This window comes from Stenella coeruleoalba (assembly GCF_951394435.1).
Source record: "Stenella coeruleoalba genome assembly, chromosome: 1".
In the NCBI taxonomy this organism is placed as follows: domain Eukaryota; kingdom Metazoa; phylum Chordata; class Mammalia; order Artiodactyla; family Delphinidae; genus Stenella; species Stenella coeruleoalba.
The window spans coordinates 163,506,815-163,578,903 of NC_137169.1; the positions used below are offsets into that span (position 1 = coordinate 163,506,815).

Below are 72,089 nucleotides of genomic sequence, written 5' to 3' on the forward strand. Positions count from 1 at the left end.
GTTCCAGAACAACTCAGATGCTAAACTCACTGGACCCCATATACCTAGACAGACTCAGGAAGTCTTGGGTTCCCACAACGCCACATCCAAAGAACGCAGACCCGCGAAGGTTTCTGGCGACCAGTTGTACCACAAGAGCCTAGCCCTGATCGGAAGTGAGAGATGTGTTCAGGTCCTGGGGCAGCTGACTCAAAGCATATCACACATCGAGATCATTGCAACTTCAAGACGGCTTGAGAATGAGAGGCCAGGCAGCAACCTTATCCTGTACCCCAACTCCCAAGCAGCCTTCTTCAAGCAACTACTCTGGGCCAAGGTTTCGCCCAGCAGAAAGAAGACCACCTGGAAGACAACCATGGTACTCCATGGCTTTAAAAGAAGTCCAGAGCATCTGTGCCAAGCTCTCAGCAGGGGAGAAAGTGCTTCAAATTCACACCTTCTGGGCTCCAGGGTAGAGCATGCCAATAACGAAGTCACCTACTGGTCTGATGACCAAAGGAATGTGGCCTTGATGGTACCAACGCAAGTCCCCCGGAATGGTCCTCTGCCTACTTAAATACCATTTGCCGTAGTTTCCTTTTCCATGGAAGAAAAACATGCCTAAGTTCATGTCAGGACATTCCTGATTTATCCAAGACGCCCAGGATCAAATAAACAAAGGGCTTTGAGCTCTGCCAGGGAGCCTCCTGCTTCAGGAGGGAGAACGAGAAGGAAGTAGGGCTCAGCACAGAGTTGGCCCATCACCCCGTGAACTTGGTGAATGACGTGGCTGCTCAATGCCATGGCGATGGAGATGTCACGGGTGGGTGGAAGTGAGAGAGAAGAGGCAAATAAGTCACGAGAGACGGAGCAAGAGCAAGTTAGGGTCAGGAGGGCCAGACGCAGCCACAAAACCTACAGACGGAGGCTGACTGTGGTTCAACCACAGCACAACGGAGCTTGAGCCCAAGCAAAGGAAGGTCCCCGTCTCAGGGCTCGGCAGGAACCAACTCTGACTCGCAAAGCATTATGGCAGCACTATGTTTGGGAGGCTCTGTTTCATTTCGTTTTTCATCTAAGTCTTCTCTCTTTCTTCCCACGACGCTGTTACTCTCCTTACAATTTACTAAGGTTGAAACTGTCATTTTAGGTGCCCCTGCCCAACGCTAGGTCTGCCTTCTATTAACCTGATTCTGCATGGCACCCAGAACAGAAAAAACCCACATGGGATGACCAGGAAGCAGAAATGGATTCAGTTCCAAAAACATGGGAGGATGTTTACTCAGCAAGCACGCTCAAGCCTACAAGGAAGCAGATTTACAGGGTGCTGCATGCGATGTTTGATTTCGGGGGGTAAAGATAACTTTGGAGTGAGGGGAAGGTGCTGGCTCCTTCCGTCCACGCTGTGAGGTCTGGGGAGGCTGGGCCAGGGCACACTTGAAAAGGCAGGGCTTCAACTCAAGCCCAGCAGGTCACTGGCTCGCTCCGGCTTCTCTGCAGCTCCAGGCCTCGGGAACTAAACACACTCTCCAGACATTGCGAGCTCTCCGTGGCCTCTGACTGATCTGGGTCAAAACCTCGAAATGTCAGAGAGGAAGAATTTTTTTCTTTAAAGGGGATGAGCTGGACTTTTACCCAGCCCTCGCCCTGGGTTTGGAATGCAAGCACTCTGGAATTGCCACGAACTCCAGTTCGGCGGGCATCAGCCAACAGCGCAGGCTTAGTGCAGCCTCTCTGTCCTCCCATTTCCTCATTAGGGCCTCCTGAACACGGGCTGGATCTTTCATCAGGAAAGAAGTCATTTCTCTCAAGACAGGGAGCTCTGTACAGGGGACTGATCTCAAACTCCACACGAGTATCAAGGGCTCGAGTGGGTGTTCTAGATAAATCAGGCAGCGGTCTGGTCTCAGGCAGCACTGACAGGTTCAGGTCCACAGGGAGAAGGTGTTTCTGTTTACCGCCTGGAAGGGAGCAGACAAAGGGCACTCGGTAACCCCAGGAGGTAAATCACTGATTAAGTACCTACTAGATGCTAAGGCCACATTCAGCACAGAAGAAGTACAAGACACAGGCCATCACCTCAAGACATACAGGTTCTGTGAGAGGACCCTACAAGCATTCCCAAATTAGCATCTCTGATGTTTCCAAAGTCTGCTCTTTAAAAGCCGGAACTCATTTTCTCACTGAAACAATATTAAACGTACTGGTTGGGTTCCCAGGCCAGCCCACAAGAGCCTATTTTACCCACTTCAGGAAGAGACAAACCCCAATGCCTTGGGGGACTCGGCAGGTAGCAAAGGATGCAAGCCACGGGGAGGGAGTGTGTCAGGAGCAGGGACAAGCCCCTCCCCTGCTCTGCCCGCTTGGGGCCATCTGGGAGTAGAGACCCAGATCGTCCAATTTTTCAGGAGAAGGCAAAAATCTACATTTACTACATTAAACTCTTGAATTTTAAACATTGTCCCCCAATTTTTGAAGTCCAAACATACCTGCAGAGTTTCCATTGTGTTTTCTCTGTGGTAATGTGTCCAAAATATGCTATAGGAACAAGCACTGCCCGAGTGAGGATTTAAATAAAATAAAGAAACAAAGAAGAAGATAACCGAAAGGATTCACCTCACAGATGCTGCTAATGGAGGAAAAGAATGGCACAGAAGGAAATAAGGGAAATCCTGCCCTTCAGGTCAGTGGTTGTCAACCAGCCCCATGTTGAGGGCTGCAGGTGGAGGGGTACCTCGGAATTATTTTTAACTATGAATGAAACCATTAGAGTGCTAGTATTTGTACCCCATCCTGACCCACCAGAAGGACAAAAGAATCATTCCAATACACAGGCCCTCTCTCCCAGATGAGAGTTGCTGCTCTGGGCATCCTCAAAGGCTCTATTTGGGGCTTTGTTGATAAGATTGGAAAGGATTATCATAATCCAGCTGCCCATCCAAGGCATAGGGCCCTCCATAAACAACACTAAGACCAAGGCACTGCCCAGCCTCTACTTCATTGAGTAACCACCGCCCCCCCACCCCGGCCCACCTTTGGAGGACTCAAGACAATGGAACATAACTGAGATGACATCACTCTCAAGGTAGCTAATTACCCGGCTTAAGTCTTCGCTCTGCCTCTGGAGCCCACGGTACGAGCCTACCCCCCCAAAGGCTTTCAGATATTTTAGGATAACCATTGCAACGACAAGTCTTTAGGCTAAACAAGGAGGGACAAAAAGGGAAACGAAAAAGGGGTGGGGTGGAGGCAGGAGGGATGGTAAGGGAGAAGAAGCCGGAGAGAAAGAGTCTTAAAATAGATGGTCAAAAGTTAACAAGCCAAAGGAAAAGAGGAAGAGACCGATGTATTGTGTATTCATGAGAAAGGAGGCACTCGTGGCAGAAAAACAGCTGAGTGACACAGGACATGCAAAATGAAGGGTCCACAGTCCAGACATAAAAGAAAATGTCAAGATGAGCCAGGGGATTAGACAGTTCCCAAGGCCAGCCACCAGGCTGTGCCAATGACCCAGGACAAATTGGTTAAAACCTAGAATTGGGAGAAGAAAACTGTATACAACTCAGTTTATAAGTATGGAATATTCTTTTGCCCATTTTTGTGGGGGAGAGGGGCTCTTTTTCTTACGTGTCTGTTGGATTATTTACGTACTCTGGATACGAATCCACTTGCCGGTTGTAGGTATTACATGTATCCTTTCCACTCTGCTTGCCTTTTCTCTCTCTTATTGATGTCTTTTGATGATGAGAAGTTCCTCATTTTAATGTCATCCAACTTATCAATCTTTTCCTTTATTTTTGGTGCTCTTGGTGTCTTCTTTAAAAAAATGTATGGCTACCTCAAGGTTATGAAGATACTCTATGTGACCTTGTAAATGAAGTTTTATTTTGTCTTAACTTTCACATTGAGATTGATGATCTCTCTGGAATTTATTTTTGTGCATGACGTGAGGTAGTGGTCAAGATTATTTCTTTCCTTGTGGACATCCAACTGACCCAGCACTGTTTATTATTAAAATGACCGTTCATTTCCTACTGCCCAGCAGTGCCCCCTTTGTCATAAATCAGGTGTCCAGATATACACGGGTCTATAACCAGGCTCTCTGTTCCATTCCTTTGGTCAGAAATAAGATAGACAAATAGGTCTACTCTTACAGTATGGAGCACCAATCTTAAATCAGGTGATGTTTTAACGTGAGGATATGTCTACAAGTAAAGTTTAAGAAAATATAAATTGAATAACTAATTTTGCAACGTTCAGACATAGTCTGAGCGCAGCCTGGGCCTCTCAGAAAGAGTAGGATGAAAAGAAACAGACACAGAAAAAGCATCCCAAGCTAAGGAAGGGGGCAGCAAGAAGAAAGGGACAGAGGGAGAAATTAATCTTTTTTTTTTTTTTTTGTAGACAATAACATAGTGATCAAGAGAACAGACTCACACTGTTCAAGAGATAACTGGCAGCTAAATCCCAACGTATATACTCTTTAGCTGTGTGATCTTGAGCAACTTAACTCAGCCTTTCTGAGCCTCGGTTTCCTAATCTGCAGAACGGGGGAAATCGTCCTCACTGAGCTCTGCAGATTACATAGATTAACCTGATGCGTGTCACTTACATCACATTATTACAGAGCCTAGCAATCTAAGTATTCAAAAATATTGGGTGCTATCCTCATCATGGTTAGTGATACCTCAGAGGCCAGCCAGACTGTGGGAACAATCTTGCCATTCAACAAACATTTCGTGAGGACATACGACTAAACGAGGATAATGCAGATAGTGGTGAAAAACTCAGACTCTAAAGTGAGACAGGTTTGAATGTGCATCCTAATACAGCCTCTACTAGTTATACAGACTTGAACCACTTATTTGACCTTCCTAAGTTCCTATTTTCAGCTGCATCCATACTTCCTAGGGGTTTTCTTGGTGAGGATGGTATGAGATACAGGAGCGTTCAGCACAATGCCCAACACAGAGTTAATGTTCAACTGGTACCAGTATCACTATGATGATGATGGTGATGATGGACCATGATGTTTTTGTGGTTGGTACCATACCAGGCACTGGAAGAAAAGGCCTAGTAACACCTCAAGAGACCTATAGTACCTGGCAATCTCAGTCTTTCAACCAAGTACTAATCAGGCACAACCACACCTCGCTTCATACTGACAAGACCAAGAAGACAAGGTGGAGTATGTTGAGGTGATAGGCTGAAGACAGAGGAGGGGCTTCGAGGAAAAAGCTTGAGTGCCAAGTAAAAGCCGAATTGCTGGGACAGTTAACTACCTGGTAAGGAAATTCTAATCTCAGGGAACTTTAAGAAGAAACAAAAACACAGAATCTATAAATATATATAATTAGAAAAAGTCTGAAAATGTGCTGAGTCGGGGGGGGGGGTGTCAGAAACGGTACTTGTAGATTAGACGTCTGATGTTATCCATGGGGAAAAGGTTCCTGAAAGAACCGTGCCGTTAACAGCTTCGATCAACAATAACGACCATGATGTGGTCCGTCTAACAGCCTTAAAGACCGCATCTCGTCAGTCTCCAGAAACAACTACCCCAGAACCAGAGGAGTTTTTCCCATCAAATTCCCAACCCAGAGGACCACGGCACTTCTGCCCAGGTTGCTGAGCTGAAGTGAAACAAGGCCCCAGCAGTGAAAACAAACACTCCAAGGACACAATGCTGCACCACGTGCCAAGTGAAAATCCGAGAGACAAGGGCTAGGGACAGCCTGTGCTGGAGGGTAGGTCCTGGCAGAGGTGAGATGCAGATGCAGACACGGAATGCCGCCACGGGCGGGGAGCTGGAACCAGGCAGCAGACAGTAAGTGGCCTGCCAGACGCTGGCCCTGAGAACACAGGACTCCCCTGACTTCTTTCACAGGGTGAAAGAAGATGAGTGAGGGCCAAGTCAGCTCCTTAACAAACAGAAGTGAGCCCCAGCACCAACAGAGACTCCCGTGTGGAATACGCCAAGGGCAGCGTAGTGACGGGGCACGTTTGTTTAGGGGGAAGGTCAGGCCTAGGGTGGGAGATATTGTGACCGGTATGCTCTATTCATAAGTAGACGCTTTCTTCTGGGCAGACTGAGTCAGTCTGCCTCTCAGGCCAAAAATCCAGGCTCCAAACTGACCTGCCCAAGCTGGCTCCCACCACCTCCCGGGAAAATGGAAAAGGCCAAAATGTCTGCCTTACCCTAGGCCACTGAACGTTAAATCTAAGCTACTGCCCCAGAGGGCTCACGGCTCAGCCTCAGGCAAAACGCAGGCTGGCAATGAGACGGGCACCTACTATTCTGACAGTGGGCTGGGGCTCAGTAAACATGGTCATTCCACTAGCCAAAGCCCCTGAACGAGGAGCTCCTAGGGTTGCCTGAAATGCAGGGGGCAAAGTCTTCTTGGGACTCAGGGAGTAACCCAATGCAACTCTTGGCTGGCTGTTCTTGAAATCCTGGCCGTCAACGGATGGAAATAATTTCCAGAGAGACGGAGTGTGGCCGGGCCACATGAGTCGGACTGAAAGGAGCTCTAGCCCATCCCTACACGGCGGACCCTGCCGTCTGTGCCACCGGCCAGATGCGGCTGGGGAAATGAGGGGTCTTGGCCAGATGCCCTCCAGGCACAGGCTAGGACCCTTAGATGTTACTGCTGCCCCTGGGGTTCTTGATCAAAGAGGGAAGTGCTGAGCAGGAGCAGACATATCTAGGGTACGGAGAACCAGGGCAACTGATGATTCACGGGGCTGTACTGACCTCTGCATGACCACATGAGTGCCACGTGTCTCAAAAATGGCGTTTCTTTCCTGCCCCGGTACCAACTATTGCTTCACTCAGCTGAGTCAGAACTAGAGAGCAGTTGTCACAAACACAAGTAGGATGGGGGTTCCCCAAACAACTCTGACTTGCACTTTAACTTCCATACTGCCTTCTCCCCCACCCAGGGGGCATGCCCATGCCCATGACCTTGCCCACAGCCTGAGAGGGACAGGAAAGACCTCGGAGCCATCGTGCACGCCAGGGCACAGGTCTGGACTTTCAGCAAAGCGCCGGCCTTGTCAGGAGCTGGAGTGGGGACAAGGCTCTCATCTGACGAGCCTTGGGTGGGCGAGGGGTTGGGGCAGTCTAAAACATAATATTTAATGTCATATTTGGGGGCGATATTGGGGATGCACTGTACATTATTTTCATAATATTAAGCCTTAACAAAAGTAAGGTCCCACAAAATTTTTGATGATGTGAGTACCTCCTATGCATACAGAGAGCTCAAGAGTAGGGAGGGGATGATGACCAGAACCGTGGGATAAAGGGCAGTCCTGTGAGTGTTTCATTTACAGAGGGAAGGTGTTGGAACAAGACATGAAGGTTCATTTCTCTGAAGGCCTCTGGGACTGGCGGGCAGCCGTTATTCTCAGGTTAGGATCTGGTTCAGGCCTGGAAGGTCAGTGTTCTTGCCCCCGAAGCAGAGAAACAGTGACAGCCTTAAAACACAAAGGATGACGCTGAGAAGCTTCTCCCAGTGCCATTGAATGTGGAGTGACAGGCGCGGCCCACCCTCCAACGCCCTCCCTCTAAAACCTCCAGAGTCCTCAGGGCCTAGGGTGAGCACTGAGAAGGCAGGTGAGTCCTAAACATTTGTTATTCCAAAAAAACATGCCTGGGGCTGACTATGTGTCAGGCTTGGTGTTAGGCCCTCTTCGGGGAACTCTGCCCATGGAAGCAAGGGCTTTCCCGGTTGCCAGAGCCTGGAGAACTAGGACAGTAGGAGGACAGCTGGCTCCTTAATCCCACTCTGGCCCCCCAAAACAAGGTAGGTCTTGGCCCCTGGACATCACTCTGTGCCCTTCTGCAGTGACAGAGCTAAGGGGGTGGGGGGACACCTGCAGGCTGAGTGCGCTGACGACACAGTCAAGAAGCTTCTGGGGAAGCTGACACAAAAAAGGACCACTGGTGCTTCCGAGACCCCAGAGTCACCAGAGGGTTAGAGGACACCGGATGCAAGGAGCTGGGACGCTCAGATAAGCCTGGGGGCTCCCCAGCCACTTCCCCGGCAAGGCCAGTTCCTAACAGCCAACGGAATACCCCTGCTGACTTCCCAGTCCCAGTGAGGTCACCGGGAGAGCAGTAACCGCCACTCCTGCCCTGGACCCAAGAGAGCTGCCCAACCCCATCCAAATGGCTGGGATGACCCACCAGATAGAGACTTAGAAACCTGGTGTTGTAAGACACCCTACAGGTTATCCGGCCTCACCTTTCACCAATACAAGGAGACTGGCCTTGGGCTGGAGGCCAATGTATGGGACCTTGGGTGGGTTACTTCATTTCTCAGGCTAAGTTTTCTCATCTATAAAGTAGGGCTAAGAAGCTACTCATACCCCTGCCCAGTGTTGTAGGAGATTAGGTGAGTCCATACAAGTAAAGCCCTGGGTCACACTGCCTGCTACACGACAAGCATTCAGGAAGTGGCAACTATTACGACTTTTTATTATTAGCATCCCTGCGTCATGGCCATTCAGCTTACCTGTAAACACCAAGAGCACCGCTGAAGGGGCTCACTATCTCAGAGGGCCACCCATCTTTCCTCCCTCGAGTCCTTCGCAGCTCAAAGGGAGGGACAATGACCCAGCTCCCTGCACCAACAGCGGCCGCCCTGTCACTGCCGCAGAGTAAGCCCGACACCCACATCACGTCACAGTCCTTTCAATACACAAAACTCTGCCCAGCAAACTCGTTCTGCTGAAATCTTCCCCTCTCTGGGGTATATATGCCCGTGCTTTAACCATTCCTCATATGCCAGCAGCCCTCCTCTGCACTCATTCTACTTTGACATTTTCCTTCTCATTGGGATCTGAACAACCCTCCAAGAGTGGCCTGAGGAGGAGGGACAGCAGACTGACCTCCAGCAGAACCTTCTTCCCACAGGAGCTCTCCCTCCCTCCCTCCTGCTTTCTCCACCAGTGCAGCTGCCCCGCCCCTCCACTCCCACCCTCACCCCCTACACTGTTTTTAAACCTTGCTGTGATATCTTCCTTGGAACTCTCTCAGTCGTGATCTTAGGAATATATCAACAAACCTCTGCTGAATTATTTCTACACGAAAAACACTCAGCCAGATGCTTTCACGTATATTATGTCCACTCATCTGCGCAACTTTCCTTAGCTGGGAACAGAACCCTGTTCTCTGACCCCAGAGCTCCCTGCCCCGTCCTGACTGCTCCCTGTGTGCTGACACTGCTGATGTGGTCATTCTCCAGTCTTTCCCAGGCAGGATAGATGGCCATGATGGTCCTCCCTTCTCCAAATGCCAACAGCACGTGTAACCCTGTGTTACAGTCCGGGGCCTCATAATACACTGTCATGCCTTGTCACGTGTGCTCATCTATGCCTCCCACTAGAGTCTGAACTTTTCAAAGGCCTGTGCCAGGTTTAGAATTCTCTGTCATTCTCTCCAATGTGAAACTCCCAGAGGCACCCAATCTATGCTTGTTGATTGGCTGATCATGCTCCCTGTCAACATTACCACCCTAAGTCCCTGACAAACACACCGGAAACGTGTTCACTTGGTCCGAGTCCCTTCCCTGCACACACTGGTCCTGCGAGGCTCCTGCTTCTCTGTCCTTCCCTTGATCTAGACTTGTCAAACATGAATCTACTCCTCTTCCTCCAGCTTCTGGAAAGGATCCCCAAGCAAATGTCAAAGGGACACCCGACCTGTGCTTTCACAAACACCCTCTGGCCGGAAGATGCTAACGGTGGCTTGCCCTGGGCTGAAATCAGTGCAGTGTCAACTCTGGACCTTGGGATCAGTCATGAGGTTTTCTTTTCGGTGTGGCCCCACGCGATGCTGAGGACGGAGGAGACAGAATCCAGCTGTCCTCACCTCAGAGGTGGGAAGGCACTGTCAAACCCACCCTCTCCCAGAGAATCAAAGACCAGAGACTCTAACAGCTCCCCATGGCTACTCACTGTAGATCTGAGCAGAACGCCATCCTCACCAGATACAGGAACAAATGAAGAGAAAGAAGCAAAGGAGCGCCATCGCAGCCCTCAGAGGTAGGCAGAAAGATCTCAAGAGCCTCACCTACCTTCAGGCGCCCCCTGGGGTGGGCTGGAATTCCTACTATTATTATGAACACTCACCAACCAAAGAAAAGGGGAGCAATGCCCTCTGCCTTGATGCCCAGCTCCAGGCATCTCACAGATACTGGTGGGCTCCAGGGTCCTCTGCGACATGGAAGTGGTGACTGCACAGAGAAGGCCTAAAGTCCTTGGGAGGCCGTTCTAGGCAGCAGCTCTCGTTAGTTAACGCGTTCCTACCAAGTATCTCTGATTCTTCTAAATACTTCCAATACCTATGGTAACGCCAGGCACACAGTGTTTGTGGATGAGGCTACTGAATCCAGGACAGGAGGAGAAAGAGAATCAAAATTAAATATAAGATATGGTTCATAACCAAAGGAGTTCCTAAAATAGATTCCAGAGCTAACATGATTTGGGAACAGTTATAAAACAGCCTGACTGCAAGGAAGCTTCTTGTGGACCTGGACTGCCTCTCACAGCTCTTCACGCCACCACGGATGGCACACCCACTTCCAGTAACCGTCTGCTGGCCGAACAAACAAGTGAGCACAAGAGTGGAAACACAGTACAACTTCTTTGGGGCCTACTTCTAAATACCTGAAATATCCGTGTTTACCTCTCATTTTCTAAATCATAAAATGCCCAGATACTGACTGACCACTACGTACCTTTAGGCTATACCCAAAGTTACTACACCACCTTCATGCAAGAAAGAGATAAAGGGGCCTCAGCGGGTCACTTCCAACGTTAACCGCCCTCTCACCCCGACCCCAACTCTTACCCTCCCGTCTCCTTTCACTCTCTCACACACAGAACCAAGTAACAAGTTTAAAAATGGCAGGAACCCTTTGTGAATAAACTTTGTTCCTCGGCCAAGATGACAAAGCCAAGCTACACCACGGAAGGCATCCCTCCTCCCTCTGATTTGTAACCTGCTCAGACCCAAGCTGGAACCCGGCCAGCGGACCTCTAGGACATGGCCATCTCCCCACCACCTGCAGGAGGACCGTGACCTCCTCCCCCACAGCTCTGACCCCCACTGACCCCAGCTTTGGGACATGAAGGGTAGGAGAAGTAGAGCCTCCATTTGCCTTAGAGCCCTTATCAAGGGTCTGGCCTCCTCCCAAGGTTGCTCTGGGGCCTAGGTCCTCATTCCCACCAGACATGTGTGCTCCCCATGCCCCTTCAAGAGAGCCTTCAAATAAGGCTAAGCCCCCAAACCAGGACGTCCCTTCCCCCTTACCTGTCCAAACAGCATCCGCCTCATCATGAACGTGGACCTCAATATCCACTAATCACTCACCACGCATCAGGCCTGGTGCCGGCCCCATGCGTGTATCACAGCTCAGTCGGTCCTCACGACGGCACTTGGAAGCTGGGATGGCCATCACCTCCACTGTACAGGTTAGGGGCTGAGGAGCCTGTGCAGGGTATGCGGCCAGTACCAGACTCCCAACCACTGTGCTAGGCAAGCTAGTGACATCCTCCTCTTAGGAGACTTCCTCCGAACTCTGTCCTTCCCTGATGAACTCCTCCCCATTTTCATGCTTGACAACTCCAGGGACAAAGGTGGGACCAACCACATTTCCTTAAAAAAAAAAAAAAAAAAAAAAAAAAAGGCACGTGAACATGTACCTTTTTCTGTAAGTAGTTTTAAGTTTTTACTATCGACTCATTTAATGAGGTGTAATGTATGTATAACTCCTTCTTGTGCACAAACAAGTTTTATGACAAACTATGCCATTTTATCCCCCCTCGAAGCCTTGTGAAGTATACATAGTTATTCCCATTTTACAGATGGGCAAATGAGAAAAGTGAGGGCAGCTGGCCAAGATCGTCCAGCCAGTAACGGAGAGGCAGAGCAAAAAACTGACCCTAGGTCTTCCCAACGACAAGTCCCCGAGTTCTAGGTGCCCATCGCATGAGCATCAGGACTGACCACAGGGGCTCTGACTCAGGGAAACTTGAATTTACTGGCTGTGTGACCCAGGGCAAGTTAATTAACCTCCTCTTGTCTCAGTTGCTTCATCCAAAAAACAGTGCTAATAACAACTGCGACATGTGGTTATCCTCAGGGTTAAATGAGATAATGTATGCAGAGTGCTCAGCGCAATGGCCAACACATAGTAAACGCTCATTAAATGGCGGGCACTGTCACTGCACTCCACTGCCCAGGCAGGCCTGCGGTGTCCCCTGGCTTCCCAGGTGGCTGTTACAGCGGAGACCAGATATGCAGCAGATGCTTATTAAGACAGGTTGGCTACAAGCAACTTCCTTACACAAGCCAGCACCTCATAAGAGTGTGGCCCAGATTCAAGGGCACAGGTCGCAAGGATAAGCCAGTGTCCTTAATGGCCAAGACCTGTGCCCTCCCGCCGGCCAGGCTGGGACCCAGCCCTGCCATGGTGGCTCTGAACAGCAGTATCTGCCCTGATGGACCTGTTCCGGGACCAGCAAGCAGGCAGATACAGGCTCCCGCCACAGGATCAAACAGTCACTTTCTGGTCCAGACCCCCAGAGCACTCGGCCCTCCCTGGTGAATCCTCTGCACTCTGCCTGCATCTCCATCCTGGGCTCCAGGTCCTGCTCCTGGGATTGGGAAACATGCCTGTCCTTGGTTAGAAGAACAAATAAAAGCACATGGCCTATTTCCAGCAACCTCACTGTTTCTCACTTTAAGATTAAAACAATAAACACCGACATCCAGAGGCTGGAGAGTGAGGGGGACGCAAGTGGCATCGGAGCTGGGGCACGAGGACTTGCGCAGCACGGGCTGCCGTAACCTGGCAACCTGCGCAAGGTGTCAGAGAGAGGAGGCTGCAAATAGACAAGCACCAGGGCTGGAACAGTCAGGGCTGGATGGCGAAGGTCACAACAGGCTGGCCTGGTTCCTCGTGGCGCCGGGGGCCAGGCGGGGCAGGGGAGCAGATAGCATGCCGCCTGCCCACATGCCTTGTTGACTCTCAGCCGTGTGTCCCCAGCACCTCCTAACCGGTCGCCCTGCTAGCTCCAGGCTCTCTCTTCTCCAGTGTAGTCTAGATTCTTCTACCAGGATCTTCCCTGAAATCCTGGACCTGAATGTCCCTCTCCTGTTCTGAAACCCTCCACAGTTCCCCAGTGCCTTGCCGTGGCTTTCTGCTAGCGTTCCAGGCCCCCTCGCATCTGGTCCCAATCCACCCCCCCAACCTGTTTCCACACTCTCCCATTCTGCAACCTCTGATCCTGCTTAATTGCCCTTCCATAGGCCTCCCTCCTGTATGCCTCCACATATGCTGAGTCTGCCCTTCACCTTGGCCCAAATCCAGAGGTCACTGTTAACACGTTTGCTGAATGCCTACCATGTGCCAGGCACTGGGTGGGCTAGGCACTGAGACTACAGGAACACATAAGACATGTCCTGCCCACAGGGAGCTCGTGGTCACAGAGCTAAGCAAACAAGCCCACCACCACTTCACAAACGTGGTGAGTAATCTAGGATTAACAGACATAGAGAGCACTTACCGTGAGCCAGGCTCTATTTTAAGCTCATTTATAGGCTCATTTAATCCTTTCAATAACTCCATGAGGTAGGTGTAATTATTACCAGTCCCATATCATAGATGAGGGAATTGAATCAAAGCAAAGGTCAAGTAAAACTTACTCAAAATCACCCTGCCCCTCGCAGAGAGGCTGGTGTGGGCTCTGAGGCCCAGCAGGGCAGTCAGAGGTGACCAGAGCCACGGGTAGAGCCAAATGCAGGGATGGCCACGGCCATGGCCCCCTCTCTCTACTTCCCAAAGAGATACCTTGGAAACGGGTACTTCCCACATGGAAAAGAGATGCATGGAGGGATAAAACATCACTCAAGGTTGCCCTCCCTCATCCTAGGAAGAAAGCAGGCAGGGATGTTATGTATGAGCAATAGCCCATGGTCACAGCGTGAGGTGATGAGAAGCCCAAATCCACGGCAAATCCACTCAACATCTACATTTACCCCAGGCCACTAGGTGGGGGAACTTGACCCCAGATCTGCTGGGGGCTCAGTGACTCCAGAGTCCTGCCTCTGGTACAAGCTGGGGAGGGGGATCTCTGGGGTCTGTCGAATGACCTCTTCTTTCAGTGGCCTTGCGTGGCCAGGAAGACTCCATGTGCCCCTGCCAGCCGGGCTGCCTCTGTGCCAGGTAAGCCTTCACCAGCACATGGGAGGGCTGGGGCGGGGGAGGTGGCGCAGCTGTGAGGCACAGGGCTCTGGGGCTGCAGCCGAGACCGGGGTGCCTCCACCTGGTGCTGCCCCTCCTGCCCACTGGGGTTGTGTGAGGGGCTGGGAGTGGGCTTAGCCTCAGGGTCAGGCACGGGTTATGACTGGGGAGGGGGAAAGAGATATGCTGCCCCTTCAGGGCAACCCAGGTGGCCTTTCCTCCTCCTCCTCCTCTTTCACAGCAGATATCTCACCCTGGGAGTCCCTGTGCCCCATGCAGGCCACCAGAGCAGCCTCCATCCTGCTGCAGTCCCACCCAGGTTGTGGTTCCACCTCTGATCAATCAGCAGGGACCCTCTGCCTCCTCCTCTTCTCCCAGCAACTCTGGAGGGGGCGGGGGCTCTTCCTGAAACTGGCTGGAGTGTCAGCTCCATGAGAACAGGGGACTTCTGTCTGCTTTGTAAACTGCTAAATCCCTGGAGCCCAGAATAGTGCCTGCAATATAGCAGGCACTCAATAAATATTACTTGTGGAAGGCATGCATTACCATCCCCCACCTTATAAATAAGAAATATGCATATATATACATACATGCAAATGTGTATGCAAATGCATGATGTGTGCATACACAAATATGCAAATGTCATACACACATAAATTTTTTGAAGCCACCGCTAGGCAGTATTGGGGAGCCCAGTGATTAAAAGAGTTAATAAATACAACAGGAACCTGGAGGGGGCAGGATTCACTGGAGGCAAAGAGGCTCCACGGAGGAGGCAGAAGCTAAAGGGGGCTCTGAAGAATCCAAAACTTTCAATAAAAATGGAAGGAGCAAAGGCAACCCAAGGGGCAAGGAATGATGTGCAGAAAAGCATGGAAACAGAACCAGTCAGGCTCAGCGACAGGACACCAGCAAATCTCACGCAGCGTGACGGGGAGCCAAGGAGGAGAGCTGCTGGCAGGGGCTGAGCACCAAGTGGGCCGGGCCTCGGGGCACCGACCTGTAAAACCAAGGGTCTCAGTCCCTCTCGGCACACGCCTACGTCCCAGGACGTAACCTGGGACGTTTGAGCCTCCGCAGCAGAGATCTCCCTCCTGCTGGAGAAGCTGCAGAGCTTTTTCTGCTGGAAGTCATGAGTTGTTTGTTGATTTTTTTCCTGCTTGGCTTGTTTTGACACGAGGAAGAGGCTAATCCTCCTGGCAAACTTGGGTAATACAACAGGGCAGTCCCGTCCCTGAAGCAGCGGGGGCAGCCGGCTCCAACAGGGAGAAACCAGATCTCGGAGTCTGACTGGTCAGCAGCTGACCTCTCTGCTCTGACCTCTGGTGGCTCCTACACATCCCACAGGGGCCGTCTTCCCTGAGGAGCACAGGCTCTGGAGGCACACGGGTTCAATTTAGACCTCCACCTGTTACTAGCTGAGTGATTTCAGGAAAGAGACCATGCCTCTCTGTGACTCAGTTTCCTCATCTGTCAAACATAGCAATTGTCCCACAGAGTCACTATAAGGTTTAAATGAGCTAATACATAGAAAACAGAACCAGAATCTGGGCACAGTAAATTTAGCTATCATTATTATTTTATTGTTTATGTATATAAGGCTCCCTAAAACCCACGTCAGGCCAGACTAGGCTGGGTGCTAAGGGAACCTGCTATGGGGCTGGAGTAAGCAGCGGTGCCACAGATAATGCAGGCCGAGCGTGCAGAGATCCGAAAACCTCCTTTAGGGTCCTGGTTTCCCTTTCAGCAACTCAGAGCTGGAGGCAGGTAGGGAGAATACTTCGTGCTTCCCAGCTCTGCCAGGAAAACTCTGGTACTCAGAAAGAGGTAAGGACTCTGGCCTCTCCTGCCTCAAGCCCTCTGCGCTGGGGGCGGGGGGCGGGGGTGGCATCTGACTGGTACCCTGTACAGAGGATATGTGTTCCCCCACACTTGGATCCTTCATTTATATTCTATGGGAATGCTCTAGGCATTTTCCTTGAGATAAATAGCTTCCAGGGATCCTGGATTTGGGGGAGTTAGCTGGATATTACCTTTAAAAAGCATTTCTAACTATTTCCTTGAGATCTGGGGCAACCTTTTGGGTGTACATAAGAATTTACCAAACTGCATTTTCAGAGGGGGCTCTGTATGAGAGTACAGGCTTTTGCCTGGCCCCAGGGTAGAGCAGTGGCAGCTCAGCACTTGTGTGGAACTGCTGAAGAGTGAGATGGCGGCAGATGTGGCATCTACTTTCTCAGCCTTCAGCTCAACATCTCCCCAGGCTCTGTGGAAAGGAAAGCCTTTAGGACTCAGGTTAAGTCTAGCAACAGTTCAGGCTCAAGTCTTACTTTTTAGATCTCAACCTTTTTGTCTTTACATCTGAGCATCTAGTATCAGGCACGGCCGTCAGCTGGAGCTTAGTGAACAGCAGTTACACGGAACGGAGGCTCTGATTCTCCAGTACACAACTCAGAAACAGCTACACTCATATTTGAGCCAGGTGTATCTGTCACATGCAACCAATTCTTTACAACTACCAGTGTCCATGATAAAATCTTCTATTACATTTACAGGATAACGGGGTTGCCCTGGGGATTGGCGTCCAGTAATTGTAAGTGTGACTGCTAAGTTACGCTAGATGTAGTGTTTAGATGTAGATTACTGAAGCTTCCCAATGGCCATCTCTTAATTAACTTTAAAAGGGAGGAAAGGATAGAAGTGCCAACCATATTTCCCACGTTCCCCCACATATCCTCTGCCTCATCGATCTGGCTTCCTTGTTGTCCCCATGCACATCCCCATTCTTTCCACCAAGCTCTTTTTCTCATTGCTTATCTACTTGGCATGCCCTTCTCTCTCCTCTTTATTGCACAGAGGCCAACTCCAAGGCCACACTCAAGTTCAAGACTTCCGTGAAGCCTAAGAACGGTGTGGGCTTCATGCATCTTTCTCTGCTGCTGCTTCACCTGCTGCTAGTCCTGGTGCCTTTCCTAGTGCCCAGCATTTAATAGCTCTGGCTATTTCACACGTGTTTCCCCCTATCTCATGTTCTGGCCTGTACCTCCACCACCACGCTACAGAAACTTCGTTCCAAGGCCAACAAGGAGCCGAGTTCATCTCGGCTCCATCACTATTTGTCAGCTCTAGCGTTCTTTCCTCAAACCCCATCCTTCTTGACTCGGACGGTGCTCAGCACCCCCTTCTTAAAACCTCTCTCCTGTTTTAAAGTACAGGGCACTTCCCTGAGACCACCTTTCCTGCATCTTTCATTGCTCTGCTCCCACCTGTGCTGAGCCCAGGCCCCTGCTCCCATCTTAGCCCTGGTGCCCTGGGAGCACCTTCTCACCGCTGGCCTCATCTCTCACCTCACCTTTGGTCCTGAGTCATCTTGGAACACCTGTTGGACAGCCCACCTGGGTAGCCCACTGTCAGTTCACGTTCAACATAACTAAAATTCATTCAACAATTATTTGTTGAGCACATACTAAGGCCAGGATCTACTCCATTCATTGGTAAGCGGCCCATATAAAAGTTCTTGCCCCAAGTGTCCATCAACAGATGAATGGATAAATGAAATGTGGTATAACCACACAATGGGATATTATTCAGCCTTTAAAAGGAAGGAAATTCTGACACATGCCGTAGTACGGATAAGCCTAAAGACATTATGTTAAGTGAAATACGCCAGTCACAAAAAGGCAAATACTGTATGATTCCACTTTATAAGGTGCCTAGAGTAGTAGAAAGTAGATGGGTGTCTGCCGGGGGTTGGGGGGAGGGGGAATAGAGAGTTACTCTTTATCGGGTACAGTTTCAATTTTGCAAGATGAAAAGAATTCTGATGGTGGTGATGGTTGCACAAGAGTATGAATGTACTTGATACCAATGAACTGTACACTTAAAAATGGTTATGATGGTAAATTTTATATGTATTTTCCACAATAAAAAAAATAGAAAAAAAAAGGTCCTTGCTCTCTGTGTACTTTTCTGTATGTTATGCTTCAATAACAATGCAAAAACCTCTGTCTTCCTGGAACTTACATTCTAGACTTGAGATCACAATCATCACCCAGCCAGCTTCCTTCCCACTTTCCCATCACTGGAACTGCAATTCGCCCAGGCTCTGTACTGTAGTCACTAGATCCCTCCTTCTCCCCCCATATCCAAGGACTCTCCATCTTTCTTCTTTAAGGCTTTCACCATGGTCCTTCTTCCTTCCACCTCTTAATTTTTGATGGAAAACATGAGGAAGCAGGAAACACTCTGCAGTGCCTGGTTCCAAGGCTGGCTCTCCCCCTGGCTCTGAGTAATCTCACACTTAGGCTTTAATTTCCTCGCCCGTTAAATGAAGAGTTTGACAAGACGCTCATGACAGCTCCTTCTGGCTCCGGCACAGGCTGGTCTCTGGGTCACCCCACCCGGCCCGGCCTGAGGTCTGATGTATTCCTCACAGGCCCTCAGTGGCCTGAGAAGAAAGGCCTCATTCAGGAGGAAATGGCTCCCTGCAATAAATACCTGTCGACCGGGGAAATGGCTCCCTGCAAGCACTCCTTGGCTCTCTTTCCTGCCTGCCTGAACTTTTACTGCTTGCAACCTGGTGACTCTAGATTACCTGACTTTGGAGCCTGCCAGCCCTGCACTGCTGCTGGGACCTCTTCTGACCCGACAGCCTGTAACTGGGACAGCCTTGCCTGCTGACACTGGACCCCATTCTGCTTCCACAAACTGGGCTACCCTGTGGCTGTACAACCAGGATGCTGCGAGCTGGACTCTGCATTCTCCCCGGGCCATGACCATGGCCCCTACTCATATGCCTGTCTTGGCCCTGGGCCCCTCCCTGCAGCGTCCTCTGAATGCACCCCTTCCACTAAGCAGGGTTTACAACCTGTCTGAGATTGAGTCATTCACTCCACAAATGTCCGCTATGATGTCTACTTGTGACATCATCACGAGATGACACATCAGGATGGAAAACAACTGCTTCTCATACCAACACATCCCACTGCCAGAACAAACTTCCCTACTCAATGAAGACACCATCCAACTCACCACTGTCAAATCCTTTCACTCAACAGGTATTTACTGAGCACTTATTATGTGCCAGGCACTATGTCAGGCATTCTAATAAAACATCGATTTTAGGAACCGCAATTTTCTATGCAATACAATTGATTACAGAGCATGAGTTTTGCAGCCAAAATCGCAGTTATGTGACCTTCAGGAATTACAAAACCTCTCTGAGCCTCGGTTTCCTCACTTGAAAATGAGGCTAATAAGAGTGACAGCTGATAAGCATGTATGAGGAATAAGTGAGATTGTCCACGTAAAAGCTTAGAACAGTATATGGAGCACAGCAAGCACTTGGATATGAACAATTTTTATGTGATCTCAAAGGTGCCAACACCTACATACACCAAGAACTTCAAGAGTCCCTGTCCCATTCTACACAGCCAATACCGCAATAGTGCTTTGTAGACAAGTACTGAAAGAATGCAGCCCCAACTTCAATATCACTAACAAAGAATAAAAGATCCCCATGCAAAGTATTACATATAATCCTACTGCTTTCATGTAGATTAACTTCAGGGATATCACTAAAGGTATGGACATCAAAAGCTATGGAAGGGAGAAAATATATGTGCAATGCATATATTCAACAATGTATGAACGGCTTCCTACAAACCAATAAGAAAAAGAGAGGCAATTCAATAGAAAAACGAGTAAAAGACCTGAACAGGCACTTCACAAAATAGCGTACCCAAATGGTCAGCATCACGGAAGGGCAAATTCAGACCCCAGTACAATATTACTTCATACCCACTAGAACGAGTACAATGAAGAAAGGAGATAATGCCAAATACTGGCAAGGGCATGGAGCAACCAGAACTTTGCTAGTGGAAGTATAACTGGCATCAATGTTTGGCACTATCTGCTAAAACTATGATCTAGCAGTTCCACTCCTAGGTACATACCCAACAGAAACATACACACATAAATTATGCATACATACACTCACATATGTGTGTCCGTGCATACATTCATTCACCAAAAGACATATTCAAACATATTCACAGTAGCACTGTTTGAAACAGCCAAACTCTGCACACAGCCCAAACATGCGTCAACCATACAACATATAATAAACTGTGTTCTATTAATAAAACGGAATACTATACAGCCACAAGAATAGGAAACTAAAACGGCACACTGCAAGGATGAACGTCACAGATAAAATGACGAGTGAAAGAGGCCAAATACAAGAGAGAACACACTGTGTGATTCCATATATATATGAAGCTGAAAGGCAGGCAAAACTCATCTGTAATTTTAGCAGTCAAAATAGTGGTTACCCTCAGAAGCACGGTCAGCAGCTGGAAAGGAGCACAAGGCATATTCTGGAACGGGGTGTGGTACGTTCTGCTCCTTTGCTTGACGTGGGTGCGGGTTACAGGCTGGGGGCACTTTGTGTCTAACACTTAGGATGCGCTCACTTTTCTGTATGTGTGTTGCATGTCAATTAAAAATCTCCTTAAAAAATAGCTAATGAGAAAAAAAAATTAAGAACAGTGGACTTTTATCCAAATGGGTGGTCACCCCAACACCAACGGATTTCAGTGCCTGCCATCTCTGCTCATGAAATCTAAAAGATACGTATACGTTTCTGATCACTTTCCTATTGCCTTTTAATACATGGCAGAAACGTTACTCTACAACACTTCAAAACCATACTAAATAAACACGTTTTCAAAATTCCAAATTAATTTGTCAAGCTTCATGTGCTGAGACTTGAGTCTGAAAATGCATTTGGGTTTTTCAGATGCATATTGAAATATGGAGTAATTTTTATGAGAAACGAGATTTTGTAACGAGACAGAAGTGGTGGAGGCCAGGGTTGACGGAGTGAAGACCAAGACGACTGAGGATTTTGATTTTGAGACTGATTTTTGGAGCTGGGCTCCAAATCAGCAACCCACGGCTTATGTGTCCAGTGGCTGCCAGAGCAATGAGGTAGCTCTGGGCCCAGGAGCCAGGAAGTCCACACAGAAGCCAGAGACTCAAAGCCATGCTCGGGACCTAGAGCAAGAGATGGTAACTCAGTTGAAAGGACGCTCAGGGACTGAGACCAAAGGAGGCTGGTAGGTGACGACAAGCCACCAAAGATGTTATGAAGAGAATGAAGTGCACGCCCTGACCCAGTGCAGGAAACGGTGGCTGGGTGTGGGCAGCCCTGGGTACATAAGGAAGTGACCTCAGCCCATCATGGAATAAAAGGATGTGACCCTGGGTGTGCTCAGACCTGCAGCTGGGATGAGCAAGCCGGGCTTACCCGGAGGTGCTTTCTCTACGGGGTGTGACCCTCTAAACATACACACAGTCATCCGTTCAATCCATTTCAAATGTTTACCATCGCTGAACAGGACTTCAGAGGCTTTTGGTTTCGACTGTCCTGGCTGCTGGATCAGACAGCAATAATCTAAAACATGGTTCCGGAGCCCACAATCATCATCTTAGTCCCTCAAATGAGGATAAGGGAAGCCGTGAACGTGAACTCCACTCCGAGAACACTAGGATTTATCAGTTAATCCATCCCCCAAGTGACTTCTATGAACAAAAGGAGACAGAAAACTCTAAACAAACAAAAAAACAACCACCAAAAGCAGGTAACTCCAACATCACTGGTATTTAGTCCACTAAGTAGCATTACTTTCCTCACTGTTTGGCTTGAGCCCGTCCAAAAATATGCTGGTCTCCCTCGAACTCATGGAAACTGAGGGACTGTGTCGGGGGCAGGGGAACAACACTGAGAAGCGACCTGGGGCAAGAATGTCAAATGCACTCAGGAGAGCATCTGTACATCTCCCTGGTTGCTTGGCCTTACCTTGGTTTCTGCCCTTCCCATCTCCTCTGCCACTTCTTCCCCCACATCATACCTTCACCCTCTGGCGTCACGACTAAAGAGTCCAGGCAGTGAAGTCACATGGGAAGAACCTTGAGGCTTGTCGTGAAATGTAAAAAGCCAGCGTATTCTAGAATACGCCCACAGCTGCCCTCCCTGCATCCTGTAGAGTGAGCTGAGGTCCTCACGTTGGGGGATGTCTCACTTCCCCGTTCTGGCCTTAAGGCAGCCCTGCCAGCTACAGGAGGATGGTGTTGGCAGATGAGCCATCACTGGGCTGCTGAGGTATCTGGCAACAGATTGGATGTTTTATCTGGGAAGCGACATCATGTTCTCCGGGGCAATGAGTATGTGTTTCTTGCATTTAAGAGAACTTTAGCAAGTGGAACTCGGTTCTGCAAGGCAGAGAGCGAAGGAGAGCAATAGAAGAGCGAAGGAAAACAGCTCCAGGATAGACTCCTACCACTCACACGGGACGTCTGCGTGGAACGGCTTCCCTGGTGTGCCTGAAGTTCATCTCAGAGCTCGTGCAAGCGCACCAAGGATACAGCTGCACCAAGCCTCCCAGATGACCACCTGCAGCACGTGGGTGCTGAACGGTGGGATTCTATGGGAAACTGGGCCATGACGCGGTTGAAGAGACCCCCTGGAAACAACCTCCTGAACACGATTGTTGGAGGGCACTGTACATGCTGAGGAGGGAGGGAGACGGGGGGCAAAGGGGAAAGGCAATGTCTACATAGCTCCTGGTCTCAAGTCATTTCCAATGGAAGCAGGGATCTGGATGATATGACCTCTTAGGGCCATTTGTAAAAGACTGTCCCCCACACCAGGGTTTTTCAACCTCGGCCCTATCAACGTTTAGGACTGGATAATTCTTTGCTGTGGGGAGGGCTGCCCTCTACGTTATACAGTATTTCGTTGTATCCCTGGCCTCTGGACGCTGCCAAACGTCCCCTGGAGGCAAGACTGCCCCTGGCTGAGAACCGCCACCTTATACTCACGAATCGTGTCACAAAGACAAGACCCCAGCCCTGGCCAAAGTGTAATGGTCCACCTTGGAAAGGGCTGAGAAAATGTAGCCTGCTCATTATTTCTCAGGACGTTAAGGCAACAGAGGCACCGCCAGGCAAGCCGCCACTGTCAGATCTGAGACGGGGGAGGAGGAGGCCCAGAAGGGGAAGATGTTCTGTCACCAGCAGACCTCCACTCCCCAATTCCGCAAAACCCACGTCCTCCCAGACGTAGTCCACAACAGGGCAGAAGACTGAGCCCAGCAAAGAGAGCCCCAAGCGTCAAAGAGCATCAAAGCCCACCCACAGTCACTCCACATCGTGACTCACTCTGGTGCCACGTACCTGACTGAGCTTCTGGGAGGAAGGAACATACATCTCAGTCCCTCACAACCTTGTTCAACTAACCAGCCCAGCTCTTTCCTTACCTCCACTCAACAACCGTGACCGAAAAGTGTCCTAAGATGCCAGATACCCTATGAAAAATTGACCGAAGCTCAGGTCCTGGTCTCCAGGGCCTTGGGAATGAAGGCTGGCAACGCAGGCCAAGAGGCCTAGAAGAGCGTGTAGGCCAAGGCCAAGGTACTGGAGTGGAGCTTCCAGATACATGAGGGAGGGACAGATGGAAGACCGGTCCCAAGCGGGGTTGGGGGTGGACCCAAGTCTCGCAGGGACAGAGCCTGGGATCCTGCAGGATGGCAGACAAGCTGCCGGGCCTTAGAAATGGAAAGATCCCCCCGTGTTCACCACAGACTTGCCCAAGCACAGACTACGCTGGCTGCATTGCCGACTATAAAATCTAGTCCACTTGGGGCTGGGTTTGGCTCACTACAGGCCGGCCACCCACCAGCTAGTTTTGCTAAATTTAGTGCTGTTCCCAGTCACCCAAAGGACTCTGCACTTCGTGTCCATTTCAGGTTCACCCGGGGACAGGCAGAGAGGAGCGAGACTTGTCGAGAAGCGACGTGCCCTCATGTGACCCTCTCCCTTCCCCGATGAACTCAGGGACCCAGGGGAGCAGAAGGCGTGAGAAACCACGGTCGGAGGTCTCCAAGGCTCTGAAAGCAGTCTCTGCCCCAAGGCGGCACTCAGAGGGGGAAGCGGGCACTGATGCCAAGCGACCCATCCTCCCTCTGCCCACTCCAGCCCACCCAGGCTTCACTCTTGGGGAGTCCCAGATGCTGTGGGGTGACAGGGGTCCTGCTCCCTCAGACAAGAAGCTGGAGTTACTCCCTATGAAATGGTAGGTGACACAGGCCTGGGGGAAGGCCCCTCTGCCTTGAGTATAAAAATGTATTCAATCAAATACTCACAGGCCCTAAAACTCAGAGGTTAATAAGACAGTGGTTTCTAAACCTGGCACATTACAATCACCTGGGAAACTTCAAAAACTACTCATATCAGAGTTCCCCACCCCACCCCACCCGCCCCCCAGACCGTGATGTAACTGGTCTGCATGTAACGTAATTGGTTGGGGCTTTGGAAATTTTATAAGATTCCCTGGTGATTTCAATGTTCAGACAAGTTTGGGAACCAGCGGGTTAAGAGCATGGCCTCTGCTTTCAGGTTGCCTCAGGTGGACTTCTGACCCAACTTGCTATGTAACCGTGGGCAAGTCATTTAACCTTTCTATGCCTCAGTTTCATCAACTGTAAAATGCACATAATAATATGTAACAGTGATATCAGAGCATTGCTGGGAAGACTTAACGAGACAATCCACCTACAGCACACAGAACAGTGGTATGCAGTAAGCGCTCAATAAACGTCAGGAGTCATTACTGTTGTTATAATGATAAACAGGAGAAAAAAGAGGGAACCTGAGATCTGTCTCTACTTTATTGAAGGAGTAAGTTTCTAGGACTGAAACTGGGACTATTTCAAGAAGCGGGAGGGGAGGAAGAGGCTCCAGCAGCCTGCGCTTAGAGGAAGACCACGCACTCTCCTGGCCTCTGTTCACACTGTTCCTCCCACCTTCAACGACCTCCCCTCTCCCCATCCTGCTAAATCCCACCGCTCAGGCCCAGCTCTCACTACCCCATAGCTCTCTCCCTTCCCAGGCCTCCCAAAGAACTTCCCCCCCATGCCTATTACTTTGGAACTTTATAATTTGCTACTGGGAACAGCTACCAGCCAAGTAAGTATGTGTCTGTGGGACAAATGAATGCTTTGATATGTACTAGTCGGGTCTCCTCAAAAAGACAAGGAGCGATTTGGGGGAGGCCCCAAGTCTCGTGTTTCTGTGTGCCCCTATGGCACCCAGCACCATACTGGACACACAGCTCTTGGTTAATAGGCATCTGTGGGATGGAAACACACACTGAGCCAGCAGAGCTAACTGCACATCGGCAAGGAGCCAGGCTCAGTGCCCAGAAGCAGCAGCACCAGCACCCAAGGCCCATGGAATTCTGGGCTTTCCACTCCATCACTACAAGGACAGCCCACCACCCTGTCCCATAGCCAGAGATGGTACCCACCCACTCCCAGGGACTGTGTGAGTGCCAACAGCAAAAGGAGTGTTGGGCAAACAACTCTGCTTCCCTGGGACTCCTACTGTTCCCAGGCCTCCATGAGTGAGGCCACACATATGGTCACTCCTGCAAGGAAGCCACCGACCCCCATGATTCCCTCAACCCAACAACAGCCTGGCCAAGCCCAGCTCTGCCCACAGAGAAGTCCAGAGCAGCTGGCTACCCAACAGGCTGTAAGCCTCTTACAGATTAAAGGTCCTAATTTAAACCTCTATTTGAGGTACCACAAGTGGGTCAGCGCTCTGCAGGCCGGTCAGCACAGTTGATGGAAGAAGCAACTACGATCCAAGAAAGGCTCCTCTCCTCTGTGGCAAAGATGGAGCCAGAGAATTACCGAGCTAAGTGGTCATTCTGAGGGGGGAGCTGGCTCACTTCAGCCTACCAGGGATCCACCCCCCAGACAGTGTGAACTCTAACCTCCCCACCCAATGCCCCTGAGAAACAGAGAACAACGGGGCAAAGTAATAAGTCAGGATGGCCTTCCTCTCCCTGCCCTTGGTATGGAAATAGCTAATCAAGTCAAGAAGTCAGAGAAGAGGCAAGGGGCTGGAGATGCTGCACTCCAGGGGGTCACACCTGGTGACTTGGGAGGGGAGGCGACCTCTGCTCCCACCCCTGGTGAGGTCTGCCTGGCCTCTCTCCCCAGCTCGCCACAGCAGGAAACACCAGGCACAGGGAAGTGGGGGCAGGAGTGGGTAAGCAGCCGCAGACCAACCTCAGATCATGCTGTGACAGCCTGACTCTGCTGCTCTTAAAAAAAAAGTCTCCATAGAGATGGCCTCTGGGGAAGCGGCTGGAACCCATGCTCTACACTAAGAGCAAACAAATCCTTCCAGTGCTTGTTTCTCAAACTTTCTGGACCCTAACCCACAGTAAGAAAGAAAGTTTAGGGGCTTCCCTGGTGGCGCAGTGGTTGAGAATCTGCCTGCCAGTGCAGGGGACACGGGTTCGAGCCCTGGTCTGTAAAGATCCCACATGCCGCGGAGCAACTAGGCCCGTGAGCCACAACTACTGAGCCTGCGCGTCTGGAGCCTGTGCTCTGCAATAAGAGAGGCCGCGACAGTGAGAGGCCCACGCACCGCGATGAAGAATGGCCCCCGCTCGCCACAACTAGAGAAAGCCCTCGCACAGAAATGAAGACCCAACACAGCCAAAACTAAATAAATAAATAAAATTAAAAAAAAAAAAAGTTTACAAGGTGGCCTGGTGGCCTGGCACTTACATACATGTGCACTTGTGTGTATACAGATACATATATCTGTAGATATACATATATATATATATATATGACTGAGACTTTCATGAAATCATACTCATCTTTACTACATACTATGCAATCTAATATTTTCTGTTACAGTCTTTTTTTTTTTTTTCCACATTGGTCCCAACCCACTAAATTGATTGATTTCACCACCCATCAAGGTGTCTGGTCTTGCAGTCTGAACACCTCTCTGGGGAAAACAGGAGGGGTTCTTCTTTTCGAAAGAACTTTTAAAACTGTCACAGACTAACCTTCCCACAAAGCCAAATCCCATGAGGGGGGACGTCAGCAGAGGGGTGGAAGAGCCTGCACAGCAACCACCAAGCCCTTCCCCACCATATGCTTCGGACAATGCTACTCCCAAGACCCCCGAGTCTGTCCCCTGCTACACTCGGGTGCAGGAGCGCAAGGGCTCTCCCCTCCCACTCCAGCGGTGCCTTCCGGTGCTGGCCAGCATCTAACCCAGCCTGGCACAGGGCCAATGTTCAATCAACATTGTCCCCTGGGACAAGGCATGGCCTCACCACCCCCCAACCTCACCCCTCCATGAATGAACTTACCTATGACACACAAAGGCAGAAATGGCAACACTGTACTGCCCATACTGGGTTTTTTAACTCTCCAGACAGCCTATCTGTACAGCAGATACACTACAAACTCCTAGAGGACAGAAAGTTTGTTTTTTTAATTTATTTTTTAACTGAAGGTATACAGATGCTCTACAGGAATTTTTATGACAACAGAAACAAAAACCATATAATTTTAAAATAAGCCCAGTCTTTCTGCTTTTCCAAGTGGCCCATGAAATCCTGCCACATTCCTCCTCCAAGCAGCCTTCCCTGATGGGTCAGAATTGCTAGAGTTCTCTGAACCCAATACCTTGGTGATATAAAACTCTAATAACTCCCTTCCACTCTCCCTGTTCCCAGAAATGCAACACACTGCCTCTCTGTGTCTGTAATTACTGCTTGGCTGGGTATCTGAGCTGGAAAACATGTCACAGAAAACAACTAGCATAAGCATTCCATATTCTGAATTAGTACGTTTAATTTTCTTTTATAATCTTAAAATTTTTTCTTTTCTTTTTTTTTTTTTTTTTTGCCGCACCATGCAGCGGCATATGGGATCTTAGTTCCCGGACCCGGGATAGAACCCATGCCCCCTGCATTGGAAGCACAGAGTCTTAACCACTGGACCACCAAAGAAGTCCCTGAATTAGTACGTTTTAAAAGTTAATTTTTTTCTATCTTCTCTCAGGTAAATTTTTTCATCCCCTGCTCAATGGAGCAAACACTGGATCTCTCCATAACAGTGCACAGAGCCCGCCAACTGCCACCCCCCTCCAATTCTCCACTGCTTCCTTAAGCTCATCAGGGCCACTATTGTGGCTGTCACTTACCAATGACCCTAAAACCCAGAATACCTACACAGTATACACTCATCTGAGTCAATTCCCAAAGACTCCAGGAAAAACAAGTGTCTTATCCCTGTTTAAAGAGGTCAATAAGCACTGACGGCTCCCCAGCCTATGGCAGGGTTTTATACCTTGGGATCTGTGAGTCCTCAGATGGTATATGTCAAATCATGTGCTGTCATGATCTTATTTTTTTTCTTAGAGCAAGAGACTACAGTTTCCATGCAATTCCTAATGAGAACTGGCACAAAAAGAGGTTAAGAACCACCAAAATCAAATTCTTGGAAAAAGCTGGTCCAGGTGCCCTGCCCTGAGGCTGGCCCTCCCTGAACACAGCCCCTCTCCTGCCACACACACCCACTCAGGGCACATGACCACCTCCTCCCAACAAGACATTTCCTCCTTCGTCCCTGGGGGTGAAGCCCCATTCCTTCAACAGCCAGCTATTAACAAATACACATTTACTGAGCACCCGACAGGGATGGAGTACTGTGCTAGGCTCTGAGGATTCAGCCATGAACAGATGGATGAGATCTCCTTGCTCACGTTCACCACCTCTCCAATTCCCACTTCTGGCTAATACAACACTTTATCACACTCCATCCGTGTCCCTTTTACGCTTTGTCTTGTATTTAGCATGGGTGTCTATCTCCCTCATTAAGCATTAACTCCCTGAGGACAGAGACCAGGTCCCATTCACACTGGCACATTCCTTCCTTTCCTGTGCCCACCCCACTCCATCCAGAAACACAGAGGCTTTTCCACAGGAGGCCCTGTACAAATGTGTGGCAAGAAGAGAAGCTGACGGGTTGGCCAGTGGTCTAAGTAGCAAAGACTGGCCCACGGGAGACAAGCCTTGCTCATCGATGCCGGGTCCAGGGCACGCAGGAGATGATCTCTACTGCAGCAGAAAGTAATCAGGGCCTCTGTTCCCAGCCGGAGCTGCAGTTCTCAATCCAGCTGCTCATCTTTTAAATCACACTTCTGGTCACGGCAGTTGGAAAAACAAGTCCACGTGCACATATCCAGCTGACATACCTCCTGGACTGTCAAAATGGAAGGAAAGCATACTGCACAAGCATTTTCCATATATAGGTGAATGGACGGAAGACATGGCACAAGGCTTCAAAGGCATACCACCTCTCTCTCTAAGAAGATAGCTGGCCCTATTCCCAATAGCCCAGGCACGGAAACAACCTAAATGTGCTCAACAGATGAATGGATAATGAAGATGTGGTACATATGTACAATGGAATACTACTCAGCCACAAAAAAGAAGGAAATAATGCCATTTGCAGCCACATGGATGCAACCAGAGATTATCATACTAAGGGAAGTTAAGTCAGAAAGAGAAAGACAAATACCATATGATACTACTTATACATGGAATCTAAAATATGATGCAAATGAACCTATCTATAAAAGAGAAACAGACTCACAGACATAGAGAACAGACTTGTGGTTGCCAATGGGGAAAGGGGGTGTGGGAGGGATGGACTGGGAGTTTGGGACTAGCAGATGCAAACTATTACATATAGAATGGATAAACAACAAGGTCCTCCTGTATAGCACAGGGAACTATATTCAATATCCTGGGATGAACCATAATGGAAAAGAATATAAAGAAGAATGTATGTATAACTGAATCACTTTGCTGTACAGCAGAAATTAACACAACACTGTAAATCAACTATACTTCAATTAAAAAAAAAAAAAAAAAAAGAAGACAGCCAGCTACCCTAGCTACCTTGGCCATCTCTTCCAGCAATCCCTGCTATGCTCACCTCCAGAGCAGCTTCTGAGCACAACCACCTACCTCCTAACTCACAACACGCTGGTGCCACCACCTTTGCATCCTGGGTCCAGGTAGGAGACACAAAACACCAAAGGATGGACAAGGGCAGCCCAGTTGTCTGCGTACCTGAGTGCGGTTTACATGTGCCCAGACAAGCAACTTTAAGGATATCCTCTTCAATACAATAAATGACTCCTTTGCAATGAGAGGGTGGGATCTGCAAAGCACTGGACCACACTGCCATGATCATCTCATGGTGGAAGACCTGAAAGAGTGGCTCAACTTAAACAGTAATTATATTTCTTTTAAAACTGGAAAACAAGGTTGCAAAATTTGCTGACTTCTTCTGTAATGAGTGCCTATCAGGAGAATGCTGATTCATGACTATTTTTTAAACAAACAAATGAGTATTTAATCTGTCCCTTTAAGGTAAAGTGACATTTTAAAAATGGGTAAGAAAGCCTTTACTTTTTGAAAGAGACTTATGTCACGGAAAGAGCGTTTCAAAAACTGGCATTTGGAAATCATTTCCACCATTACATGATGATATTACCAAATTTGACAGAAAGACGTTGTCTCTAAAACCTTGTATCTGTGGACACCCATAAGACAGGATACACTAACTTGTTTTCAAATCTCTCAATGAAGTGAACGAAATACAGTATTTCAGGGCTCTTAAACCCATTTAAATTATAAGTTGAAGCCACAATAACATCTTTATAGAGAGGACTCTTTCAAAACACCGTGACATGAACCAGACCTTCAAACAGCCACATTGCAAAATATGACCCATGATATTCTGAAACAATAAAATACACTCAATTGCATGGTTCTTACTAAAAAAGAATCATTCTTAATAATACGTTTCATTTAATTCCTCAGCAACATCAATCCACCTCTTAGATGTGCCAGGCGCTGTCCCATGCTCTGGAAATACAGCAGGGAACACAGACAAAAACCCCTGCCCTCATGGAGCTCACATTCCAGTGGGGAGAGAGAGAAAATCTGTGAAGTAACGGAAGTGCACAGTTATGTTAAACGGTGATGGTGCTATGGAGAAAAAAACACTGCAGGGAAGAGACGCAGGAAATGCTAGCAAGCGCGTGTGGGTAGGCAGGACACTGAGAAGGTAGTATCTGAGCACAGACCCAAAGGAAGCGAGAGTCAGCTACGGGGCTCCCTGGGGGAAAGTATTCCAAACAGAGGGAACAGGAGGTGTAAAGGCCCTAACACAGGAAATGCCTGGTTTATCTGAGGAACAGCAAGGAGGCCAGTGTGGCTGGAGCAGAGTGAAAGAAGGGAAGAGGAGTAGGAGGGAAGGACACAGAAGCCAAGTGGGGCCAGACTAGGTAGGCCTGCAATCCCAATAAGGCAGCCACTGGGCACATGAGGCTGCCGAGCATATGAAATGTAGCTGGTCCAAACTGCCACGTGCTATGGGTGTGACGTAGTACAAAAAGAACAACGAAATACACATCAAAAATGAAAACAGTTTTGACACACTGGGTTAGATTATTAAAATTAATTTCACCTACTTCCTTTTCCTTTTAAATTTAGCTACCAGAAATTGTTAAATTACACATGTGGTGGTCCTGTGTAATTCATTATATTTCTATTGGACAGTGTTCATAGGCTGCAGGGTCTTTGCAGACCACTCCAACCATGGCTTTCACTGAGTGCGGAAAGAAGCCACAGCAGGGTTTTGAGCGTGGCAGGCATGATGTGACTTATGTCTCGTGGGATCTTTCTGACTACTGTGAGGACTACAGCCTGTAAGGGGCAAAGGAGAAGCAGGCGAGAGATGATGGTGGCTTGGACCGTGGTGATGGCAGTGGAAGCAGTTCTGACTGGTCATAGTCTACGTATATTTTGCAGGTAGAGTCAACAAGATTTTTTTGATGGACTGAATGAAGGACATAGAAGAGAGAAGTGAAGCATGACCATAGGCATTTTGGATGAGCAACGGGAAGGCTGGCATTCTCATAGCCAAGAAGGGAGACTGAAGGAAGAAGATATTTGCATCGAAAAATCAGAAGTTCAGTTTTGGGCATGTTAAGTATGAAACGTCTATTAACATTCAAGTTGAAATGTTAAGTAGGCAGACAGACACATAGGACTGTACTTCAGGAGCTTGAGCTGGGCTTGAGAAAAATAACTGGGGGTCATCAGCATGTAGATTTTTTTCTAACTTTTCATTATGGAAAATTTCAAACATAAACACAACTAGAGAGAACAGCAGAATAAACCCCCAGGTATCCACCAGCCAGCTTCAACCATTATCAACTCATGGTCAGTCTTGTTTATCCGCGGGATTACTCTGAAGTGAATTCTAGACAACATCCATACAGGTGGTATGTAAAGTCATGAGTTGGGAGAGGATCACGAAGACAAAGAAGAAGATAGACAGCAGGTGCCCCAGCCCTTCTAACATTCAGAAGTCAGGGAGACGAGATGCTGAGGAGGGACGGCCAATGAGACAGGTGGAAAACCAGAAATATATATCCTGGAAGTCAAGTGAAGAAAGAGCTTCAAGAAAAAGGGTATGACCAGCTGTGCCAATATCGCTGAAGCTACTTCGATGAAGACCAGGGAGGGGCCGCTAGACTTAGTAATATGGAGGTCACCGCTGGCCTTGGCAAGAGCGCTGCTGTCCAGAGTGGCTGGGACTAGCCTGACTGGAGGGGTCTGACAGAGGAAGTGAAGGGAGCAAGGACTGGAAACTCTTTGGGGCAGAGAAATGGGCAGCAGCTAGAAGAGGTGAGGTCAAAGAAGGCCTTTTTTAAGATGAGAAAAACAGCAGCATATGGAAATGATCCAGGAGAGAGGGGAGAAATGGTGATGCAAGAAGGAGAGGGAGGTGCTGGAGCGACGTCCTGAATACGTCTCAGGGTGGAATTTAGTGCAAACAAGAGGGGCTCCCACAGGACCATAAGTAGTGCAGACAGAAATACAATACATCCAGCCATTTTTAACTTTCTGTGTTTTGTAATGTATATAATGTATTAGCACGGCGATGCTGTATACATACACGCGTGCACACAAACACGCAAGGAAACTTGTGCGAAAGTTTTAACCAACACCGGTGCATAATCAAAATAATTAAAGATTACGTAATTAGAAGAAAATAAAAACATAACACCGAACTCTAAACTATGTAGCCTTCAGTAACAGGACATGTATATCATGACATATTCATATATTCTGTATTATTATCTTAACTATAGAATAAAAGACCTAGGAAAGGTGAAAGAATACTAGTCTTTGTATCTGGGAATATACTCATTTTTATTAACTAAGATTTGCTGTTAAAAGGCTCAGACACTATAATCCAGGAACTGCAATATAGCTGCATTTGCACTGGAAAAATACAATAAGAATCACGGACCACTCTCAAAATCAAAAGTCACAGTGTCCAAATAAGTCTGATTATTTATTCACAGAGAAATGCAAATCAGTGAAATGCCTTATTAACAAGACAGGCCTGAATTGTACCATTAGATTCTGCTACTGAGGCGGCAGTCACCCAGTACCGTACTGCTTGGCAAAAATACAGCAGGTCGAGAAAGCAGGCCTAATTAGGCAGGTAGCCTAATCATTATGGGCAAAAGCCCCAAGGCAACCGGAAGTCCACAAACACACAGAAACATCCGGCCTGCTCAAAGAACATGCCAGCACCATGGCATGCGCTGAGTTCTTTAACAGTTCTGAGCACCTTCCAGATGTTTTTACTCAACCCCTCTACAGTCTGCCAGTTAAGCAAGCTCTCCACGTGAACTCGCCTAGTTATGAAGGCTCAAGCCCAAGAGTGTCACATGGAGACACGCAAAGTCACTTGGTGACACTGCTAGAATCCGTGGGCACACCTATGAAACAGGGACATGCCACAGAAACCACACCTGGCTTCGCCATCAGTACTGAGGACACCACTTATCAACCACATGAAAGGACAGCATGAGAACATGAATACCAAGCCCTAGGACGCGGCATACGTGTCAGCACAGAAGTGATGGTCATGGTCACCCGACTTGGCTGGGATGAACATGGGGTGGGGGACAACAAGCAGACCCACAACAGCTCTCACGTGGTCAGACTGTAAGCTCCTTGAGAGCAGGGCCCAGCCTGTCTTTTCACGGCAGTATGCCCAGTGCCTGGTACAGTGCCTGACACATGGGAGGCTCCCGAGAAGTATTTATTGAAGGAAGGTAAAAACGACTAGTTACGTTAAACCACAAAGATGAGGAATAACGAAGAATGCTCAAAAATCACCAAATGGTTCAACAAAACTCAGGAAAGCTTTGGATGGCAGCTGAGTGGAGACAGAGAGGCGGCAGCTAAGTAAATCTAAAAGGTAGAATTGCAAAGCATCATTCTTTTCAGAATGAGCATAATCTTTATTAACAGAGACGCTGAGATCAATCATGAACTAAATGAAACACGGGGATCTTGTTTGGAGGCTGATTCAAACAAAACCAACTATTTAAAAAAAAAATGGCAACAAGCAAGGGAAACGTAACTGAATGGATGACTGGTGACATTAAGAGTAACGGTGCTTTTGCAGGGGGTGATACTACTACTGGGATTGTGTTTTTTAAAATGTATTTCGTTTTTAGCGATTCATCATGAAGTATTTAGGGATGAAATATGATGTCTTGGATCTGCTGTAAAATAATCCAAGAAGGGAGTAAGGAATAAGGTCGATGAATGTACAAATGAAACAAAAGGGGCATGTGTTGATTACAAGATAAAACTGAGTGACGGGAACACTGAAGTTTCTTCTACTCTCTCTACCGTCATAGATATGTGAAAATTTCCATAGTAAGAATTTTAGAAAGGAGAATAACCATAATCTCAAACTCCACTTAATTTCCTTGTGTCTGCCCCAGTGCAGGGAAATGTGGTATTCTGGGTCATACCTGGACATGGTCATTTCGGAGGAGACCTGCAGGACAGAGCTGACAGTCACTGTCATCATCTTCACCTGGGACTCACCTGCTTCAGCTCTGCTTCCACCCTGGGCCTGAGACGCCTCCAGGCTTCCTCTCATGCTGGTTTCTGCTCTCCTGACTCAATCTTACCTTCCCTGCCACTGGCTGGCTTCTTTCTTCCCCAGCCCCTGGCTTTATCCAGTGATGTGGGGCTGGTTACCCACCTCTTTGTACCAGGTCATTCTCCTCCTTTCTCATTGTCCTAAGGCCAATGGTGTCTCTCATTCCCACACGGTCAACCGTTCTACATCCTTTCTCCTTAACAGCACTCGCATAACCAGTCCGTCCAGGTATGTCCATCCTTTGCCCAGATTTGTCACACACGCTGCCGTGAGCTCCTCTCTTGCTCCACTTACCTCCTCAGATCCCTCCTGCACATTTCCAGGACACACACCAAACAGGGATGCGTCAGCCAGTTAAACATGTGTGTGCCTGCCATGTGCCGAGCACAGGACCCCACGCGGGGCCACGGCGGTGAACACGACACACACAGATGTGCTCACCTGAAGCTTATGATCTAGCACAGGTTCTACTAAAATTGGTTCAACTGCCCATACACCTTCCAGACCACACTGTGAATCCTTTATTTACCTCTGTGTCCTCCAAGCTTCACACAATGCCCAACCCAGAAGAGACCCGTAATAAATCTGTAGTAAACGAGTGTTTCTCCAAGTCAGTGCACTTGTCTAAACATTCGTGTAAACCCGTGCAGTCTGGGGTCACCCTAAACGGAAAGGTATTTAGAAAGGATTTCTGATGAAGACCTTTTTACTTTTTTCTTTGATGAGGACAGTCACAGGCCCGGCCTCTGGGGAGAATGTGTGTAGGGGAGGTGAGAAGTAAGGCCCCTAGAGCCAGGCTTACCATTACCAGCTAAAAGCAGCTCTGGGTGTGCTTAGCTTCTGTCTCCTTTGCTATTCGGGGTCGTCTGCTCCCTCCTCTCGCTGCCAGCCTCCTCCCTTCCAGCTGCAATGGGAATAAACCTCAGTTACCAACCCCCTGCCCCCCTCCTGCATGGCTCTGAGCACGCGGTTTCCTCTTGCTACTTCCTACCTCAGCCCTGAGCAGAAGTGACCCAACTGCTCTTCTGCTACTGTTTTATAAAAGCGAGAGCTTGAAATTCATCCTGTTCCTACCCAGGAGTTTCACCGAGACTCCAGCATGAGGCCCAAGTCAAAAAAGGTAGAGACCAGGACACAAGGGGACTCTGTAAGGTTGGCTGTAAGAATCCTGAGTACTGATTCCAGCCCCAAGCCAACACAGACACACACCCCACAAACCCCAGGCTGCGGGGCCTTATTCCGACAGCGGATGAGTGCCAAGTTCAGGCAGACAAACCAGGCTGGGTTGCAGGCTCTCTCTGCAGATGCATCTCCAGGGCCTTGGAACTAAAGGGCATAGTGAGGCCAGAGGTGACAAGGCAAAGGTATCAAGGGAAATATGCTGCAGGACTTGGCAGAACCAACGAGCCTCTCCTTCTCCTCACCAGACACTGGGTTTGGGTTGGTCCATTCTCCTCTGAATAGGCCTGGGAAATGAGAGGGAGGGTGGCTTGTCACACCAAGGCCACAAGCCTTCCCTGATGAGGAATGTAGGTCTCCGGGCTCAAAGAAGTATACGTGTGAGGGACTGCGGGGACAGGCACCCTCCAGGCTTCAGGAAGACAGATGAAAATGAAAGGGGTTTCCCAGATCCAGGCTCACTATCTTTGGGCTGACTCTAAGAATCTACCATCTCAATTGCCACGTCATCCTGTCATAGGATCACAAAGGAAGGCCCAAGGCAGAATCTTCAAGAACCCTAGGAATCTGGCCATAGTAAGCATCCCCAGTGGTGATCCAAGCACTTTTCTGGTGGTCTAGGACAGAGATTAGCAATTTTTTTTCCTTAAGGGCAAGACAGTAAAGACTTTAGCCTTGTAGTCATACAGCCTCTGTTGCAACTACCCAACTATATCAATGTAGCATGAAAGCAGCCATAGATGTAAACAGTGAACATGTCTGTGTTCCAATAAAACTTTATTTACAAAAGCAGGCATCAGCCCATGCATGGGCTGTAGTTTTCCAACTCCTGGTCACTGGGAAAACCAGCTCTTCTAGCACTCCCAAGCTCCCAAAAGGAACAGGGGCCACCCTCTACTTGGAGGGCTCCCGCCCCCTCTGGAGACAGGGGCCTGCTCTAGGAACCAGGCCTCCATTCCCCCTACTCCCTCCCACAAGACTCCAAAGAAATCTGGGCTGCTGGTTTCAAAAGCCTCACCTGCATCGGAAACCTGAGCAAAAGTGGAAAAAACTTTGGAAATCATATCTGAAGGCTTTAGATCTGGAAGAAACTAGACCCTTAGACTAGACGCTAAGGCCTGGAAAAGGAAGTGACTTGTCCAAGATCAGGTAGTTGGCAAAGGCCTCCTGACTCTGTCCAGGGCTCTTATTCCTCTAGAGTGATGACTGGAAAGGAACCAGAACAAACAGCCTTGCTGGCGGAGGCTAAGGACCTCTGGCACATCTCTTTAGCACATCCCAGGGCCTCTCAGTAATTTATAAGTGAATGGTATAGCAAAGGTCAAGGAGAGAGCTTGGAGAGGTAAATGTATATATCTATCTTTCCAGGACATATCCTTCTGGACATAGCTACTAGCGAGAAGAAAACTTAAACAGAAACCTGAACTTCAAAATGGGGTGTGGTTTGGTAGAAGACGTAGGCCTTCATCAGCAGAAACTGGTCCAGCAGTCTGGGCGGGCCCTGGGATAATAAACAAGTACAAGGCATACAGCCTCACCCAATTCTAGGCTGATGCCCCAGGCCCTGGGATCTCTCTCTACACTACCTTCTCAACAACCTCATACCTTCAAGGCTTCATAATACAATTTCCTCCAAACGTCTTCCCAGCACTGACTTCCATCGCAAATTTCATTTGTCCGAGCATAAACATTTCCATCAAGACACTCTGCCTCTGTCTTGGGCAATATGTCTAAAATCAAATCAAACATGACTACCCCAAATAAGTATGAACCCTGATGTTTCTATTTCTGTCAATCATTAAGGCTCAAAACGTCAGCGCCTTCTCTTCGCCATGTTCTGTCCCCAAGCCAAAGGGGCTCTCTGAACTACCTCTTCCTCTGCATTCTCCATTCTCACACGCTCCACCCTAATCCATCACCTCCAGTCTGGAATATTGCCAATCTCCTGCGTGGAGTCCCAGATTCTGGGCTTGTAACAATGCCAGCTGATCTTCCCCCATATACCCATCCTCCTCTCATCTACCATGATCTCTTCAAGGTCAAAGCCCAGTCCTACTTACTTGTGTCTTCCCAGCTCCCAGAACCTTACCTAACATGGTAGGCACACAAAAAGTGCTGAATGAATGAGTTCTAACTTTCCTCAGGACCCACGACCACACCAGAAACCTCAGGGCCTTCCTATTTCCTACCACCACTGCAAGCCCAGACTGCCAGGTTCTGCAGGCCTTCCATCATCTCACCCACCCTTCCCACCCCAGGTCTTACCATCCCAGGAACAAGCCTCCATCCAGCTAATCAATGCCTGACCCTCCTCGTGTGCCAGTCATTCCTGTATCCACAGCTCTGCCCACGCTCTGCTCACCCTGCCCTGCAATGACGTCCATGCCCTTCCCCCTCCATCCAGTCCAACTCCTACGCAACTGCCAATTACTGAGCTCTGGGGGAGACAGGGGATGCAGGAAGGCAGAAGATGACAAAAAATGGGGAAGGGGGGTGCCTGATATGAACACGCTGGGGTCTCTGATCCCTAGAGCCATCACCCTCCCAATAGGTTGCAGACAATTAGAGAAGGAAGAGGCGGGAGGAGGAGCCAGATTTTTCCACTGAACGAAAGGCATGATTTTCATCACTGCTTCTGTTGCCCTGGCAACCAGGGACAGCCCAGTGGAGAGTACAGTAAAAGAACACCATGTTTATCTTTGCTGTCTGATCCACTTCCCTGTACACCCTTCCCTGACCATCCTCTAGCCCTTAGGCCTGCTCCAAATTTCTTAGAATGCCACCGCTATCCCATCCTTCTAGCCACTCTTGCCCAAAACCTCAAAGGCAGAGTTAATTTCTCACTCTCTTTATCCAACCTTATGTACCATGTATTCTTCCACTGCAACATTCTGGGGGTCATCTCACCACACCCATTTGCCGCGCCAGGGGACCTCAAGAACAAAAAACTGGCCTCAGAGCACAAGAATGGCATCCACTCCACCAGAAGGTGCACTGGGCAAGAACATGAGGAAGGCTGCCCAGCCAACCCCTCTTTCTCGGCCCCAGACAGCTGGGGTAGAGTGGGCCCCTGCTCTCCCATTTCCCCCTCCTGCAGTCGGAATCAGGAGAAGGAGCCAGGTTGAAGCTGAGGGCATAGAAGCGTCCACAGATCCTGACTTCCGCACGGACACAGTGTTTGTGTGACCTGAGAGTGGAGACACAGCACTCGCCCTGGGAGATTATATAAGCGTTATATAACATGGTGGCACCAATGAGCACATAGACGCAGTTGTTGAGTGCCAGGGACAGGCCGAGAGAACCAAACCCAAGGGGCCGGAGGTACAGCTCTCTCGCCACCGATGCCAAAGCAACGCCAGCCAGGCCCTGGCTGCCCCAGCCCTGTCTCTACCTGCTCTTTCCACCCCAGAGGACACAGAGGGAGACTTGCCTGGCTCTGCATTCTTCTTCCCACGCTGGGCAGCAGGGAGGGGCCACAGCACCATCACCACCCTGGCCCAAGGCAGCCTCTGTCCAGCTGCCCTTCTCACAGGGGAGCAGCAAGGGGGCCAAGGGCAGGGGAGGGGTGTGGGCCAGCAGCCCCCTGCTCTCTGTCCTTGCACCAGAATGTGTTTGTTTGGGGAACCAGTGCTGCAGCGGCTCCAGGATTGGCTGGGCCAGCCTTGCCTCTGCTCTGTCATTTGCCGTTCCTCTAAAAAACAAAACAAACAGAAAGGGAAAGAAAAAAAAAAAATTAAGCACATTTGGCAAATGCCGAATCCCACATTTTGGTCTATGGCTACAAACAAAGCTGGAAGGAGGGGGTCCTAAGGACATCACCCTCTTTCCCTACCGCTCCCACCTCCCACCGTATCCTGTCCAACCCAGCACCTATGAACTTAGTCTGCAGGCCTGGAGACTCCCTTTCACCTCCGGACACCGCCCCTCCACCCCCAAGACCTTCTCCCAGCCCCTATCTCTGCAACTGTCTCTGCTGCTGAAGCTTCTGCAATTCGACGGCAGCCCCCACCCCCAACCTCTGCAGAGCGCTCAATGCAAGCGGCTCCCAGATATGCACGAGAGAGCCAGGCGGCAGGCCTGGGGCAGTTCAACAAACTCCCCCACCCGCACCTCCACACCCACTTTATTAATTTGGGGGGGGGGTACTGAACAGAGACATTGCCCAGTGGCATCTCCGGCTGCGCCTGCCTCGCCCGAGCTAAGCCTCTGGCCTTCCCGCCTCCTCCTCCACGCGCACCTCCGCGCCCCCTGAAGAAGGGGGCAGAAAGAAATACGCATTAATATCACGAGCCTCCGCGCACCATCGCTCGCCCCCTCAACCACCTGTCTCTGCGCTCTCCTCCCCCACTGCCTTCCTCAACTCCGGGCACCCCCTCTGCAGCACAGGGGCACCACGCCCACTGCGGAGCTGTGAAACGGAAGGTGAGGAGCGGGCAGGGGCTCCCGGGCCGGGCCCAGGGGGCTGCTCATCCACCTCCCCCGCCCTGCTGGCCCCGGCCCCAGAGCCCAGGGACCGGCCCGGGCTGCTCCCGGCCCGGATCCGCTCCCACCCACGCGGCGAGGGCAGCTGCGCGGGAAGGCCGCGCCGCAGCGGGGGTGGGGGACGACCCGAGCCCGGCGGGCCCGGGGCATCGTCCCCAGGGGGCCCACCCCTGCCCGGGGCTCTCGGAGACTTCCCGCAGGCCCGGCCGCGGCGCCCCCCCACACACACACATACACACACCCGCCCGGGGCCCCGCTCTTACCTCCGGCGTCCGCATCCCTCCCAGGGGACCGCACAACCTCCTCGGCGCCCCCTGAGCGCCCCGCGGGAGGCGCGAGATGCGCAGCCGCTGCGGACTCCGGCTCTGCCGTGGCCGCTTCCCGGGTGTGTGAGCTCAGCCCGCCCGCGCGCCCGCGCTTCCCACGCTCGGCGCCCGGCGCCGCGCCACCCAGCGGCCACGGCCGGCACCGCACGCTGACGTCCGGGAAGATCTGCCGCAGCACCGCCGACTGGTTTGGAAATTCCCAGAATTTGACCGTGGGTTTGCAGTGGGGCGGAGGACCCCGCAGGCCGTTCTGACCTCCGGCCTTAGGGCGGAAAGGCTCCCACCCACCCCATCTCTGAGGGAGATTCCAGAGTCTTTGCATAAGTCCCTGAGTTTCCCCTCTGCTTCTCTGACCTTGCCTCCCTTATTTCTCTCAGGGCAGTGGAGACTGGTGAGGGTGGTGACTACTCATAAAATGGAGGTGGTGGGATCAAGGGTGGGCAAAGGGAGGGAAGCCCTGTGAGCTAGCATTTCAAGGTCTCCTTGGGCCTGTCTAGAGATCCGAGGTGTGTGCACCGGACAGTTCTTGAAAGAAATAAAAAAATAAAATAAACGACAGATGCCTCAACCCACCTGTAAATTCTAATTCGGGAGATTTGGAGTACTGTTTTTTAACATTTTCTCGGCCCTAGATCCTTCAGAGAATTGAAAGAGAGCTGGGCCCCTCTCCAGAAAAGTGCACATTCATGCATAAACATAATTTTGCACCGTCAGGGAATTCTCAGACTTCTCAAAGCTCCATGGACCCCAGCTTAAGGAATCCCTCTCTGCCGTACCCAAGATAGCAAGAGATGGAGCTGGTGATTCCCTGTGCCCGCTGCCATCTTTGCTCATGCTGTTTCTTCCTTCAGGAATACCTACTCCTACCACAGTCCCACATTTATGCCTATAGAAGTTCCACATCTCCTTTAAGACCAGCTTGAATACCACTTCCTCCCTGGTTTTCCCATTCAGAAGTGACCTTGGTCTTCTGGGAGCATGTTCTTTATGCCATTTATGGCTATTAACACTATTCATGTGGACCTGTAGTTATTTTTGTGGTTGGTTGTCCTATCGCTGCTTCTAGATTATAAACTCTTTTAAGAAGAGTTTCCGCTCTGCAACTACGAAGCTGAGGTGGCTTACATGGTATGCCCTTGACAAATAGCTCTTAAATAATCAAAGGGAAGCTGGGATGAGGGAACAGGAGGCCCACTGGAGACCCAGGAAGATGAATGCCCTTGCTCCAGAGGAACCGGATGCCCCTCATACTAGATGTTTCACCATCAACATACATCTGCACCTTGGCACCTGGCAAGCAGAATTCTCAAGTTGGCAGGATCTTTTCATCCATTTCTTCTCCTCTGGGCAAGGCAAACATAATTTAGAGGTCCCTAGGTGAAACTGGGTTACAAGCTCATACAGGATACCCCTGACAAATAGCAGACATTCTACCCCAAGTGTCCCCTTGTTGAATAAGGGACATCACCACCCACCAGTTGCACATGCCAGAAACAAGCTAGCGTCATCCTTGACTCCTCCCCCCTCCCTTCCTTTCCTCCATACACATTCCCCATCGATCATCATGTCCTAAATTTGTTTCAGAGATTGCCCTTCTCTCCATCCCCATGGCCCCATCCCAAGCTCAGACCACCATTATTTCTTGCTTGAATTTCTGCATCTGTCTCCATCCTAGCTGGCCTACCTGCCTCCAGTCTCACCAGGCTCTGATCCAGTCTCCACATCCCAGCCAGAAGGATCTTCCAAAAATATCAACCACTTCTCTGCTGAAAATGTGTAGGCAGCTCTGCTTTTACTAAGAATGAGGTCCCAACTCCTTCACCCAGCTCTCTCAGCCTCCAAGCTCTGGCCCTCAGCTAACCCTCTGGCCTCCTCTCTTGCCCCTTCCCTCTCACCCTTTGTGCTTCACTTGTATCAAACAACAAGCTCTTTCCCACTATGAGGTGAGAACCCCCTTCCCTGATTTGTGAGGCTATGCCCTACTCATTCTTCTGGTTTCCCTTCTATCTCTGTCTCCACGTATGTCACCTTGCCCTTCCCCAGCTGTAACATTCATCACAGAGATTGTTCCTCACTTAGATGATGTCCACTTACCCCGCCACAATAGGAGCGCTGCAGTAGTATCCTCGATGCCGGGCACGATACCTGATAGGAACACAAATGTTTACTGCTTACGAGAGGAGTGAAAGCTTTGAACATGACACACACAGGGACTCTGGGACAGATACTGTGGTGCTGCAGGATCTGAAAGTCAGATGTGCTGGGGCCAGGCCCACTGCTTTTGAATAATAGCACCACTCACTGTTCTCTAGTGAATTCCAATCTTTCTGGGTCTTCGATTTCCTCAACTGAAAAATGGGGATAATAATACTCAGGGTGCTCTGAGGGTTGCCAGAGGTATATGTGGAAGCACTTTGTAATTTTGAAGTTCTCTCTATATAATAATAGTATTGTATTAACTTCGCTTAATCCCCACAGTAACATTTTGAGGAAGGTGGCTGACATTTCCCATCTTGCATATGAGGAAACTGAAGGTGGACAATGGAAGTAATTTGCCTAAGGTCACCTAGCTAGTTACCGGGGAACAGAAGCTTGTCACTGGGTTCCAGGCCCAGGCTCTCTCCATCACATTACCACTGCCCCTCCATTCCATCCCCAAGTGGGAATGTTTGTACATGTTGACATACAGAGGCTCATGCAGCTAACAAATGTCACCACTTACTATTTCTAAAGGGTTTTTTTGGGGGGGGGGCTAGCGGGGGGGTTGGAATGTGATGGGTTGTTGGTAGAAAGTAGATTATATAACAACAGGTGTCCAGCAGGGGAATTGGGTTCACGAGCAGTTGACCTTGGAGCTGACCCTATACTCCCCATCTCTGCCCCTTCTCCCACTCTAGAAGGGTGGCCTCAACAGACACTTCCCTTTTACCACATAGTCGGACCCCTGCAGGCCCCATAGTTCCCAGAAGCTGGAGATCTTCTCTTGCCTCCATATTTCCAATTCTGTCTGTCAGCATATATTTACTGAGCTCATTTAAATGTTTTGTCACTACCTGTGGAGTCCTAGACAAATGATTTACCCTCTCTGAGCCACGGTTTCCCTATTTTGTAAAATGGGGTTGCTAGTGGTCTGTCACACGGCTGTTGTGAGGGTTGTAATAACAAGGTAACCTAACCGCTGCTGGTGGTCTGATGCTGGTGAAGACTCTGTGTCTGCTCGTCTTCATTCGAGTGCACCAGAGTGTGTATTTGGTAACCAGGGTGGAGAGGACAGAGGCCAGCGGAGGGGCTGGAAAAGAGAGGAAAGGAGTACGAAGGCCACAGTCCTCCCAGGAGCACGGAGAGAGCTGTGGGGCTCGGAGTCTATTTGAACTGCTCAAGAATGACTTGTGAGTTTCATGGCCCTATGAATTTGCATGACACAGTCAGCCACAGCGATGAGAGGCTTTCCCCAGCTCTTGGTGGGCAGGAGGCATGGACCACTGAGAGCCAGAACAGAAGGAGAAGAGCAGAGCAGCCATTCTTTGGTGACCACAGCTGTGAAGGCTCGTATGAGGCTCCTTTTGTGGGAATTCCCAGAAATAACCCGAGCGCACTCTAAGAATGTCGATGAAATCACCAAACACGATGTTACAGACATAAAGAATGGAGGTGGTGCCTGGCACATAGTAGGGACTCCATGTGTGTTAGTTCCCTAAGAAGTACACACGTCAGCATCAGGGCTTAGTCCCCGTGCTCCAGAGTCTTCTGATAACGCAGCGTTTGCCCTGAGCATGTTTGTTTCTCACTGTATCCAGTGCCCCAGGGAACACGCAGTGCATCTGCCCTTCACAGATCCATGTGTGTGGTTATGGGGGCTTTTCTCTTTAAAGATTAAATCATTTTTTCCCCTTTCTGTTCAACAAAGACAACAGCCTTTTGGTTTTTGATAAACGTTCCCTTCCTACTAGCAGGTAGATTTGCCCCGGGCACTAAGCGTTGTGCTTTTAAAACACACACATGCCCAGCTGTCTGAATCTGCTATGCACTCCAGTCTTACTTCTCTTATCTCCTGCCCCCCAGGGGGCTTGAGTTTTCTCTGCCTTGCAGGCTGATAACATGTGGAAGGAGGAGAACAGTTTTAATTAACAGACTAATTAAGTGGTATAAGCCTTTAAATGCTGATTATAGGAAAGTCGTTCCCCACGCCCCCCAAGTGATTGATTTATTTATTGCCCTTGTGCTGCATTATGGCAAAATAGTCAGCTTCTAATTATCTATCGGTTAGTTCAACAGGTCTTTTCCTTCTCTCCCTTTTCGTGTTTCCGCTTGCTAATGGTGGGCACAGGTAGAATGGGAGACCTCAGACCAGGTGATGAGCAGCTCTGAGCAGATGTAAGTGTTGGGATGCTACTGCCACCCCCATCTTGACAGTGCGAGCTAGAATGGGAATGGGAGGTAGGAGGAAAAAGAAGGCAAGAAAATCCTAGCCATACCTGTAGGTTTACCTCCCCATGACCCCTCCCTCATGACCCCTCCCCCTCATAGGCCATAACTCACACACATGTCTGTTGCATTCAAAAACAGTGCAGTATGGAGTTTTAGAGAATGCTCTGAAATCCGACTGCCTGGGTTCAAACCTTGGCGCTCCCACTGGCTAGCTATGTGGTCTAGGCAAGTCGCTTAACCTCACTGTACCTCAGCCTCCTCGTTTACAAAGTGGGAAGATAATTGTTCCCCCCTAGGATTGTCACAAGGATTAAATGAAACAAGCCGGGTAAAGCACTTAGCCCACTACCTGGCACACGCTAAGCCTGCATACGTGAAATATGATCATCACTCCTACTGCCTGAAATTATTCAAATTACCTGCTACATAGAAGGAATTTGATAAATGTTTGTAGAATAAATGAATGACTATATCATAATTTTCAAATAGATTGTGAGTCCTTGAAGTTCAAAAGGGTGAAGAAAAGAGGAAATTGTCCATTAAATCATAATAAGAAGCTACCTTTAGTTTAGAGTGCTGATCACAGGTTGGGCTCTGAGCTAATTGCTTTCTGTACATTCTCTCATTTAATCCTTATGTAGGGCTTCCCTGGTGGTGCAGTGGTTGAGAGTCCACCTGCCGATGCAGGGAACACGGGTTCGTGCCCCGGTCCGGGAAGATCCCACGTGCCGCGGAGCGGCTGGGCCCGTGAACCACGGCCGCTGAGCCTGTGCGTCCGGAGCCTGTGCTCCGCGAAGGGAGAGGCCACAGCAGTGAGAGGCCCGCGTACCGCGGGGAAAAAAAAAAAAAATCCTTATGTAACCTGATTTTTACCAGCCTTCTTAGAACATGTTTTCCTTAAACAGCCCAAGTCCCCGCACCAAATTCTGTGGGATGTCCCTGTTCCCCCCAAGGATTCTTGGGGGATGGGCTGACATTTTCATGTTCCCTTTTTCTTATGAATTCCTGCTCCAGCTGAATTCAAGGTCATTTTCCTGCCTCGTGATAGTGCATCCTCTCGTCCTATTATTCTCACAGCAAGTTAAACTCTTTCCTTCCTTCTGTCCTTAAAGCTCCCAGAACACAGGGTCATTTTGTGTGGAAGACTTTTACTGCAGGTCAGAGGCACGATAGGACAGTTATAGCACCACTTAGGGCAAGCAATAGCTGGGAATCACCACAGTAAAGCTCCTCAACTGCCCCGCCCTCCCTGTTGCCCCGCCCTCCGTCCTGGCTGTTTTGCTACCCAGAACCCTGCCTGCAGCCATTTTTCCTTCCTGAGAGCGTTCTCCTCCATTTCTCTACCGTTCCCCACCTTCCCCTGAAAATATCAGCTTTCTATAACTTTATCACACGAAGAAATTTAGCTCTTTGTGAACAAATGTCTCCAATCTGGGCTATTCTCAATCTGGGGTCAAAGGAGGAGCTAAGGAGATGGGTGTGTGTAGAGTTGCTCAGCTGGTTTTCTCAGCCGCAAAAGTTTATCCCAGTGTTCTCCCCAGCAAATGAGCCGAGCGCCTCTGAGGTGAATCCTGCCTCCCTTAGAATGAAGAAATACGGCAGTAATATTTTTACATAAAAATTGTTTCTTCCTGTTAAACTTGTGGTCATGCTATGAGGTAGATATGATTAAACCCCATTTTTTTTTTTTCCAGATAAGGAGCCTAGGAATGAAAGAGGTTAAAAAAAAAAAAAAAACCCACTCAAAGTCACATACCTTGTATCAGGGCTGGACTCCCAGGTCAGGCCTATCTGATTCTGAAGCCAGGAGGTGGACCACGACACCGTGTGGTCACTTAATGGAGCTGAAGCAGGTCTGAAGTGGTTCTACTCCTAGGGCAAAGCTTTCCCAGGAAATCTTTCTGTGAGGGAGGCCGTGTGGGTCATGGGAAGGTGAATTGATTGACTGGAGGCCAAAGACATGAAAACAGATTTAGAGCTAGAAATCGCTACCTATCTATAGGTTCATGTATGAGACCCAAGAGGAGTTGTTGCTATTAATCACCGCTGAATGATTACTATGATTGCCTCAATTTGTTGATGCTGCAGTTGCTGAATTTTGCTGTGCTTTATTCAACCTTGGGCAGGGGCTCTCACTCCAGGAAGATAAAGAAGATTTTCTTCTGCTTGGGGAGTGCTGACTCCATATGTAAAACATCACGTCGGTAGCCCATTCTTGTCTGAGAAGTCTGGCCAGTAGCTGAGGCTCTTACAAAGAGTTCAATAAATAGCTTTGAAATGAATGAAAGAATGGCTCTTCACTAACTTTAATTTGTCAGTTCTCTTCCCAAGGCAGGAGGGGTGAGGCAGGCAGAACCAGAGGAAGGAGCATCCGTCCCAGCTGGGCAGCGGGCTGGGACACCAAAATTGTAATGTTGCAAGAACATCGCTGGAAGTGGGGTGAGGTCACAAAATGGATTTATCGGAACTCTTCCCAGAAAGAGTAATGAATGTAGTTAGAATTCTCTAACAGGCCACTGCAGGCAGGGGCGTACAGATTTTACCGCAAGCAGCAATGTGACCCTGGCTTTCTCATCCCCAAAGTGGGGATTTGGTGTTTATCACAAGGGATTTCCCCCCCAATTAAGTGTGATATGGAAAAATTCTAGCTTTTATCCTTACTTATTCTTCAGTCTATTATAATCTGGTTGCTACCCTTCCACACTCCACTGATTGCTTTCACCAAGGTTACCAATCACCCCTTTGTTGAAAATTCCATTTCTCTACCACTTGGTAGCATTTGACACTGTATAACAGACCTTCCTCCATGAACTATTCTCTTCCCTGGTTCCTTATGATGCCAGTCTCAAAGTTTTCATGTCTCCTTGACCACCCTTCTAAGTCTCCATTTGAGACATCCGTATCAGTTATCTGTTGCTACATAACAAATTACCTCCAAATTTAGCAGCGTAAAACAGCATTGATTATCTTACATAGCTTCTTAGGGTCAGGAATTTGGGAGCAGTTTTGCTGAGTTGTTCTGGCTCAGGATTTCTCATGAGATTGCAGTCTCATTCATTCATTCTTTCATTCATGAAGATTCTCTCCCCAGCTCTTCCAAGCTCGCTTGCATGGCTATGGGCAGGAAGTTTCAGTTCTTCACACATGGACCTCTGCGCAGGGTTGCTCGTGACATGGAGATGGCTTCCCCAGAGTGATTGATCCAAGAAGAATAAGCACATGTGGCCAAGACCTCAGGAGTGCGATACCATCACTTGTCACACAGACCAATACTAGTCCAATGTCGGGGAGGACCACACACCAGTATGAAGCTGAGGAGGCAGCACTGGGGGCCATCCTGGAGGCTGTCTACCATGGTAGCCCTCTTGGCTGACCCTACAAAGTCAGTGCTCCCCAGGGTTCTATCCTCACGCCCCCCCCCTCTCAGTCTCCACACACACCCTTGACACCGTGGTGCTCTCCTTCAAGTACTATCTAGATTTTAAAGTCACCCAAGTCTGCATCTCTAGCCAAGTTCCCTCTCAGAAACTTCAGCTTGTACACTACCTATCGGATCCCAAAGGCACTGCTGAGCCCACAGATCCATACTGAACTCATCCTCGCCCCACGAGCCTGTTTCTCCTCCTGTGTTTCCATCTTGAGGATGACAACATGGTCCACTCTGTTGCCAAAAGAGAAACAGAAAATCATTCTTCACTGCCCTTTTCCCTATCTCTCATATCCAATTGCTGCATTCTTTGTTTTTCATTATTTTCCCCATCTTTTGGCTTCGAAAAATGTCAACCCTCTAGAAAATTTAAGAGTAAAATGATCCCCTATTTACTAGATTACTTCATATAGGTTCACAATTGCTAATATTTCATGCCACATTTGCTTTCTCTCCCCTCCTCCTCTCTCCATAGATATATATTTTTTCATAATAATACAAAGATGCTATTTGCCCTATCACTCTTATTCTCTCACAGATGTACTGTGTGTGTGTGTGTGTGTGTGTGTGTGTGTGTGTGTAAAGTTTCCATGTAAATACGGTGGATTTGAAAGTAAGTTGCAGGGAAAAGAATCTGAAAAAGAGTGTATATATGTATATGTATAACTGAATCACTTTGCTGTACACCTGAAACTAACACATCTTTATAAATCAACTATATGCCAATAAAAATTAAACTGAAAAAAGAAAAGTGTAGATAATAAAAGAAAGTTGCAGATATTATGACACTTCATCCCTAAAGAGTTCTGCATGCATCTCCTAAGAATAAGGACATTCATTTCCCTACATAACCACGATGCCAATATTACACCTAAGATTACATCCTCCCATTCTGTCTCCAGTTTAGCCACTTTCCTTCAGGCCACATGTTTCCCTTATCTTCACTAGTGCAGTCACCTCCTAACTAGTTCCTCCTTTGATCCATGCCCCATACTTCTGCCAAAGTGAGCTTTCTAAAATGCAAATCTGATTGAGTCACTTCCCTTCTTCAGACTTGTCAATAGTTCCACATTACCTTCAAAATAAAGAATAGACCTCACATGGCATATAAAGTTTTCATCATCTAGATCCATTTAGAGCAGTACTGCCCAGTAGAAATATGAGTTACATAAGTAACTTTAAATTTACATTTTAAAAGTAGCCACATTTTAAAAAGTTAAAAAAAAACAGGTGAAATGAATTTTAAAAATGCATTTGATTTAATCCAATATATTCAAAATCTTATCATAGCAACATAAACCCAATATAAAAAATTATTAATGAGATGTCTTACTTTAAGAGTTAAGGTGAAATGTATTCCTACAAAAATAACAAGATTATATTTAACAAAAAAAACTATATTGTTCCAGTCTTAAGATATGAATTAATTAAAATTAAATAAAGTGGAAAGTTCTGTTCCTCATTCACACTGGCCACACCTCAAGTGCTCAGTAACCACATAGGCTAGTGGCTCCTGAAAGAGTGAATTCTAAAGCAGCAGTGTCATCCAGGATCTCCTGGGGGTCCCCAAGACATTCCCGAGGGGTAACTAAGGTCAAAATTATTTTCATAATAATATTAAATGTTATTTGCCCTCTTTCACTTTCATTCTCCCACAAGTGTAGTACAGTGGAGTGTTCCAGAGGCCACAAGACATGTAATATGACAACAGATTGAGTAAAGAAACATGAGAGTATCAGCAGTTTTCTATTAAGCCAGATATTGAAGAAATTTACCAAAATGTGAAACAATGCCTCATTTCTCCCTAATTGGTTTTTTTTTTTTTTTTTTTTTTGCGGTACGCAGGCCTCTCACCGTTGTGGCCTCTCCCGTTGCGGAGCACCGGCTCTGGACGCGCAGGCTCAGCGGCCATGGCTCACAGGCGCAGCCGCTCCGCGGCATGTGGGATCCTCCCGGACCGGGGCATGAACCCGTGTCCCCTGCATCGGCAGGCGGACTCTCAACCACTGCGCCACCAGGGAAGCCCCTAATTTTTTTTTTTTTTGGGGAAAATATAATTATTTTTCACTAAAATGGGTGACATACATTCACTTAAAGAGGTAATTCTTATTTTTAAATGAGTTAATGAATAATTTGAAATGGTCTCAGTTTTACTTTCTGATACAGTAATTATTGATAGATATAATTCTCAAAATCAAAAGTCTTTGAACTTTTGATTACACCTCTCGATGGTGTAAGAGGGCTTTGAGAACAACTGGTCTTGAGCAGGCCTAACTCTCCAGCCTCATGGCTAGTGATTTCCTCTCCTCCCTCATATTTCTTGCATGAATGTCCAGTTCCAGACAAGATGAAGCAGACACACTTCTCCCTATTCCTCTGGCTAAATACTTCTAAAACCAGTGAACATCATATATAAAATAAAAATCTGAAAGGTAAAGAAAAGAAGGTTAGGGGCCTCAGGACTCAAGGAGTGACATGTCATCAAGGTAGTATCAGCAGAGACCTAGGGGGGATGCTGAACTTCCACTCTGGTCCAGCAATAATGAGGCACCCAGCACTCCACCAGTGTCAACAGTTGAATGGGGATCCTGGACTTTTACCCGCACCTGGTGGTAACCAGGAGGTACCCCCCGCCCAGTGCAGTATGAAAGGGGCCCTGCTGAAACAGATCCAGAGTTTCATAACACAATACCCAAAGTGTCCAGGACACAATTTAAAATCACCCGTAATGCCAAGAACCAGGAAAATCTCAACCTGAATGAGAAAAAATAATTAGCAGATGCCAACACTGAGACGACAGAGATGTTGGAATTATCTGACAAGGATTTAAAAACAACGATTATAAACATGCTTCAATGAGCAATCATAATATGCTTAAAATAAAGGAACAAATAGAAAGTCTCAGTATAGAAATAAAGATACAAAGAAGAATCATATCCTTTGCTTGGGCCTTAAAAGAACCACTCACATTTCTGGAATGACCAGTCTCACTTTGTGCCTGGGCCAAGGTGCCTACCTCTCCCTGGAACATCCATATCTCCTCTTCTCCTTTTTAAATCCTGCTTGTCCCTCAAGGTCAGCTGAGATGTCACCTCCTCTGGGTAGCCTTGCATGACTTCCATGCCCTTCCTGCTCAAGGCTCCCTACACCACAGCACTCACACTCAACGCTAATTATTCTGTCATCTGTCCCTCCACACCCACCAAGTGTAAAGGCTTGACAGAGGGACTGTGTCTTATCCCAGGCCTTGCATAGTATCTGGCTTAAAATAAGCACTCAAAAAATTTTTGTTGAATAAATGAATAAATCAATGAATAAATGGAAACTCTGCAGTGGCCCTCTCTCTTCTAATGAATAAATCTAAACTCTGTGGTCTGGCATTAAACGCTTTACACAAACAGTGATACATATCTTTCTGGTACCCAGCTTCCCTCCATATATCCTACTTTTCTGCCACACTGGAAAACACAGTGTTTTGAAAGTACTTTTTACATATCTGTATCCCTATCTCCACATACACATATGTATGTGCTTCTGTCAGCCTCAAATATCCTCACCCATTTTTTTTTTTTTTAAAGATGTTGGGGGTAGGAGTTTATGAATTAATTAATTTATTTTTGCTGTGTTGGGTCTTCGTTTCTGTGCGAGGGCTTTCTCTAGTTGTGGCAAGCGGGGGCCACTCTTCATCGCGATGCGCGGGCCTCTCACTATCGCGGCCTCTCTTGTTGAGGAGCACAGGCTCCAGACACGCAGGCTCAGTAGTTGTGGCTCACGGGCCTAGTTGCTCCGCGGCATGTGGGATCCTCCCAGACCAGGGCTCGAACCCGTGTCCCCTGCATTAGCAGGCAGATTCTCAACCACTGCGCCACCAGGGAAGCCCTCCTCACCCATTTTTACCATCAAATTCTTATCCATGTTTACAACCCCACTCAGATATCACCTCTCCATGACCCAGCCCCTGATCTCCCCAACTAGAAGGGGTCCTGCCCACCTCTGGACATTAGGCACCTCATTTAGTCTCTTGTGTTATTTCTCACTTTCTGCCTTGCATTCATTTTTGTTGGTTTGTTGGTTTTTTGGTTTGAATGCACTTGTAGTATTCTCTCCAAGATTTAAAAATCTGTGGGGTTGGGACTTCCCTGGCAATCCAGTGATTAAGACTTTCCTCTTCCACTGAGGTGTGGGTTTGATCCCTGGTGGGGAACTAGGATCCCGCGTGCGGCACAGCCAAAAAAAAAAAAAAATCTGTGGGTTCAGGTGAACTCATATTTTGTTCATCTTTGCCTCTGCCACTGAGCCCCTAGCACAGTCCCCTGTTAGTCTCTGAGTTTCCATTTCTTTTTCTGAGATCATGGTACCTACTTCATAGGATTTAATTTAATTTTTGATACAGCATCTCAATGTTGGTACAGTCAGTACTCAGTAAGGGTTAGCCATTATGATGATGATGATGATGATTTGAAGCAATAAATGATGGAGCAAGTCCTATTGGCTCTACCTTGAAAACATCTTTTGAATTCCACTTCATCTCCCCACTTCCACTAGTATCGCCCTGCTCCCAGCCATGACCATTCCTCTTGATACGATCACTATAGTCTACTTGGTCTCCCTGCTTCCCCTCTCTTGCCTGTCTACCTCTATTCTCTACTTAGCAGCCAGCACAATCCCTTTAAAATATAAATCAGATCATGTTACCTCTCTGCTCAAAATCCTCCAATGGTTTTCCCCATCTGCTAATAAAGCCCAAACTCCTGAGGCCTCAAAGGCCTGATGCGATTTGGCCTGTCACCACTCTTCCCCTCACTCCCTCTGACACAGCCTCAGCCGTCTTCTCGTCCTCCTTCACCTAGAGCTTCTTGCACTTGCCAGAGTTTGCATCACAGGCGCCTGCACTTGCCCTTCCCTCTGCATGGCCTGATCTCTCCCCCACTTCATTCTAATGAACTGTGTTTTCAATTCTTACCTCCTGGAGGGTAACAACCACATGTAGATATCAACCGTTACTCTCAATCTATTTTATACTTTCCATAGCTCTTAATACAACCTGAAAACATATGGATAGATTTGCTTAGATAAATGTGTTTGTTTCTCCTGCACTGGAATTGTAAGCTCCCTGAGGATTTGTTCACTGCTCTGTCCCCAGACTCTAGAATGGTATCTGGCACATGGTAAGTGTTCAGAAGACTTGCTGAATGACTGAATGCTGGCTGTGGGCTTCTTGGGTGTGGGCTGTAGGAATTAGAAGCAGCATCCCGTTGCATTAAATTGCTCAACTGCTACTGGGTTTACGTGAAGAGGAAAGGCGGGATTGTTCCACTTAGAGGAGTTGATGGGGGAGGGGGTGGGGGCAGACCTTTCACAGACAGGAGCACAGTAGCAAACCCCATGGAAGTGGAATTTCCTAACCAAAAGACACTTGCTTGTTTGGTCTGTTTTCTGTAACTTTTGCTAAATACTTTATACATTTTTAATGCTAAAAAGCTGTGTAAAAAGCTGTGTCTCCTCTAGCATTCCTCACCCCGGTATGAATGTGTTTACTCCACATAGCATATCCTCCCATCCTCTGGCTGCCTAGGTCAGTAAATAAAATCGATGTACTATAATTTATAAGTAACTGTTGAAACTCTGATCCCTATGGAGGCTGTAATTTGCCCTTCCCACCCTGTCCCCATTCTCAGCCCACCCCCGTAGTAGCATTTGTGTGTATTCGTGCCGGAAAATTAAATGTTTCAAAGGTTTAAATTTTAAAGGTGTTTGCTATATATAACTGTTCTGCATTATTATACAGCATTTTCAGCAAAAAAAAAAAAAGGGCCACTCCATCACCGATCTTTTTATCCAGGCTTAGGGGATCCTCCTCTTTATCCATTAAATGAAAATCTAGCAGAAGATACATCTAGGTATGCTTTTCCATAATGAACTACGTAAGAGTCCAGGGTCAATTCTCCAGGGCTGACTTCAGGCACAGCAGGGTGAACTAAGGTCCCGGGACCTGCTTGGCTGCCCAAGCCTGGGAGAGCACCCATTGATGAAATGCTCCAGAGGTGAAGCCCCAGACCTATCCTGACACTGTCCTCTCCAGCTTCAGGACATCCAACTGGAGGAACCCTGAGTTCCCAGCAGAAGAGTGGGAAAAGCTTCGGATCAGGACACCTGAATTCTACATGATTTGGGCCAGCTACAGCCCCTCTCAGGGCCTTAGTTTGTCTTTAACTGTACCATAGGGAGTCTAGTTGAAAGTATCTTTCAAGTCTCCTCCAGCAGTGACCGTCTATATTCAAATGAGCTTCAGGTGTGGGGCTGCTTAAGGGCAGGGCAGTAGTGGAGAGAAACCCAACATGGAGGCAGTTGAACTGAAGCTGAGCGGTAGGACCCCAGCATGGCCAGCAGGTGGAGCCATTGCCACACTAGGATGCTCACACCAAAGGTGGGAAAGTTTGCTTTTCTAGAAAGCAATGAGTCCTTCAGGGCAAGCTGTCCAGCAGGAAAAAGAACCAGTCGCCACCCAACCCTCCCCGCTAACACACACATACACACACACACCCCTTCCTCCCAGAGCCTACACACTCTGACAAACTCGGGGCAATATACCCAGTCTCTGGGCCTGAGGCTGAAGGCGTTTCAAAGACCCAGCTGCCTGTTCTCCTCCTCTCTTGTTTCCTGGGAGTCTGTACCCTGTACCACCAGCCTGACCTGGCCAGACTGTCCTCCCGTCCCTCTCACGGCCGGATGTGTGACCAGACAGAGGCCAACCTGACTTCTCTTTCTGATTACCATCTTCCCTTTGACCAACCCCCAGCCATCACCTTCTAGGGAAACCTCAAGATTTCCTCCCTTTGCCTCCCCTGAGTCCTGGGGAGGAACCTCTGGTTAGAGCAGTTGGAGAAAAGAAAGGGGGAAATGGGGGTAGTGCTGCTGAGGGAAAAGGTCTGGCTTTGGCCAGATAAGAATCGAAGGATCCTTTGTTTGGCCCCAACTGCTGCCACCACTGTTGACACACTTAGGAGCGTTTCCTGAAGCTTCTGATTGTCCAACAGCTCTCCCTCCCCCACTTCCTATGGTAGGGGCTGGGGGTGGGGTGTCTGGGCGCTGGAGGTAGGGGGGCTTACAGATGGTTTTGCAGTTAGGCTGCTGTCTTAAGGCAGAGGTGGAAAGCACCCCTCCAGGAGTTGGCAGCCAGATCTCTAGAGAGAAGTTCCCATACCCTCCTTCACTGTTCTGCCCCCAGCTGGGGATGGGGATGGTGTGACTATAATAGAGGGTGCACAGGCCCTGGCTCCTTCTCTTTGTTTGGCATCTTTTACACATGGTGACCAAAATGTGCCTCTATTTCAGAAAGGTGTTCATGAAGGGTACAGCTCCTAAGTCCTCAGCACCCTCCAATCTGAAGACCCCGCTGCATTCTGCCTGCTTTTCTTTCTGCGACTAGAAACATCAGCTTCCCTGAGGGCATCCCTGTCTCCCCCCCAGAGAGGGGAGTAGTTAGTAGGCTTAGACAAAAAGCAGCATCCTGGTTGGTACCTGTGTCCCCTGAGCTGGTCCCACCTCTTCCCTGGCTAGCCCCTCCCTACCGGGTCCCTGCGTAGTCTGGCCAGGTCTCATGGGGAAACCGCTGCTCTGGTCTTCAGGCACACCCGGCTGGGACAGAACCACAGAACAGATATGTTTCAGTATCACTTTAATTACAGTATTTACACACACCATTTTTTATTCAGGAAAAAAAAAAATCCACCCCATCTTCCTATCTCTGGAAAGTTCTATTTCCAACCGTCATTGAAACCAGGATCCCTTTTCACCCCTCTGGAATAAAACAGAAACAAAAACAGGACCTGGGTCACTCACAGAAAAGGTGGCTTGTGGTGAGGGTCCTCTGAAGACGTGCTGGGGCCCTGACCACGTGGGTTGCAGAGCAGTAAAAGGATTAAGGGTTGGGAAGGCAGAGACAGAAAGGAGTCTGCTGGGAGGCTGAGGCCACAGCTCAACCCAGGAGTCAGGGAGAGGAGGGAGGAAGCCGTTGAGACAGAGGTTAAGGTCAGAACCTAGCCTCCGTGCACGAGTCTTCCTCAGAAGCACACAGGTCAAGAGGCACAGCTCAGAGATCTGGTCCCACGGTCCTGTCCACTCTGAGCCACAGGGAGAAGCAGCAGCCCAAGCAGAAGCTCTGCGTGGCCCCGCAGAGATAAGGGCCAAGCTATGTGCCCTCACCCATTTGTGTCCATGTGTGTGCACGTACCCCAAACACATAGACACAGGACATTGTTCTAAAACTTGGAGGTGGGGGCGGGCAGGGCCTGTGGAGCTCAGGGAACTTGGAGAGCAAGAGGGGAGCTGGTGACAGAATCCACAGTGCCTTAGAGGGGGAATGAGGGAGATGGTTTAAGACAACATGATTTTCTGGCTATGTCATTACAAAGGAGCAGGTGAAAGGGGTTGCTTTGGTTTCCCTAAAGTAGAGAAAGAAAATATAACGAAGAAAGAGTAAAAGGCAAAGTCTCCTGGGAGGAAATGACAACCCAGAAAAGCCTGTGCTTTCCCCTGGGAGTTCCTATAATGAGGCAGAGAGGATGGGGAGGGAAGGGGCCCCTGTGTGGAAGCTGCAAGCCCTCAACCCCCCCAAGGAGTTTCTCTGCACCTTGGCTTTCCCTATCACACCTTTACGCAGAGCAGCCCAGAGGCTGGGTGCAGGGAGCTGAATGTGGAAAGGGCAGGAGCTACCTGTCTCTCCCCAAGGTGGCGAGAACCCCTTGGCCTGGAACAGGGCAGGGTCCCAGGAACGGCCTCCGACGGGGTGTGCAGTGGGAAAGGGTGGAGGATAAGGGAGGCTCCCCCAGCAGGGAGACAGCACGTGCTCAGGTGCAGGGAGGGGCTCCTTCCCCAGACTTTGCCCAGTCTCGCCCCGCCCACTCGCCCCCTGTCACAGTTCGGTATCAGCCACCACGTGTTGTCTCGCTGAATGGCCGTTTCTGGAGGTGGCCTGGCCGGTGCCGTTCTCCTGAGCCCCTTGATTCACACTGGCCTTTCCCTGAGCCTCGGGGGAGGCCCCAGGGCCTGAGCTATAGCCCTGGCCTCCACCGTTCTCCGTGTAATAAGGGTCTTCGCCCTAGATGGTGTATAAATAAAGGAGCATTATCTCGTAAGCAGGGCAGCAGGAAGGGGGGGTGGGAGGAAGAGGAAGGGAGTGGGAGGGGAAGATGGAGGTTGCAGCTGCATGTGCAGACTCCTTTCTTCCTGAAGAGCGATCAGGGTTCCAGCTCCTAGAGGAGAAAGGACAGAGGAGAGGCACCACACCGTGCCACGGCAGTTCAAGAGCCAGCTCCCGCCAGAAACTAGGCAGTCCCCAGGGTGCAATAACCTCCCCAGAGAAGGTAAAGGGCCAGAGGCCAAAAGTCAAACCCTGGCCTTGTCCTCTCTCATCCGGAACACGTCAAGAGTAGATTTTCCCTCCATGTGTCCCCTTGTGAGCCACTTGGTGCCCGTGGGCTTTTAACATGCTTGCAAATAAGTGGCTGATTTAGCAGCGTGTTCTGGTTTGTATCCAGCTAAACTATCCCAGGGAAAATAATAAATAGATGACACGAACCATCTGCTACCACAGGGACCAGGGCCCCAGTTAGTGCCCCCTCCCCAATCTGCTATACATTGTTTTGACTTGTCCATGGATACAGTAATGTGAATACACGCATATTCCCTTGTGAGGGCACAGAAGTGCCTTTTCTGGTATTTCTCCTCCCCCTCCATGGCATTCATGGACCTCCCCAGGAGACCTAGTTTCCCATTTTCTTTGCCCTGGACCCTAGAACTGACCAGCCTTTCTCCTGTGGGGCTCCAACTGCGGCGGTTCATCAGGAAATAGCCCGCGGTGCCCAAGACAGCCAGCAGGATCCCCGAGGTGACCAGTGCAATCAAGGTCTTTCGGGAATAGCTCTGGTGGCTCCCGACGTCTTGTTCAGTGAAGCCTTGGATGCCCAGCTGGAAGAGAAGAGACAAAAAAGAGAGCCTGTCATTTGTGGAACATGGGTTCTAGACAAGGAGCCCAGACCATGCTAGACCCTGTGTGTGGCTCAACAGGGAATAAACCCAAGAAGACACGGACCTCAGGGATTTTCTAAACAGGACTTAAGACCGGAATCTCTTAATTAAGCTGCAATGTAACATTCTGTTTCAAACATAGAAGGGAAAAGGACTATTGGAGAAGGGTGGAGAGGTAGGAAGGAAGGGCAGGTCTGGAGAAGATAATTACTTTCTCCCCTGCTCCAGTGAATTCCCCTGAGACCCCTCATCTCACAGAGCTTACCTCTTTCAGGTCAGACTGGTGCTTTTTCAGAAGTTGGAGCTTGCTGGAAAGTTCTAGAATTAGAAACAGAGGTTGCTGGATCTAGAAGCTGGAACAGCTCATCCTGTACTGTTCTAGAAGATGCTCTGATGGTGAGGGTCCATCTCAGGGGGGTCTTTCCCAAAGTCAGCATAGCCCTGCTCCCTAGCATCTGTGCTCTCTGAGTGAAGAGGCCTGATTTCTACCCAGGATCCTCTAACCTCAGCCCCTCTTCCTCCCTAGACTTCAAGACAGATGTGCCCCTTACCTGTTCTGTTGGCCAAGACCAGCAGCAGGCAGTGAGGCCTCACCTCAGACTGGGCCAGGAGCAAGGAGCACACCCCGGCCCTGGCCTCACCCTGCTGCTTCCCACACAGGACTCGGGTCAGTTCCTCTCCATTGTCCTTCTTAAACTCCTCCTGGGATGACAGGGAAAAACGGTGAGAAGGAGAGGAGGTTACTAGTATACTCTGAACTGCATCCGGAGTCTCAGGCAATAATTCTGATTAAAGTCACACTGTTACCCTCAAAACAAGAAGAATCCTTTTTTTCTAAAATTCCAACTGAAGAAAAAAATCTCGCAAACTTCTTATGTGCAAAAACATAATAAGATAAAAAGTCCAAAATCTTCCAGGACCAAAAGGTGGTCCTAGGTGGCACTGTAAGATGCCAGAGGATGAATTTAGGAAACATCATCTTGCTGAAGGATTGCCCAGGTAAACATATACTATTCAAATTAAATTCAAAAGAAATTGCCAAAACCAGAAAATATTAATAATGCAATACGAATGAAGAGAAAATCCTCTGTTTCAAGGTTACAATAGCCCCAAATATTGAAGGAAAAGCTAAGGGAGGTGAGGAATAGAGAACAAATTTATGACTATAGACGCAACAGGATCCTCGGTCCCTTCCCTCTTACTCTCCAAGGAGTCTCACAAAGAGCATGGCTCAACCTCAAGTGGTGTTCTTGTCTAGTCTTCCATCCCCCTTTCCCATTAGAAACATGGAACCCAGTTTTACATGAGGGCGACAGATTGCTCCAGGTTGCCGACATAGGACTCAGGCACTCAGACTCAGAAGACAAACTCTTGATTATTCTTCAACCGTTGAGTCCCAGAAAAGGGATGAATTGGAATCACTGACTGTGCCCCTCCAGCACCCTGTGCTCAGACCTCCAGGATTTATTTCAATAGCCTCCAAAAGGAGTGGCCTCCCCAGCACAGAAAAGGAATCAAAACCAAGACTTTCTCCTCCGTCCAGATGGCAGATGGCAGGGGAGGAAATGCCTGAACGGCTCTGACAGCTTTCCTGTTAGGGGAAAACTGCTGGGGCGTGTGAGGGGCATCAGAACTGAGCCTCCGTGGAGAAGAAAGCTTCCTGTTTGTGGAGCAAGACTGTTCCTCAGGGCAAGGCCAGAGGGCCCTCCCAGCTTGGAAAGCAGCCTGGGTATTTTTCTACTGCTATGGCCCGAGGCAGGAAAACCCAGGCTCCTTTGCTCCTGCACAAGACAAGGTCAAGATTGGCCTCACGGGGCTTCCCTGGTGGCGCAGGGGTTGAGAGTCCGCCTGCCGATGCAGGGGACACGGGTTCGTGCCCCGGTCTGGGAAGATCCCACATGCCGCGGAGCGGGTGCGCCCGTGAGCCATGGCCGCTGAGCCTGCGCGTCCGGAGCCTGTGCTCCGCAACGGGAGAGGCCACAACAGTGAGAGGCCCGCGTACCGCAAGAAAACACACACAAAAAAAACATTGGCCTCACATCCAGCTTTCTCCGGCCAGCTGGAAATCGAGGCTTTGGGGAGGCCAGAGAGCAGGGCTACCTAACCTCCAGATCACAGAGAGAAGAATCCAACGGTAGCCTCAGAAGTTCCCCAAGAGCCAAGGTTACAGAGAAATGAATTCTCAGGCCACGGCTGCTTCCCCCTCAGGAAAAGGATAGACGATGCAGGTGTCCAAGGAAGTCCTTGGATAGAGGCTCTTCACAACAGCATTTGCTGTGGGGAGTCTGGGCTCCACATTTGATGTGATCAGCTGTCTTCTTCCTTTCTGGGCTCGTGTCCCTTTGGAGAGCCTTGCCTTGCCTCTCCGTGAGCACCTCACCCTCCCCAGCACCGCGCCTTCTGGATGAGGTGGAGGGAAACTCCTGCCTGGATGATTCTGGGCTTCTGAAGTGTCTCTGGTTGACATGTGTCTTGTTCCTGAGAGAGGCAGAGGGACAGGGCTCCTGCATAATCTAAACAAGCCGAACAAGGCAGCACCTCCTCAGTCTGCTGAGTCCTCAACCAGATTCAGCTGTTCTGACAGTGACCACGACCCGAATATGAGACACTGTGTGAAACCCTCTGCGCGTGTGTCAGGTAGGGGGGCGGGGGGGGGGTACCGGTGTGGCAATGAATTCCACGTGATCAGAGCTCTCACTGTATATGCACGGCCATGAAGATAAACGATGCTTCCTATGTCTCAGGCCCTATTTTAAGTGCTTTATGCATGGTGACTCATTTAGGCCTAACACAACCCTACGAGATGGATACTATTATTCTCCCCATTTTATAGATGAGGAAACTGAGGCACAAAGAGACTAAGAGGCAACAGAGCTAGTTACATGGTAAGAACCCTAAGAAAGGCACAGACAACTGCTATGGACATTCAAAGGAAGGTGAGCATACATCTGGTTTGGGGCTATCAGAAACATCCTGAAGAATGGGTAGCATGTATGCAGGAGAAGCTGGCAGGGAAGGGCCTTGGGAGTGGGGGTAGCACCACAAGGAAGCCCAGGAGTGTGTGAGCCTGCGACCTTCACAACCCTGGTTGCCATGAAGAACATGGCTTTCCCCCTTGGATTCCCATCCTTCAAGACTCAATTCCAACTCACCTACTCAGGGAAGCCAGTCCTATCTTCCCTTAGACTGGGTATCAGCCCCTGTTCTGCTATTAATTAGATTCTTTGCAAGTCATGCAACTCATCTGAGTGTCAGGCTCCTCAGCTGAAGACTCAGTGGGGTGGTGACTGACGAGCTGCTGTATGCAGAGTGCCTGGCAAGGTGCCTGGAACCGAATCGGCACTGGATAAATGGCAGCTGTTACTATTACTATTAATAAGAGCAATACCTCGTAGACTATACTGTCCACACGTCGATGTTTAATCACATTCTGCCTTACCGCTACTGTCATTTCTCTGTGACTAGACTAGAAGACTTCTTAGTGGGCGGAGTGAGTGTACATTACATAATTTTGAACCCAGACTGCACGGAGCATAACACCAAACAAATAAGAACTCAGTGAATTGTTGTTCGTCTTAACATCCCAAGTGGTTTGGCTTCTACACAGGGTTCCTCTACCCCTTGTTTAGTTTCTTGGACTCAATTCAAGGGAATTGAGTGCCCAGCCTCCCTCCCACTCTGCAATCCAACAGCATCAGTGAATTGTGTTTGGGCCTGGAGAGGAGCAGGTGGATCCTGAACAAAGCACAATGCTCCTCCGGATGCTTGAAATAAACATCCTCCCCCAAGGGAGGCTGTGGGCAGACATCATGGGAGAGTAGGCAGGAGGAAGCCACAGCCTCACCATTTTGCTCATGAGAATCAGATTGGTGGACCCCTAACTACATCTGCTTGCACATGTTACTTTGTAAAAATAATAAGCATAATAAAACCACCTAACCTTTCTAGAGTAGCATTCTCAAACTTTGCAAAGACTCTTAACATGTTAAAGAAGCATATTAAGTATGGGAGTTGGGAGAGAGAGGGACAGGTATTTTTCTAAACGAACGTTAAGATATTTCCCAATGTTAAGATTCTAGGCTAAATCGCCTCTCTCTGTCCCTCCCACCCTCTCTTTCAATAAATGTATTGACTGTGGTGTGAGTTTGACAATGCAGCTAAAACACCTATTTTCACATAGAGACTGGAGTCATTAAAGGACCTGTTACAAGTCACACAAGTGGGCAGCTGACCAAAAGTTAGGCTGTCCCAGATCTCAGGCTCTTTCCAGAAGACACACTGTCTTCATCAGTCTTCCGTCTGTAAGTTATTTTTTCTGCATGGAAACTTACCTTTAGTGTTGGGGCAGAGGGCAAGGAAAGCGAGGGCTGGGGATATTATCTGGAGGCTGGAGGCAACCTGCCTCCAATGAAGCAAATGTGACAGAACAAGGGTGATGTGAGCTAGCGGAGAAAATACAACTTCTGCATATAAACATATGTGTTTCTGAAGAAAGGTAGTTCTGAAAAACAAACTGGAGGGCAAAGGACTTGAATAGAGATTTCTCCAAAGAAGATATACAAATGGTTAGTGAGCACACGAAAGGATGCTCAACATCATTAATCGTTAGGAAATGCCAATCAAACACACGTCATGCCCATTAAGATGGCTACTATCACAAAAGCAGAAAATAACAAATATTGGTGAGCATGTGGAGAAACTGGAACTCTTGTGCCCTGTTGCTGGGAATATAAAATGGTGTAGCTATTGTGGAAAACGGTATGGCGATTCCTCAAAATTTTAAAAATAGAGCTACCATATGATTCAGCAATTCCATTTCTGGGTATATACCCAAAAGAAATGAAATAAGAGTGTTGAAGAGATATTTGAACAGACATGTTCATAGCAGCATTATTAACAATAGCCAAAAGGTGGAAGCAACCCAGGTGTCCATAGGTGAATGAATGGATAAACAAAATGGGGTATGAACATACAATGGAATATTACTCAGCCTTAAAAAAGAAGAAAATTCTGACACATGCTACAACATGGATGAACCTTGAGGACATTAGGCTAAGTGATATAAGGCAGTCACAAAAAGATAAATACTATATGACTTTACTCATATGAGGTACCTAGAGTAGTCAAATTCATAGAGACAGAAAGTAGAATCATGGTTTCCAGGGGCTGGGAGCAGGGGGGGAATGGGGAGCTGTTTAATGGGTGGAGAGTTTCAGTTCTGGAAGATGAAAAGAGTTCTGAAGATTGATTGTACAACAATGTGAATGTACTTAACACTACTGAACTGTACACTTAAAATGGTAAATTTTTATATTATGTGTATTTTACCACCATTAAAATGATTCTTTGGTAGATTCCCCTGGACCAATAGCTATAGCATAAGAGAATAAAGTAATCTCACGTTTTGGAAATTATGTGGGAAACCACAACCACAAAAACTAAATTAACCTGATATTGCAGCGGAGAGAATGAAAGTCAGACATAGGGTGGTGCGTTCTGCTAATGAAGATTCTGAGATGTAGTAACAGGTGCTTGACAGGAGAGTGGGATTGCCTTCCCTCCCTGTGGCTGAAATAGGTGATTTCTGCCTAGAGGTGAAGTATGAGGAGCAAAAGGAGAGTAGTTGGGATAGAAATGTCTACAGAATGCATGTACAGAAGACAGGCCTAAATAATCCCCATTGCAAGAGCTAACAGGTAGGATACTCACTATGTACCAGTGCAAAATGAGTGTCTGGATAGCTGAGAACAATGCATGCATACTTCTGTTATGGGAATATACTAGATGGAAGAGCATAAGAACATTACATAAGTACTCAAGGATGTGATGTTAGAGGAACCCATGTCTTTCATGCTTCTCATTAGGCCTGAGTTTCCCTTGATTAGAACCGCTGTGGTAAGGCTCTCTGACACCAAAGGTACAAATGCAACCTAAGGAAAATTAGGAGACACTACACCACTTTGGAACAGATTGATTATCAGACAAGCATGCAGTAGGACTCAAGGAAAAGGAATCTGGGACACAATCAGGAGCTGTGGCCCAAAATTCTGGAACAAGGACTGCTGACTGAGGAAAATTACCTTGGGAGGCAATGCTGCTTGGGGGCTGGGGAAGAGGAACCCTTAGGAAGACAGGGGTATCCACGGTGGTGGAAGGAAAAGGAAAACAATAGCACTACACAGGTCTGCCATAGAGTTGATTCATCATGGGCAGTGCAGAAGCCTTCTTTAGGATATTGGAGGAATTGCTATCTTTTCACATCCCTACTTGCAGATCCTCTCCAAACTGAGTAGAGTGCAGACCTTAGCTGTGGCACAGAATAGAGTAGACAGTAAAGACCTCAGAGAGAAACAGACTGCAGCACAGAAAGAGGAGTTATTTCTGGAGTAGCAGTAAGTTTCTGGCACTTGTCTTGTACAATGACCCTCGTTAAATGTGAACTTTGAAGAGCAGTGGACAGACATTTAGAATGAATCCTCTGCAGTTAGCTCTAAATCGTTCATACAAGGAATTAGCATTCTGGCACAGACCGCTGTGATGCACAAGAAAATAAGTGCTCAACCAAGATGATACAAAAAGAGAGAGAGAAGATGGTCATTTTTCTTGGCTATAATTAGCAAAGTGTTGGGCAAAAAATTTTTTTTAAATGACTAGAGCTGAAAATCAGCGTCAGAAACACACAGAATGTTACTTGTACGTTGTATATTCATGCTTAACTATTTTGCAGATTGCACTTAGTTATTCCATTGTGTGAACCTATGTCTTCAAAATTTGTGGTGTTTTTTAAAATTGTAAGTTAAATAATTTTCTTAGGTATTATTTTAAAAGAGCTGTGAGTCACAATGACCCAACTGATAATCATGAATAAGATACCGATAGTCAGAGTGGACAAAATAAGTAACTTACTGCCCTCTACAGACTACAGTATTTGCTCAGGCTCTTTCCAATCTATGCACGTCACGCATCATATATATGGTTCCCTTAAATGGATTCCCACCTTGTAAGAAAACGTTTTTTTTTTCTATGAGTAAATACCACTCTTCCTGTCATCTTATCCTTCATCCAGGAAATTGTTACTGTCAGGAAATTGGATTTACTGAAACAAAGCAAGGAGGTCTGCTATCATCATTAAAAATTAACACCATGCTGTACAGTTTACCAATGCAATAAGACATGAAACTGAAAGAAGAGGCATAACTACTAAAAAGAAGGAGAAAAGCAACATATTATGAGAAATAACACAATAGCTTATGTTAAAAATGAAAAATAATCAGCTAAAAAGCTCCTGGAATTAATAAACAAGTTAAAGAAAATGACTAGACCCAAGATAAATATTAAAAACTCAACGAACTTTCCAATATACCAGAAAAATCAATTGGAATATATCATGGAAAAATCTATATTATAAATAAACCTTAAGAAATCCATAAAACCTAAGGAAAAAACATTTTAAAAACTAAAAAAAGAAGATACTGAACAGTACCAAAGAAAACCAGAAAAAAATAGAGGGATTTTAGAGCAGTTCCAATTAAAATTTTAATGGTTTTGTGTTTTTTTTGAATCTTGAATAGGTGTTGCTATAGTTTTTCTAAAAGAATAGATGAAAAATGCCTTTCATTTTTATAGTGTAATAAGCAAAGACCTGCTTGACTGGATATTAAAAGTGCCATAATATAAAAGTATAATAATTAAAAGATTTAAAACAGGCCCCCAAAAAAGACAAACTAAACATATAAAATCTCTCTGAAGAACATGCCCTAGGACATATAAAAACTTAATACAAACTAAAGGAAGCATTCCAATCAATAAAGGAGAGGAATAATAATAATTATAGGGGAAATGGTTATATGGAGAATGCAGCGTTTACAGCAAAAAAATTCTTTGTATATTAAAGAGTTATATGAAAATAATAATAAATAAATTGATATTTTAGGTGACTAGTTTATATTTCATGAAGAATTTCTTAACATAAAAGCAAACTTAAATCTGAATATATATATATATATATATATAATATATATATATATAATGTACAATAGAGGAGGGAAAAAAGTAAATTTAAATAAAATTGTCTTTGCCTTCTTTGTCCACCAGATGGGGCCTCTCACTCCTTAAATCCAGAGCTCAGTATTCAAAGTAGCCTGTCCATGTTAAACTCACCCCACCCTCTCCCAAGTCCGTCAGTCCAAGACTTGCCTTCAGGACATTCAGAAGGAATTTTGGGAAGAGAGGGAGGGGTAAGGAATTGGGGATGGAGGTGGGGGCTTTGACTTACACAGCTGGAGGTCTCATTTAGCTCCAGGCAGATACCTTGGGTCAATTTCACTTCTTTGACTCTGGAACATTTTATTTCTCCCTGTATTTAAAAAAAAAAAAAAGTAAATAAGCCAGCATCTTTGCCCGGCATTTCTTCCCCACCTCTTTTCTGGTTTGATTTCTGTGAGATACTCTTTAAAGAGGCTTTAAAGAAAGGGAATTTAAACATTTTGTTAGGAGACTAGGAATTTATGTCATATTCTTCTTTTACCTCACTTCCTAACTCATCAGATAATCAAAACTTTTGTTACTAGCCTGGGCTTGCAGGCAAGTAGCTATTTGTGACCTTGGTAAACATTTGCTTGGATGGCGCAGAAATGGAAGAGGGGAGGATCTTTTCCCCTTTGAGCTGTTTTCCCTCCAGTGAATTACACACTTGCAGCGAAACAGATAATGAGGTGGCCAGGCAGATCCTGGTGACACTCATTTTCCTCCTGGTCCCTTAGAACTCTCCAGATTTCTATTCTGGCTCCTTTAAAAACAGAAACCAGGCAGATCCCCCATGCCTGCCCCCAGGCTCCATGCCCTCACATTTTCTACTCTTCCTGCTGAAAGCTGTTGATAGTCACAGGCCCAAAGGCTGAGAAAGGCAGGTTGAGCTCAACACCCCTGTTCTGCCTAGTTCCTCATTGCCTCTCTACTCCTGGCATACCACCAAACCCTCTTGCATAGAGGAAATGGTATTTGCCCTAAACATTTTGGGAAAAGCAGCGCCATTAAGTAGAAGATGGTTTCCAAATATGCCCAAAGGCGAGTGGTACCCTAGTCAAAGATTGGACCAAGAGGTACTGGAAAGAACCACAGAGAATTAGATGGATTTCTGAGAATCCTCTTTACTCTCTACTTCCTAGAAATATAGTACCCACGGCACAGATCAGCCTTGCTACCCAACGCTACCCCTCTCCTCCCTTTTCTATCCCTTCCAGCAATATTTATGCTGCACATTTTTCACGCTAACTCCTATACGACCCAAATTCATTGGTTGGGATAAGCAGAGGTTAAGGGGAAGAGAGAGCTTGCATACATGTGAAGTGAGGGGGCAATCTGTCATTTTTGGCCTGATTCACCCACCTTGATGGTACTTGGGATAGGAGAAAATGATGTATAGGGGTTAGTGGGAGATGTCACAGGGCTGGTACTATTGTATGGGGAATCTGAGATATTTCCAGGTAACATGCTGGGCTGCAAGGTCATCTCTGAAGTTGTAAAGTTGATGGTGGTAGAAGACACTGTGGTGGCTAAAGAGGTCTGTGACTGGACAGAAGAGTTCATGGTTCCAGGGACTGGGGTGATCCCAGAGGTAGATGTGAAATTGACTGTAGGCTCTGGAATTGACCAAAACAGAAGTGTGAATATATGCGCATTGGCATAAGCGCGCACACACACACACACACACACACACACACACACACAAACACATCTCAGTTCATTGACACAGGCACGGACTTCAACCCAGAAAAGGGAATTTGGGGAGTTAAGAGTTACTTCATGTCTTAACCCTTACCAACTCATTTCCAGCCAGCTGTTGGAACCATAGCTATAATCATAGAATGTATTAGAGATGCCCTCAGGACTCTGAAACTGAACTGGAAACTGGTCCACCCTAGAGATGTCAAAGACCCCCAGTTTGAACCTGTACACAGTCTGTGCACTTAGAAGAGCTCAGAGATCTCTACAGAGTCCTCATCAGATTTTTATTTTATCACTAAGCTGAACTCAAAGGGTGCAAGGAGCATTATGAATCAGGATCAGCTGCCAGGGTGTTGAGAAAGCTGTCACTACAGGAAGAACTGTCTAGCGCTTACTTCAGGGTACCCTAAGCACGATACTCAAGCCACTATTAAAAGGGGCTTGTATGTTTCCATCTGTGGTGGGAACTAGAGGGTGGGGGTATTTGCAAATAACCTAATGCTTTACCTTAGTGCCAGCAGCATCCTTCTGGGGCCCGAGACAAACACTCTTTACCTGAGATGGCTGCTGTGTTCCCATTGCTGTCCTGAGAGACAGTGTAGAGGCTGATGTTTCCAAAAGTACTTGATATTGTGTTTTCCTGGTTGGGTATAGTTGTAGGGACAGTTGAAGATATTCCTGGGGTAGATGTCTTTGTGGCAGTAGTAGTCAAGTTCTCTGTATTTGTGAACCCAGAGGCTATAGAGAAACAAAGAAGAAATATCAGAACTCAAATCATCCTGGAGCCTCATGGCATCACCTGATTCAATTTCTTGACTTTAGGTAGCATCCATCTAGAACATCCCCTGCCACCCCTGGCAACAGAGCAGAACAAGGACATCCTCCTGGACATGTGACTAATTTCTCACTAGATTTTTCCTAAGGAAAGAGAGAAGGAAAAGTTTGCGTGCACCAAACATCTAGTATAGTATTATTTATAGAAGGGAAAAGTTGCAAGCAACTAAATGAATTACAATAGGATAGATGTTATATGCACTTAACATACAATAATCATTGCAAATAAAAAAATGCAAAAACTATAGCAGCATAAGAATATGAGGCAATGCTCATAACATGCTAAGTAAAATATTAAAATTTCAAATTACACCTGAATAAGTATTGCCGAGATCTAAAATGTGGGAAAAGATGTGCCTCTATTTCCTTTTTAATGTATCCTTCTCTTCAGCCAATGTATTAACTCTTGGAATAATCACTAGATTGACACCATTTCTATGTAATCCTTTAAAAATCTTCTATCCTCCCTAGATTCCCCCATTCCCCAAATCCTTTCATTCTTTCCTTTTATTGAGGAACTGCAGCTAGCAACCACAAGATTTCTTTCGGGAAGCTCCGACCTAGGAATCTAGCTGATGGACTAGAGAGCATAAGGCTTGGTTCCTCAACAAATGTCCTGGGAACAGAGAGCTTAGTCCTGGCTCTGTCAATAACTCTGTAATTTAATGTGTGTGTGTCTCAGTTTACTAATTTTTAAAGTGAGGGGTTATTGGGAAAATCAATGAGATAACAAATGTTAAATTGCTATAGTATAATGTTCCTGGAACTAGTTATTCTCTGAAAATTTTCCTGCAGGTTCTTACCCTTCCATGTTTCCTGTGGTACCCAGCAGTGCCATCCTTAGACCCAGAAAGGAGAAGCTACTTGTCTGGACCCTGCACTTTAGAGCCTACACTCTGTTCCTCTTCCTGCCCTCCCCGTCCCCAAGCTACGAGGAGTCCATGGGGCCAACAGAGGTGTACCCTCTCTTCTAGATCATGTGTTGGGACCAGAAGTCCTAGAACTTCTTGCCCAAATGGCTCTTTGCTCACTTAAGGACCTGCATGGGTCTGTTCTCCCAGTCCCTCCTTCCAAGTGTGAACTGCAGCACCAGGGTGTGTGCCTCCAAGGCCCAAGGGTGGCCAATGGGTGGCTGTTTGCAGGGAGAAGGGTTAGAGCTTAAGATCTAACCCCACCTTGTAGGTGGGGTGTCCCTTGCCTGCATGCAAGATCCCTTACAGTATGGACCAGAGCCATGAGTAAGAAGAAGAGAAGAGGGTAGGCAAGGGCCAAGGACCACCTCTTCCTGCTAAGCCGCATTGTGGCATTGAACTCCAAGGCTCTGAGAGTCCTAAATTCAAATCTGGCCTTCCAGGTGGCCATGAAGGTAAGTTTTTCAAGGTAAGAGGATAGACGATATTTTATTTACCATATGGTTGGCCTGATTTATAACTTTGAAGTATTTAAAACCTATAATATGTGGGCCTCCATTGTATTCTTAGCTTGAGCCCTGTAAGTATTAGGGGTAGACTTGGTATTCAGAGCTCATACCCGGCAGTAGCATCCTCAAGGAAAGGCACCTGAGGGTCCCAGGCCACCCTAAAGCTTGTCTCTAACTTTACTGATTGAAACCTAGGCCTGTATTTTACAGAAGTTTCCGGGTAAATAGCAGTGCAAAATGACACCTCTTCTTTTCCTCAGCATCAAGGCGGATGTTAGGCATTAGTTTCAAGGCAATGAACCTGAGGCCAAAAGTCTCCCCTAAAGGTGGTGGCAAGTCTCACTCTCCCTCATCTGCCTCTCTTCCCAGCCTGCTGCAGGTAGGTTGATACTCATGGTGAGTACAAAACTCATATCTCAAAATTATAGGGCAAGTGTGCAGGAGGAGCAAGTGATATTACTATCTCCGTTTTAGAGAGAAGAGTTTTGGCCAAGAAGGAAGGCCATCATTCAGGCAGGGCAAGGAGCAATGGGGCCACTGAGGTTTAGCTGACTCTTGAGTAGAAGTAGCAAGAGGGTCAGGGGATCCAAACTGCCAAAGATCAGGATGCATCTTCCATATTTTGGAGAGAAAAGTATGGGCTCTTCTCTGGCTGGGATAGGGGGCAGTAGCGGGGAGGGGGGAGTGGATTTATCAAAATAAAATAGGTGGGGAAGCAGATCCAGTCTTCTTTTGTCCATAAATAAGTCCCTCTCAGCAATCTGACCCTAAGGTATGAGTTCAGTTCAGGGGGCAGGTGGTGGGAACATTTGGACACTGAATTGAAGGACCATCCTCTCAAGGTACCATATTCCAAGGCACCACCGGAACTCCCCCTTGACATCACTCTTCCTGCCCACCCTTTTTTCTTCTTCCCACCAATACATCAATTCTTGGGAATCCCATCTGGCCCAACCTGGCCCAGCCCTCTTCTCTCCCCAGAGAAAGCTGGGCCTGGCTGAGGTGATGTCATGCTTTTGAACCCCCTCCCCCAGGGCCTCCTTCACCCAGACAAACAGTTTTGAACTT

At 48.0% G+C, this 72,089-nt stretch overlaps 1 protein-coding gene and 1 long non-coding RNA gene across 3 annotated transcripts in view; both read right to left on the reverse strand.

Annotated features, from left to right (window-relative positions):
- Positions 1 to 35,858: 35,858 nt before the first annotated feature.
- LOC307189201 lies at positions 35,859 to 41,219 on the reverse strand. The gene is made up of 3 exons (XR_013829117.1): positions 41,095 to 41,219; positions 39,780 to 40,040; positions 35,859 to 36,074 (listed from the first exon to the last, which is right to left on the reverse strand). It is a non-coding gene; the product is annotated as an uncharacterized lncRNA (long non-coding RNA).
- A 15,454-nt stretch (positions 41,220 to 56,673) lies between these two features.
- The window catches only part of CD34 (CD34 molecule), a 22,800-nt gene continuing 7,384 nt past the window's right edge, over positions 56,674 to 72,089 (reverse strand). The window contains exons 2-8 of one of the 2 annotated variants that reach the window (XM_079920346.1): positions 69,323 to 69,505; positions 68,429 to 68,682; positions 67,317 to 67,397; positions 59,593 to 59,743; positions 59,307 to 59,359; positions 58,817 to 58,981; positions 56,674 to 58,112 (exon numbers count right to left, since the gene is read on the reverse strand). In XM_079920346.1, the coding sequence (XP_079776472.1) occupies positions 57,927 to 58,112; positions 58,817 to 58,981; positions 59,307 to 59,359; positions 59,593 to 59,743; positions 67,317 to 67,397; positions 68,429 to 68,682; positions 69,323 to 69,505 (1,073 nt within the window). In that variant the 3' untranslated portion in view covers positions 56,674 to 57,926. The other variant, XM_079920347.1, reaches the window with a different exon arrangement.